General features: G+C 41.3%; 2 protein-coding genes across 2 annotated transcripts; both read right to left on the bottom strand.

The window, feature by feature from the left end:
* Positions 1-32,433: 32,433 nt before the first annotated feature.
* Positions 32,434-45,941, bottom strand: LOC310634757 (zinc finger protein RFP-like; the record flags this gene model as incomplete). Its single annotated transcript, XM_083353293.1, has 7 exons — positions 32,434-32,951; positions 34,045-34,077; positions 37,931-38,049; positions 39,608-39,630; positions 39,897-40,127; positions 41,556-41,651; positions 45,534-45,941. The coding sequence occupies 7 exons, from the start codon at positions 45,939-45,941 to the stop codon at positions 32,434-32,436; spliced, it is 1,428 nt and encodes a 475-aa protein (XP_083209419.1).
* Positions 45,942-51,838: 5,897 nt separating this feature from the next.
* LOC310634756 (zinc finger protein RFP-like) lies at positions 51,839-65,953 on the bottom strand. The gene is made up of 7 exons (XM_083353292.1): positions 65,436-65,953; positions 64,598-64,693; positions 63,517-63,747; positions 60,388-60,410; positions 59,316-59,434; positions 54,007-54,090; positions 51,839-52,270 (listed from the first exon to the last, which is right to left on the bottom strand). The coding sequence occupies exons 1-7, from the start codon at positions 65,850-65,852 to the stop codon at positions 52,197-52,199; spliced, it is 1,044 nt and encodes a 347-aa protein (XP_083209418.1). The 5' UTR covers positions 65,853-65,953; the 3' UTR covers positions 51,839-52,196.
* Between the last annotated feature and the right edge of the window lie 6,136 nt (positions 65,954-72,089).

Below are 72,089 nucleotides of genomic sequence, written 5' to 3'. Positions count from 1 at the left end.
AGCTACTTTCAGTTCCCTATTTCTCCCAAGGTTACAATACTCATGTTCCAAATCTACATAGACCTATCTACTTTGCGATTTCATATTGCACAAAGCTCAGCAGATTACAAATAGTACATTCGTATTGTGAAATAGTATAAAGTTCAAGTCAAAGGTTTGTTTTAAATCACTACTTGCTCCAGCCTCATCTTCTTATATGAGGAGGGGACCATATTTTCATCTCCTGCACCACAAATGGAACAGCTAGTTACGAATCCATCTGATAGTGATGCTGTCTAAACCACATTTTTCTATCTTATCAAGTAGTAAGCTATGGTCTACTTTATCAAATGCCTTGCTGAAGTCCAAGTAAAATATATCCACAACATTCTTCTGGTCCACTAATGTTGTCACCTGGTCAAAGAATGCAATATGTTTTTTCTGGCATGATCTGTTTTTGACAAACCTATGTTGGCTTTTGATAATGACTTTGTTTGCCTCTAGGTGTTCACTGATTTATTGCTTATCTTTTCCAGAATCTTCCCAGATATTGAGGTCAGGCTGATAGGTCTGTAGTTTCCATTTTTTCCTTTTTTTGGAGATGGGATGTACATCAGCTCTTTTCCAGTCCTCTGGTAGTTCCCCAGTGCTCCAGGAACTTTGAAACATATAGTTCATTGGTTACACCTGCCAGTTCCTTCAGAACCTTGGGTTGTAGTCCATCTGGTCCTCATGATTTGAACTCATCTAGGGTGGACAGGTGCCCACTTACCATTTTCTTGCCTATATTAACTTGTGTTTCTAATCTGTTTTTATGGTATTGTTTTTGATACGTTGGACTGGTTTTTTCCCTTTGTGTAAATATGGATGCAAAAAATGAGTTGAGTAGTTCTGCTTTCTCCCTGTTGCTACTTTCTCCATTAATGTGTTGTGATTCAGCATCAGCCTGTGAGACCGGCAGCTGAGTCAGATGATTCTGAAGAGGAGAAGGAGGAGGGGTTTGGAGAGCCTTTGATGTCAGAGGGAGGCTCTGATGCACTGCAGGACTCTCAGCCTGGCCCCTCCCATCATGTTCCTCATCAGACTCAGCCATGTGAGCACGAGGTATAGAACGTAGATGATTCACAGCTGGATCTATTCAGGGACGCTAGGAGAAGGAGGCAATCCAGCAGAGCAGAACAGAGAAAGGCAATGAGGCAACTCGGTGAGAGGAGAAGGCCTTGGGAATGCTGATAAAAGGGGAAGGTGTGGGAGGTGCTGGTTGCTGAAGGCAACTGTTTGAAAAACTTCTGCTAGAGTTCTGGTCTGTTATTCCTGTTTAACTCTTGTTTGAACTTTTGGTTTAACTCTTGTTTGAACTTTTGATTTCTTTGTAAATAAATTTGGTTGGGTTTTTCCAGCCTGTTGACTATAAAAATGGGTTGTCCCTGACACTCAAACAGGGCCGGTCGTAGGCTGGAACAGAACATAATGGACCAATCATTTCCTAACTTTTTTCTTTTTTTTTACATGTTGAAAGAAGCTTTTTTGTTATTTTTTACTTTTGTTGCAGGGAGGTTAGGGGGGGTTAGGGAGGGGGGGGAGAGAGAGATTATGGGGAAATAGTATCTGTCCTAGTGTAAGATACTGTAATGACAGAAATACAGTAACTCTATAGTGACTATACATTTTCCCCATTTGCAAATTAAATAAGCACCAGGATGTTCCAGCAGTCCTTCAACCCTCTCCTGTAATCACAAATGCTGGTCTTACCTAGTTTCTGAGCCAAAGAGATAGTCTTAATTTTGTGTTCTGGAGTAAAAGTAGTTGCTGCTTAAAAGTTCATCTCACAACCATTATAAATAAATTCATAGCATCTTCTGGAAGCATTGAAAGGCTCATCCATGCATTGTCTGGAGTACTGCAGATGCCTCAGTAGCTAGTCTTTGAAAGAGACAACTTCACCCTCTAACTTCATCTTAATCTTGTCTGATGTTAAAATGGTGTTCTCCATCTTCTCTCATTACAAGCTTTCCAATATCCCCAGAATGCCCTGCCTCAGATGGGAGTGTATTGCAGAAGCAACAGAGACTGGCATCTGCTGTTCTACTATTGATCCCTTTTGGGTGGTGTAGACAAACCTTCTGATTTCTGATGGATGGTGATTTTCTGGTTTGGGCAGCAAGAGACAACTGACTCAAAGCATCTTCCAATGTAATGCCTAATTAGACATTCACAAATCACTAGGCAGGCATCGTAGAGGTTTCTCTCTACAGTTTTAACAATCTTAGGAAGAATGTAAGATGGAAGTAAAAAGAAGATTGCCCTTACTTTACATTCAGCTTTATATTGGAGCAGCACTGGTTTAACTGGGCAGCCTGTTATAAGCACCTGTTAACAGCGCTCCTAGAAAGAGCCAGCAAGGCAGACAAAGAGTAGGAGAAAGATAAGTGAGAAAGCCAGAAATAGCCCAGGAGTCAACCTGAGAGGAAGGTCAGCAAGAGAGAAAGAAGGAGAAGAAAATGGAGAAAGTAAGTCTTCATCCATCACAGAGTTCAGGTTGTAACAGTTAGATAAAAATAGGTCTCATCTTCTGTGAAGGCTCACTCCCACTGTCTCTTTTCCTTCCTGCACACACCCAGATCTATGCATGTTTCATCCCCCAGAAGTTGTAGTCAAAGAAGGAAGGCAACAACCCCAGAATAAAAGGGAAAATGGGTGCAATTGCAGATTCTACAAAGAAAATAGCACATTTCATGACCATACTGCTGCAGAGGCTACAAAATCAAATGGAATCAAAGATCCACACAATCAATGGTTTTCCTGAAGCAAGGAGGGGATGACAAGAAATCCTATTTATATCACACCAATGTATATATTCTTAGGTTGTGGGGTCTGTTCTCCTTTCCAACTTAGACATTCAATCTGTCTTTTATTACTTTGAAGCTTTTCTGTTCTTCAGCTCCCACAAAGCCTCCACTTTTCTTACAGTGTTCTGAATGTGGATCTCCTGCACCCTTCTCTGTTCCCTGCTGGACTTTCCTCTTCCAGACCTTTTGTCTTGCTCCAGTTAAGAGAGAAGGTGGTGGAGGATATAAGAAACACTCCTTATACAAGGCAGCTTCAGCTGCTTCCACCCCTATTTCCTTTCTGCTCAGCAAAGGTTTGGCCTCCTTGAAGCACTTTGATCTTCAGCAAAGCTCCCATTGTTCACTCTGAAAGTTACTTGACAAGTGGTAGATCTTTGTGCCTCTTCTGAGTACCATGACCAGCCTGCCCATTTGTCCCAATATGTTCACAGCTTCCATGAAATTGTTCTCTCTTCACCTGCACATCTAGCTACTGGTACTGGCTATGTCATCTGAAGGCTGCTAGAGAGCTGAAGTAGGATGCTTGCAATCTACTAAGCCATTTACAGTTAGATTTGGTCCCCAGACAGGAACCTTATTAAAAAGTATGATTTCACAGGGAAACTCTTGGAGATTAAATAAATTCTTAAATTTTCAGCCTTATGTAATTTTAGATTTTGTTAAAATAAAGCTGCTGAGTTATGGCTTGGTTGGAGAACTTAGTGACTCCTTTAAGAAAGTGTTGGACATACAGTATCTGAATAAGATCTATTGTTCCCTGGAAGAAAAGGGAGAATAGCTTCCCATGAAATCCTCTATCAACCTCTTTCATCTGAAGTGCTGAGCTGAGGAGTTTAAATTATTCAGAATACTTGAATCCAGAATAATAGCCATAAAACATTGAATAAAGGCTGAAATAGGAATCTGTAAGCTGCATGTGTGATTTTCTTTGTCTTTGCAGCTTCATCAACTCATGAGAAACTTCCAGCTTCACAATATTTCCAGGGATGGGGTTTATTTGGATGAAAATGGAGTTCCTGCTGCTGACTTTGATATCATGCACTGGACAGTTTTTCCCAACAAGTCAACTGCTGGGGTGAAAGTTGGAAGTGCAGAAAGAGACGTCCTCTCTGAAGTCAAGGTCTTCATCAATCAGAGTGCTATCCAATGGCCGACATCATTTAACAAGGTAGCTGAAGTTTCTTCATTTTTGCTCTTCTATTTAACTCCACATAATGCCATCTTTTCTTTTCAGAAATAATTCTCATTCAGAATAATGGAGATAACCTCCAACTAAAGGAATCTAAAGCCCTATTAATTCATCAGAGATCATGTATCTTTGGGGATTTTTCAGTAGTTTATCAGAAACTGGAACCTGCTCCACCATCAATTGTGTTAAGGCCTCTATAGTCTACATCAGTGATGGCGAACCTTTTAGAGACCGAGTGCCCAAACCGCAACCCAAACCTCACTTATTTATTACAAAGTGCCAGGGCTGCATCAGCATTGTGGTGCCCTCGGGGACGGGCAGGGAGGCACCTCTAAGTGCCGCCTCTGGCACGCAAAAACCAAGGGTGCAAAAATGAGCCAATGTGGTGCAAGGCGCAAAAATGGCTGCTGCGGCGCCACAGGGTGCAGATACAAGGCTCTGCATCACGCAACAATGGGGCAGGGCTAGTATCATGCAGGCCCTAGCCCCACCCCATTTGCAGCATGTGAGTGCTCACAGCCCTGTGCGTGCATGCACGCATGTAAAATGCTTCGCCCTCCCTTATTTTCCAGTCCACCAATCGACAATGGTTGGTGACCTCTGCTCTACCACCTCTACTTGAGCTTGTTAGTCAGCCGCTTTGCTTCCCTTGTGCTGGGCAGGGCTCCTGCTCCGGGCAGTGGTGGTGGCCTGATGGACCTGCTGCTGGCGATAGTGGTGCACGTGCCAACAGAGAGGGCTCTGAGTGCCGCCTCTGGCACGTGTGCCATAGGTTGGCTACCACTGGTCTACATTATTAAATGGGAAAGATGATATCATAATTAATAAGCCATGAAACAATCCTATTTTGAATAAAAGAGAAGCCAATGTTTTTAAAGGAGTAGTCCACTGGATTGCATGAGAGAAAAATGTCAAATTAAGAATGTGTTGGGAAAAATGAGGGCTGTTGAAAGTCATTTATGTACAATAATACAATATTCAGTTTTAGGAGAAAAACACAGAGACTCTTGCAGTGACAAAGAAAGCCATATTTTGGAGGTTTCCTTCCAAAGAAAGGAAGGGGAGCCTCCCCTAAGAAAAAACATCTTTTGCAATGGAACCAGTTTCCTTCAGAATGGAGAATAAAGTAAAGTGTATGTTTCAGGAAGGGAGCACAATGGCTCAGTGGTTAAAGACACTTGAGTTTGTCAGTTGGAAACTGACAGTCCAGGTTCAAGACCTAAGCCCTGTGCAATGAGGTGAGCTCCTGTTACTTGGCCCAGCTTCTGCCAACCTAGCAATTTGAAAGCATGAAAATGCAAGTAGATAAATAGGTACCAGTTTACTGGGATGGTAACAGCATTCTGTGAGCCTTGGCATATAGTCATTCTGGCTACATGACCACAGAAACGTCTTTGGACAATGCTGGCTCCCACAGATAAGAAACAGAGATGAGCACCATGACCTATGAGTTGGACATGACTAGACAGGGAAATATTTACCTTTACCTTTATGTTTTATGACTGAAAATAGAGATTGATAAAGAGAAGGTCTTTCATCTTCTGCTCATGCGCAGAATTATTTTCCACAAAGATCCATATTGGATGGTACCTCCAACAGTTAGAATGAAAGGAAGATTGAGGTCTCCATCAGTAACTGCTATGCTACTAGTCTGTGGCTGAGTTTGCTCAATGTACTTCTCGGCTTTCAGAAACCAGTGCATTGAAATAAACTCTTTTAGCTCATATGTTGCCCTGGCTGACCTTTATTTTTATACTTAGACAGTGCCCTCTTCTAGATGTTCAGAAAGTTGTTACCCAGGACATGCCAAGCTCTTGAGAGAGGGAGCACTAGTTTGCTGCTACGACTGTTCTCTGTGTATGGAAGGAACATTCTCGGTGCATGAAGGTAGGTGGCTCTTGAAAACAGAGAGAAATTGAGGATGCAATCAAAAATCATTCTTGTTTTTCTGGTCAACATTTTCTAAAACTGTTTTCTTTCCTGCTAATTTTTGGACCCAATTTCTGGCAAAAATTTCACAAAACAAGAAAAATTGAATTTCTTAAAGAGCTCCCCAAACTTTTCAAGACTTGGGTACTGTCGCCCAATGTTGCATGACAGCAATAGCACTTAGACTTATATACTGCTTCATAGTGCTTTACAGCCCTCTCTAAGTGGTTTACAGTCAGCCGATTGCCCCCCAACAATCTGAGTCCTCATTTTACCAACCTCGAAAGGATGGAAGGCTAAGTCAACCTGATGATGTGGCCATTAAAATAAATGATGAAAGGTAGCTTAAATCTCTTGTTATCTTCTTATCTGGCTTCAGAAAAGAAATCGTATTGTAAGAGTTGATAATCTCATTGCTTTTCAGCTTTAAAACAAGTCATAATTATTTCTAATTAATATTGGGTCTCTGGGAAGAACTATTGAACTATGGGTCCACAACCCTAACCCTTGGACATGTGTGCATCATCATGATATAGCTAACCCTGGTGGAAAAACTGAGCTCCAACATAGAAAAATCAAGACATAAGAAATTTGTCCTTATAGCTGTCACTGACTTTTGATTAATCAGAACATTCTTATAGCAACTTCTGAATCTCAAGATGCAAATGTTTCTTCTAACTAAATCCACTGTTTTCTGTAGATAACATAAGGACAGGAAGTAACCCAAAATCTACTATATTATTCTTTATGAATATGTATTTATGCATCATTTTTCCTCTTTTATGAAATGAATCAATATGAGTATATCCCTTTTCTCCAGGGGTGTGTCTCCCACTATACTTTTGGAAGAGACCCCTTCATTCCAGTGCACACTGTTAAATAAATGAGCCTTGATTATTGTTTTATGTGTCCTCTGTTTGATTCCACACAGGCCAAGCTTGCTGTATTAAGAGCCATAATAATAATGAATATAAAGATAAGAATTATATTGGACTTAGACATGAATGATTGAAATTAATAAAATTTCAATCCACACATTCAACAATTTTCTTCACTTGCTGGAACAATCAAATGAGTGAGAGCCCAACAGCAATTAATTTAATTGAAACCAAAGCTCTAGATTTGTGCCCACCTGATGTCTCTGGTAGGATTCCAAAGACAATGGTGCACTACACTAATGTGTTTCAGGTAACTTTCACCTCTATGTTCCCAAGCACTTCTTCACTATTACTCTTTGTCCATTTATCCTTCATGAATATGTTTTCTCACATTCCAACTCAGGCCGTAACCAAGTACAGAGGGAAAGAATTTATTATTATTATTATTATTATTATTATTATTATTATTATTATTATTATTATTATTATTATTATTATTACTATTATTATTATTAAATTTCTATACCGCCCTTCTCCCGAAGGACTCAGGGCGGTGTACAGGGCAATAAATACAATAAAAATACAATGTACAAAAGTTAAGAAAGAATTAAATATTGTAGCCCAATTACAGTAAAAATTAATAAAATTAATATTAAAATACCCCAAACCCATCAGACCAGGCCAGCTTGTTCAAATAAGTAAGTTTTTAGGTCACGGCGGAAGGAGCAAAGGTCAGGAGCCATCCGGAGCTCAACCGGTAAACGGATCCAAAGGTCTGGCGCGCCCACAGAGAACGCCTTCCCCCTGGGGGTCGCCAGTCAACACTCTCTGACCAACGGCACCCTGAGGAGGCCCTCTCTGTGGGAGCGCACTGGACGAAGGGAAGTTGATGCCGGCAGCAGGTGCTCCCGTAAGTAATCCGGACCCATGCCATTTAGGGCTTTATAGGTCATCACCAGCACCTTGAATCTCACCCGGAGGGCAACTGGAAGCCAATGCAGCTTGCGAAGTAGAGGTGTTACATGGGAGTATCGGGAAACCCCCACCACCACTCGCGCAGCCGCATTCTGCACCAGCTGAAGCCTCCGAGTAGTCCTCAAGGGCAGCCCCATGTAGAGAGCATTGCAGTAGTCTAAACGAGATATAGTCTCCATCTCTCCTATCACACTTAAAACATGTTTTATGCATTGTTGTAGTAATTGACTTCAGTTGCATTTGTCAAAATCCTACAGCTGCAGAAAAAACCACGTTAGCAAATATTTTTCAGATGCAACCCAATGTGAGAAGTGTCCAGATGATCAGCATTCCAATAAGAAGTGAGATCAATGTATCCCCAAAGTTATAACTTTCCTGTCCTATAAAGAAATATTGGGTCTCATCCTGGGTCTCTTTGCCATTGCCTTATCTATAACTACTGCCTTTGTTCTGGGAATTTTCATTAAATACCGAGAAACTCCAATAGTCAAAGCCAACAACCGGGACCTAACTTATGTTCTCTTGTTCTCCCTCCTACTTTCATTCTTGACCTCCCTTCTATTCATTGGTGGCCCCAACACAGTGACCTGTCTTCTTCGACAAATTAGTTTTAGTGTTGTTTTCTCTGTTGCCGTGTCTTCCTTGCTGGCCAAGACTATCATGGTGGTGGTGGCATTTCTGGCCACAAAACCAGGCAGCACAATGAGGAAATCGCTGGGGAAAAGTCTGGCAAACTCCATCGTCTTGTCCTGCTCTGGTATTCAAGTGGGCATCTGTATCATATGGCTGGGAATCTCTGCTATACTTAATCAGGAGGTGAGGGGGGAGCCCTTGCAGGGGTGGGCCGAGGAATTTAGTCATCATCTTGCAGACAAGATCGCTCAGATTCGGGCCGGTTTGGACTCTGACTGGGCAGAGACTGACGGGGAGGAATTGAGCGGTCTTGAGAATGCCATTTGGACTGAATTCGATCCTGTGACCCCGGATGAAGTGGACAGGTTCATGAGGAGACTGAGTTCCACCATGTGTTTATTGGACCCGTGCCCCTCCTGGCTGGTGTATGAAGCTCGGGAGGAGACACGAGGCTGGTTCCAGGCAGTAATAACTACTTCTTTGAGGGAGGGTATCTTCCCCGCCACCTTGAAGGAGGTGGTGGTGAGGCCCCTCCTCAAGAAGCCTGCCCTGGACCCGGCTATTTTAAATAACTATCATCCGGTCTCCAACCTTCGCTTTTTAGCGAAGGTTGTTGAGAGCGTGGTGGCGCACCAGCTTCCCCTGTTCCTGGAGGAAACTGATTATCTAGACCTGTACCAATCGGGCTTTAGGCCCGGGTACAGCACGGAGACAGCATTGGTCATGCTGGTGAATGATCTCTGGCAGGCTCGGGACAGGGGTTGCTCCTCTGTCCTAGTCCTGTTAGATCTCTCGGCGGCTTTTGATACCATCGACCATGGTATCCTACTGCAGTGTCTCAGGGGGTTGGGAGTGGGGGGCACTGTTCTACAGTGGTTCTCCTCCTACCTCCTGGGCCGCTCGCAGTCAGTGTTGACAGGAGGGCAGAGGTCGGCCCCGAGGTCTCTTGTTTGTGGAGTTCCTTAGGGGTTGGTCCTCTCCCCCCTCCTGTTCAACATCTATATGAAGCCACTGAATGAGCTCATTCGTAGTTTCGGGGTGGGGTATCATCAGTATGCTGATGATACCCAACTTTTTCTTTCTACCCCGAGCCAACCCAGTGATGCCCTCGACGTGATGTCCCGTTGCCTAGAGGCGGTCTGGGTTTGGATGGGGAGAAACAGGCTTTGACTCAATCCCACCAAGACTGAGTGGCTGTGCATACCAGCATCTTGGATGAACCAGTTTTGTCCATCTTTAACTATGGGGGGTGAGGTGTTACCCCCCATTGATAGGGCTCGCAACTTGGGCGTCCTCCTGCATTCACGGCTCACTTTGGAGGATCATGTAGGAACCGTGACCAGGGGGGCTTTTGCCCAGGTTTGCCTGGTCCACCAGTTGCGGCCCTATCTGGCCCGAGATGCCCTACGCACAGTCACTCATGCGCTCGTGACCTCCCGTTTAGACTACTGCAATGCTCTCTACATGGGGCTACCCTTGAGGACCACTCAGAGGCTTCAGCTGGTGCAGAATGCGGCCGCGCGAGTTGTGATGGGAGTTTCCTGATACTCTCATGTAACACCTCTACTCTGCGTGCTGCATTGGCTTCCGGTTGCCCTCCGGGTGAGATTCAAGGTGCTGGTGATGACCTATAAAGCCCTAAATGGGATGGGTCCGGGTTATCTTAGGGAGCACCTCCTGCCAGCATCAATCTCCCATCGTCCTGTGTGCTCCCACAGGGAGGGCCTCCTTAGGGTGCCGCCGGTCACTGAGTGCCGGCGGGTGATCCCTAGGGGTAGGGCGTTCTCTGTGGGTGCACCTGCCCTGTGGAACGACCTGCCTGTGGAACTCCAGACCGTCCCCGACCTTCATTCATTTCGCCGGGACCTAAAAACCTGGTTGTTTGATTTATCTGGCCTGGACTGAGGGGTTTTAAATTTTTAAATTTTTAAATTTAAATTTTATATTTGGGCTATTGTTATTTAATCCTATTTTAATCTTAATTTTATCTTAATTTTTGTACTGTTTTAACTGTTTTTAACTTTGCCCTGTAAACCGCCCTGAGTCCTTCAGGAATAGGGCGGTATAGAAATCTAAATAATAATAATAATAATAATAATAATAATAATAATAATAATAATAATAATAATAATAATAATAATAATAATAATATGTTGATTTATACCAGACTGGAATAATAGGAATAATAGGGCAGTATTCAGAAAAGGTGGGTGGACTCAATTAGAATCTCAAATTGTCATTGAGATACTTAAATGACCATGTTGGAGAGGTTACATATTGGAGAAAGTCCAGTTATTATGTCACTAGTTGTTGATACCAACCTGGCAGCCTATAATCAATCAACTCCTGAGTACATATTCATACTATAAAACCCATATAGGGCAGTATTCAGAAAAGTCTTCATAAAAAAATGTGTTAATATGTATCATGAACTTGCAGGAACCATCCTGGAATATCTGATCTTCATTGAGGAAGATGACCTCATCAATAACAGACAGAGTGAATTATTATATCCCCACTGGCTAGTGAAAAAGTATTCCATTGTTTTAGCACATGAAATATTTAGCATCTCAAAAATAGGTTTTGAAGGTAAAGGAAGTCAAAGGTCCCTGAATTGTTCTCCACCTGACTCTTAAATTCAGACTATACCCCCTGAACCATGCCGAATTGTTTTCTCCAACTACACACTAATGTTGCATCAATCATTCCCAATTCCCCTTCAAATTATTAAAATCACTGTTATTTATTCTACTTTTAAAAAGGCTTATGGGATTTGCACCACCACATTTAGTTTTAATGCAATGCAACAAAAAGGGAATATACAAGAACTGATTAGCTGACCTGTAACTGCCTCAAACACTGCTGAGTGAAGAGGTGGAATTAGGCAAGGGCTGTGTTAGTTTGAAACTGCAGGTTCCTCCTTCAGATCTGGAACAAACTAGAAAAATCTTCACTTTAGAGAAATTATTTCGTAAGCTCTGAGATCCGTGGCAGAGAAATATTTCAAATGCTACTGCTAACAATGCAGCTTTTTCTGCTACTGCTTCTGTCCCAATTTCCTTCTGCCACGATGCAGATGAGATGTCCATTGAAGGTGGCAATAGAAGGATTGAAGGAATTTAATTTCTACAAGCCAGGAGACTACCTGATTACTGGGATTACTTCTAAAATAATTTCTCAATTTTACCCATATATTTTCTCCAAGCCTCCAATTTATAGATTAAGAAGGTAATTTCTTGCATTTCCTGCATTGGATGAGGACAGCACATTTTTCTCCTTCTGTCCTGGCCACTTTTTATAGAGGCACAATTGAGAGCGTCTTAACAAACTGCATCATTATTTGGTTTTGTGGTAGCAGCCTCAGATAGAAAGTCCATATAGAGAATGGTAAGGACAGCCGAGAAGATTATAGGAAGCCCACTTCCTGTTATTATTGACACTGCTTTTAAGAGCTGTGTGCTTAGAGCTTGAAGCATTGTTAGATACCCCACACACCCACTTCAATCTCTGTTTCTGTTGCTCTCCTCTGGAAGGAGGTTTCTAGTAGGAGGTTTATACCAGAATAGCTTTATTCCCTATGCTATCCATCTGGTAAACTTGCAAGATTCTTCCCATTTATATGTATACATCCAAACTAGACTATGTTGTTTCTCTGGGTCACATATGTGTATATCGGTATATGCATAATTTATTTTAATTTATTTTATTTTTGTCATGCTTATGCAGTGTATATTGGAGGTGGTTGAGAGCTGTATGCAACAAAATCTCATTTTAATGTATGCTGATTTTTGTTGTTGTTGTTGTTAGCTGCAAAGTCGTGTCTGCCCATTGCAACCCCATAGACAACGTTCCTCCAGGCCTTCCTGTCCTCTACCATCTTCTGGAGTCCATTTAGGCTCATGCCTACTGCTTCAGTGACTCCATTCAGCCACCTCATTCTCTGTCATCCCCTTCTTCTCTTGCCCTCAACCTTTCCCAGCATTAGGCTCTTCTCCAGTGAGTCCTTCCTTCTCATTAGGTGGCCAAAATATTTGAGTTTCAACTTCAGGATCTGGCCTTCTAAAGGGGAGTTAGGGTTGATCTCCTCTAGGATTGACCAGTTTGATCGCCTTGCAGTCCAAGGGACTCGCAGGAGGCTTCTCCAGCATCATAGTTCAAAGGCCTCAATTCTTTGGCGCTCAGCCTTTCTTATGGTCCAACTTTCACTGCCATACATTGCAACTGGGAAGACCATAGCCTTGACTATAAGCACTTTTGTTAACAGGGTGATGTCTCTGCTTTTTAGTGTGCTGTCTAGATTTGCCATTGCTTTCCTCCCCAGGAGCAAGCATCTTTTAATTTCTTGGCTACAGTCCCCATCTGCAGTGATCTTGGAGCCCAGGAAAATAAAATCTGTCACTACCTCCATTTCTTCCCCATCTATTTGCCAGGAATTGAGAGGGCAAGATGCCATGATCTTGGTTTTCTTAATGTTCAGTTTCAACCCAAGTTTTGCACTCTCCTTCTTCACTCGTAACAAGAGGCTCTTTAGTTCCTCATCACTTTCTGCCATTAGAGTGGTATCATCTGCATATTTTAGGTTGTTGATATTTCTCCTGGCAATTTTAATTCCAACTTTTGATTCATCTAGCCCTGCTTTTCTCATTGTGTGCTCTGCATATAAGTTAAATAGGCAAGGTGACAGTATACAGCCTTGCCGGACTCCTTTCCCAATTTTGAACCAATCAATGGTTCCGTGTCCAGTTCTCACTGTTGCTTCTTGACCCGCATATAGGTTTCTCAAGAGACAAATAAGATGGTCTGGTACTCCCATCTCTTTAAGAACTTGCCACAGTTTGTTGTGATCCACACAATCAAAGGCTTTAGCATAGTCAATGAAGCAGAAGTAGATGTTTTTCTGGAACTCCCTAGTTTTTTCCATGATCCAGTGTATGTTGGCAATTTGGTCTCTAGTTCCTCTGCCTATTTGAAATCCTGCCTGTACTTCTGGCAGTTCTCGATCCACATACTACTGGAGTCTAGCTTGTAGGATTTTAAGCATAACTTTACTAGCATGTGAAATGAGCGCAATGGTGCAATAGTTTGAACATTCTTTGGCACTGCCTTTCTTTGGTACTGGAATGTAAACTGATCTTTTCCAATCCTGTGGCCACTGTTGAATTTTCCAAATTTGCTTGCAAATTGAGTGTAGCATTTTTACTGCATCGTCTTTTAAGATTTTGAATAGCTCAGCTGGAATACTACCACCTCCACTAGCTTTGTTGTTGCTCAGCTTTTCTAAGGCCCACTTCACATTTTAGGATGTCTGGCTCGAGGTCAGTGACCACCTCATCGTGGTTATCAGGGACCTTAAGCTCATTCTTGTATAGTTCTTCTGTGTAATTTTGCCACCTCTTCTTAATCTCTTCTGCCTCTGTTAGGTCCCTGCCATTTTGGTCCTTTATCATGCCCATTTTTGCATGAAATGTTCCTTTTATCTCTCCAATTTTCTTGAAAAGATCTATGGTCCTCCCTATTCTATTGTTTTCTTCTATTTCTTTTCACTGTTCATTTAAGAAGGCATTCTTATCTCTTCTAGCTATTCTCTGGAATTCTGCATTCAATTGGGCATATCCTTCTTTTTCTCCCTTGCCTTTCGCTTCCCTGCTTTCCTCAGCTATTTGCAAAGCTTCCTCAGACAGCCATTTTGCTTTCTTGCATTTCTTTTTCTTTGGGATGGTTTTAGTTGCTACCTGTTGTACAATGTTGTGAACCTCTGTTCATAGTTCTTCAGGTACTCTGTCTATCAGATCTAATTTCTTAAATCTATTTGTCACCTCTACTGTATATTCAACAGGGATATGATTTAATTCATACCTGAGTGGCCTAGTGCTTTTCCCTACTTTCTTCAGTTTAAGCCTAAACTTTGCAATGAGAAGCTCATGATCGAGCCACAGTCAGCTCCTGGTCTTGTTTTTACTGACTGTATAGAGCTTCTCCATCTTTGGCTGCAGAGGACATAGTCAGTCTGATTTCTGTGTTGACTGTCTGGTGATGTCCATGTGTAGAGCCGTCTCTTGGGTTGTTGGAAAAGAGTGTTTGCTATGACCGTCGTATTCTCTTGACAAAGTTCTATCAGCCTGTGCTCTGCTTCATTTTGTACTCCAAGGCCAAACTTCCCTGTTATTCCAGTTATCTTTTGGCTTCCTACTTTAGCATTCCAATCTCCCATGATGATAAGGACATCATTTTTTGGTGTTAGTTCTTTTTTTTTATTAAAAAGTTTTAACATACAATTTTTCCCTTAAAAATCCCCCCTCCCCCTCCCTTCTCCCTCCCCCCTTCCTCTCCCCCCTCCCCCCCTCCCCCCCGACTTCCCAGAGCTAAATACAAGGTATATATAAAAAAAACAATCATAAACAACCATATACTAACAACCATAAACTCTAAAATCTATCACTCTCTAGCTTATATAGGATAAAACAAACCTTAGTAATATTAAATATATATATAAAAAAAACTAAGATAGAAAAAGAAAAAAAGAAAGAAGACTTATTCAAATACTACATGAAACTTCTTAACCCTATACTTATTCTGGATAAACTCAATCCACTTTCTCCCTTCCATAATATAGCGTTCTTGCAAGTAATCTTTCAAATAGGCCGAAATCTTCACCATTTCAACCAGGTCGGAAACCTTTAAAATCCACTCTTCTATAGTCGGCAGTTCCTCTTTCTTCCAGTACTGACCTATCAAAAGTCTTGCTGCCGTAATTAAATTCAACATCAACTTAGTGTCCACAACTGTAGCATCTGTAATTATTCCCAACAAAACAAAACAAAAAAAAGTTGCGGACAAAACTTTAACCTCCGTTTAAAAATCTCTTAACCTTTTTACAAGTCCACCATATATGAAAATATATTGCGTCTTCATCACCGCACCTCCAACATTTAGGCTAATAATTCAGATACATACTTAGCTTTTTAAGATCTAAATGCCATCCATAAAACATTTTGTAAAAATTCTCTCTTAGATTTCAAGCTTGTGTAAATTTTACATTCCTCACCCAAATCTTTTCCCACCTCCCACTGCTTGGCTGTAAGTACATTGTGAAAGTTCCATAGACTTCTGCTGATCTTGTTCTTTTATCTTTTTTGATCGTTTTGATCCAGCACCATTCTCCTCTATCTGTCCATCTTCAGCCTCTTGATGTTCTCCTTCTCCAGATCCCTTTGCAGCTTCCAGAAGTGTTAATGGGGTTGCTTTTAGAACATTATTGTAAAAATCACGCGCTTGCATCACAGTAACCAGACGGTACCTTTTACCTTCATGCATCACCATCAACCCAGCTGGGATCTCCCATCTGAACCTTATATCTCGTTGCTTGAGCTCTTGCACAAGAAATGTAAAATCCTTCCTTCTCCTTAAAATCTTTGGAGGAATTTCTTTTAGAACCAGAACTTCTTGATCAGCAATCACAACTTTAGTATCATAGGCAGCTTGTATAACTTCATCTCTAATTTCCCTTTTTGCAAAATAAACCACCACATCTCTAGGCAACTTTCTCTGTCTAGCAATCCATGAGTTCACACGAAACACTTTATCCATGCCTCCTTTTATTTCAGATGCTGGCTGATTCAATACCACTTCGAGAGCCTCAGAAACCAGCTGCTTTAGATCTTCCTTAATATTCTCCTTTAAACCTCTGATTCAAACTGCATCTGGAAATATTGAGCAAGACTCAATTCTCTATCCATTTTGTCTCTTAAATCTTCATTCTCCAATACTTTTGCTTCTAATATGGCATTCTTTTGAGTCAAATCTTCCACTTTTTCCTCCAAATCTTCCACACATTCAGCCACTTTATACACTGAAGACAAAATGTCTACCTTCATCACACTGAACTTCTGTTCCATCCTCTCCTCCATTCTCTCCTCCAACTTCTCCAATTTCTCCTCCATCTGTGCAAATTTATCACCCATTGATTCCAAAATTACCTGGGTATGTTTTTCAAGAGCATCTTGTAAATCCTTCGATGTCAATACATCAGGAGGATGCAATGCCTGCAATGATGATTGTTGCACCGGAGAAGTTCCAGCACTCCGAAGAGTTTTAGGGGGAGGTTTAGCCGCCATCTTTTACTTTCAATTGTGACGCACTTTCACTTTAAGTTTAAAAAGTCCATCAAGCTCGAGAGTAAAATAAAATAATCCTCTTCACCTTTTCCTCTTGTACCGCTCTGCCTGCTCTTTTTATTCCATAGTCCTTCCTTCAGGCAGGGGTGGTCGCAGACGCCTGGCTCTGCTCCAAGAAATCAGGAGCAGAGGCGCTGGCCAGCTGGGAGCGACCCAGGCTACAGGGGAGTTCGATACTTCAGCCGCCCAAGCTACAAGCTCAGGCGGCCCCGGAGAACTCGACCCCTACCTGGGGCCTCACCCCCTCCTCTTCTCCCGAGGAGGGGGCTTCAAATTCGCCCGAACAGCTGATCGGTGCTGTTTCGGGCGAAAATCACTCAGCTGAGCCGCGGGCAGCCCGGGAAGGCTGTCTCCGGCGCCGCGCAGCCACCGGAAGTCGGTGTTAGTTCTATAAGGTGCTGTAGGGCTTCATAGAACCAGTCAATTTCATACTCTTCAGCACCGGTGGTTGGGGCATAGACCTGGACTACTGTGATATTGAATGGTGTGCCTTGGATTCGAACTGAGATCATTCTGTCATTTTGAGGATTGTATCCCAGTATTGCTTTTCCTACTCTTTTATTGACTATGAAGGCTACTCCATTTCTTCTGAGGGATTCTTGCCTGCAATAGTATACCTGATGGTCATCTGAATTAAATTCACCCATTCCTGTCCATTTTAGTTCGCTGATTCCTAAGATGTCAATGTTCAGTCTTGTCATCTCTTCTTTGACCCCGTCCAGCTTTCCTTGATTCATGGATCTTACATCCCAGGTTCCTATGGAGAAAAATCTTTACAGCATCGGACTTTCCTTTCACCACCAGATACATCCACAGCTGAGTGTCCTTTTGGCTTTGGCCCAGTCGCTTCATTCTTTCTGGCGCTACTAGTACTAGCCCTCTGCTCTTCCCCAGTAGCATACTGGACGCCTTCCGACCTGAGGGGCTCATCTTCCAGCGTCATATTGTTTTGCCTTTTGGTACTGTCCATAGGGTTTTCATGGCAAAGATACTGGAGTGGGTTGCCATTTCCTTCTTCAGTGGATCACGTTTTGTCAGAACTCTCTGCTATGACCTGTCCGTCTTGGGTGGCCCTGCATGGCATAGCTCATAGCTTCATTGAATTACGCAAGCTCCTTTGCCACGACAAGGCAGTAATCCATGAAGGGAGTATGCTGATTAGTGTACATTTAAAGTGACAACAAAGTTATATTCTATTCTATTCATTGTTGGCATGTACATGATTCTTGTGATAGAGTTTACCCCTTCCAATGTTTTCCCTTATCCCAATTCCTCACCTTGAAAAGAACAGGTCAATAGTGTTTCTCGCAGCTTGCTTTAGGAAAAGGAGTCCTGGGGCACCTGATGATTCTTGAAAAGCTGAGCATGCAAAGTTCCTTTTCAGTTCTTCTCCATGGATCATCCTTAATTAAGTAATTTTGGCAGCACCCTTCTAACATGATGCTTACTTGAGTGGAGTTCTTCCTGTTCTCAAATAATTTCCTTGATATTGTGGATATTCAGAAAATATTTATTTTTGTTTATATTCTATAGTTTTATAGCTGTCCTCAATCACACAGTCAAGTGACTCAATACCTTTGAACTGAAGGCCACATCTTGAGCTGGCTTCCTACAATCTTCTCTCCTTTCCTACCTTGTTCTCTGTCCTTCCTTTCTTCCTTTCCAAAATTTCTTTCTAATTGATGCCTTTTACCTGTTTTACAAGTGTTTGTGTCTTCTGTTTTACTTTTGCTTTAAATAAGAATAGGTTTTAAAAACAAAATTCAAAGAGGATAGAGACATCACACAATAAGCTATTATTTTAGCTACAGGGGATCACATTAAAGATTTTGGAATAAAGGGCAGGAACTCCAAACAGATAAATATTCTGCAGCAAAACAATCTCTGGCTCTAAAGAGGCTTTGTTGAATACTGGATAGTGAGTTATACAATCTTTTAGGTGATATAATTGGAAGAAATAATGTAATACTTTGCACCGGCACGCCACAGGGCTGTGTGCTTAGCCCCTACCTGTACTCTTGATACACTTATGATTGTGTATCATCTGACCCATCTACTGCGCTAATCAAGTTCACAGATGATACAACTGTGGTGGGTCTTATTACAGGTGGGGATGAGACAGCATATAGGGCGGAGGTACAAAAACTATCCATATGGTGTAGTAACAACAACTTGCACCTAAACATCAGCAAGACAAAAGAGATGGTGTTAGACTTCCGGAGAAAAAAGGAGGAACCTGCCCCACTTTACATCGGGGAGGACTGTGTAGAGAGAGTTTCCTCCTTTAAATTTCTGGGAGTCTACCTCTGTGAAGATCTGACCTGGAAAGTTAACACAACCCAGGTGGCTAGAAAGGCCCAACAGAGGCTTCACTTTCTTAGGGTCTTGTGGAAGAACAGGGTAGAACAACAGCAAATGACCCTCTTTTACCGGTCTACTATAGAGAGTGTCCTCTCATATGGTATTGTGGTTTGGTATGCTGGTCTGACAGCCGCGGATAGGAAAGTATTACAGAGGGTAGTGAGCACAGCACAAGATATTGTGGGCTGTTCCCTGACACCACTGGATGACATCGCTAGGGCTCGTTGCCTTGGAAGAGTGAGGAAGATTCTCAGGGACGACTCACACCCTGGACGGTATCTCTTTACTCTCCTACCATTCGGTAGGAGATATAGGAATATAGCCAGCCGTACCAACAGGCTGAAAAATAGCTTTTATCCGTGGGCTGTTAGGCTTTTAAATGGGACGTAATCTTATGCAGAATTGACTTGGGAGGCCGGTGTGTGGTGTAGTTGGTTCACATGGTGTGGTAGGATGGAGGGTTTGTTGTCACTGTGTGTTGGGGGGAGAGAGCACGGGGGGAGGCTCAGCTAATCTCAATGTACACATGTTGTACTTTGACAATAAAGGTTTATTATTTATTTAATATTATGAGAACATCATAAGCACATATGGTAAAACTCTCCTTTGAGAATTCTGGAGGGGTACAAAGACTTCATTCTTTCCTCAAGGTTTGGACTAGGATGGGTGGAACTGTGAGAATGTCTGGCTTGGCTCCCAGAGTAAGGAGTATGTTTTAACCATGTTTTAGCAATGTTTCTGAGCCACCCAGAGTAATTCTATAGATGTTATTTTGCAGTGAGTCGACAATATTCCGTGACCTCTTGGTCTTCTTCTTGGCTGTTCATAAGATCAACCAGAATTCCAGACTCCTACCAAACATCACCCTGGGCTACAATATCTATGATAACTTCCTCAATGCAAGGATAACATCTGAGGTCATCATGAACTTGCTGTCAACAGGGCAGGAGAATGTCCCAAATTACAGATGTGGAAGACAGAAAAATCTCCTGGCACTTTTTGAAGAGACAGATTCTGAACTCTTTGATCATATTTCTACTGTCTTGGGCATCTACAAAATACCACAGGTATGAAGCTAAAATAAGCTTAATCCCATGTTCTGAATTCTTCAAAATAGCCAAGGAGGCAGACCCAAATAAACCTGGAGGCAGAGATTAGATATTAAAAGGTCTAAAATATTTCTCTTTCCATAAAGTACATACATATTTTTATTATCTTCCTATCACAACATGGCTTGGAAACAATGCTTAGGCTTTGTGGCTTCTCTTTTTCTCTCACTGAAAGTCTTTTTTCAAAGAAACAAAACAGACTGTCTTGGGTCCCATGGTAGACCATCTAAGACTAAGTAAAGTTGGAGAAAGAAAGGAGAGGTGTTAATGTACACAAATCCATACAGTAAGGGAATAGTATAACATGGCCTGTTGCATAACTGTGTGTTTGTTGAAAAATCCACGATAGCAGGATGTAACAATGTGAGTTGACTTTGTTTTAACTACTATTAAAATGAGTTAAAAAGAGAGTCAGGAATATATGAGGGCTGAATAGTTAGTTTTAAATTGAAAAGTTAGTGACCAGTACTAAAGAGGTAAGCTTCTTCACAGAAACATAGAATGAAAACCTTTAAAAGTACTGTAGAAATCTTCTAATCTAATTCCCTGCCCAGAGCAAAAATCCCAAATAACTTTCTGAATTTTCCTTCAAAACCTTCAGTGATGGAGATCCAGGAGACAGCCGCTAGATCTAGCAATAATCATGAACTTCCTCATTTTTGAAAAATGGGTCTGAAACTCAAATTGCAAGAGAAAGATATGAAGGAAAAGTGGGTCATAGAAGACTGTAGAAAAGCTTTGAGACCATAAAGGTCCATCCAGTCAGTAGCTTCAACGTGCGTCCAAACTTCCATAAAACAGTGCGAAGTATCTCATCATAAATTTATTCTCTCCTTTACAAACAGGAGCTTGCTGCAATTACAGTTATCTTGAATGTTTCAGAGTGAAGTTATTAAAATTAAGGAACTACCAAGAACAGAACAAACCCCACTCCCTTCTAGGACTGCTAATGTTACCTTGTTGGATTATAAAATGTCTACAAGAAAGCAATAGCAAAAGCACTTAAACTTACATACCACTTCACAGTGCTTTACAGCATTCTCTAAGCAGTTTACAGAGTCAGCATATTGTCCCCAACAATTTGGGTCCTCATTTTACCAACCTCGGAAGGATGAAGGCTGAATCAACTTTGAGCCAGTGAGGATAGAACTCCTGGCAGTAAGCTGAATTAGGCTGCAATACTGCATTCTAAGCACTGTGCCACCATGGCTCCAACTCAGCAGACCACCAAGGATCCCACAGTCCTTTGTATAATTAGAATATACTAAAGCAGTGGACTGCATAATATCTACCTTCAGTTATTCAAATGCCTACTGGTATGCAAACAACCAAATATTGTAGATTAATGATTGGTTAGAGAGTCACATTAGAATGTTGGATTTAACCATCGCTCACAATTGGATAGTTCTTTTTGTGAGAATGACCCTGATAAATCAGGAGAGTTTGCTATTCCAATGTGCCTATCTGACCTGGATTACTTGTGCAGTCTGATCTACTAGTTGAGTGACCTACAAACTATGTACGGCTCATGTGAGCTTCAGTTGTTGGCAGCAAAAGTGCCTAAATGCATTCACTTCATCATCCAGGCTTACCTGCATGGTAGAATTTAACCAGAAGGGTGTGCTGCATGAAGACCACCCATGAGGATCAACTACAGATTACTTCAGAGCTCCCTAGGGTCAAAGGGAGCAAATAGATCAATAGAGAACACCAAGGGAACCATCACATTTCATGAGGTGAGGAAAGGTGCTTACATGTGAACATTTGACATTTAACACTAAAAGTGCCACAAACTACCAATCTCTTCTTTCCTCATAGGTTAACTATGGTGCTATCAGCCACATTCTTCAGCAAAGTCATCATTTTCCATTTTTCTACCAAATGACTCCAAAACAAGAACCTCCCTACTCAGCGATTGTCAAGCTGCTCCTGAATTTCCGATGGACATGGATCAGCCTCCTATATCAGGACAATGACAAAGGAGAAAACTTTAAAAGAAGCTTGGAAAGTCTAGCTGTAAAAAATCGGATTTGCATTGTCCTCTCAGAAAGCATCCCAGCGGCGAATCTGAATATACAAACTGGAGATTTTTTTGTACAAGAACAAAGAAAAATTTTCCTTCTCCTCGTCAATATTCACATAAAAATTATAGTTTGTCAACTAGATTTTCATGCCACAGCAATGTTACTAACAATCATAATTTTGAATGAAAAGAAGAATACATTCATTGAGGGGAAGGTGTGGATTGCAACAACTTTGTCATATTTAAGCATAAGATTGTTTTCCAACAAACTTGATCTCCAGCGTAAACATGTTTTATTTTCCTTCCTTACCCAGAAAAGCAGGGGACAAAGTTGTAACTTTAATTCATATTCCTCTGCTGAGAAAAAGATTGTAAAGGAAGCATTCCAGTGTTCCTACTCAAAGCCTGTGTTGTCTAAGAAGGTTTGGGAAAGATGCACAGAAAAAGAGAGCAGGCTATTACCACCCCATGATGTGCTTGCGGGAATGATAATTGAGGATGTCTCTGGTATTTCAGGAGCAATCCATGATGTGGCCTCAGTCCTCCATGCCACCTCTTCATCTCAGATGAGTAAGAGGAGGATGCTGGCTAGAGACCATCAGTCACCCCAGATTGTACAGCCATGGCAGGTAAGACTTCTCCTTTGAGGTTCCACTAATACTCCCCTTTCTCTTCCTACATATTAAATTGGACACAGGGACGCATGTGATATTCCAAACAGCAGTTTCTCAATTTGTAGTATTTGCAAGGGAGTGAGAGAAATTATAAGGATAACTCTTCCAAACTGAAACTACTTATACTGGTTTGGGATGCTGTAATAACAGATATCTCCACGGTGACAAAGGACTTCTCCCCATTTGCAGATTAAATAAGCTTCAGGATGCTCCAGCCATCCTCAGATCAGGTTCTGAATGATAGCTACCATATAGATCTATCCCTCTGCAGGATTTAGTTTATTTACAGTTGGTTAAGAACAGTTTGTTACACAAATATATCTATGAAAATAATAAGAATCTCCAACCTAAGCATTTCAAGTATTTTTATTCTGCATCAGAATAAGTTCAATAACAATTAAAACACTCTGCATTATTTCATTTTAAGTTTTCTTAAAATTATTGTGCTGAGCTATGGTTTAGCAAATCACTTTAGTGATTCCTTCAGTAAAATGAAAGGCATATCTGAAAAAAATAGCTGATGTTCCGCAGAGAAGGAGCAAGAGAAGCTTACCAGAAGATACTGAATCATCCTCTTAAGACCAAAATGCTCAGCTGAAAAGGGTGAATTATTCATTGTATTTCCAATCCAGAATAATAGCCAGAAAAACATTGAATAAAGGTTCAAATGGGAACTTATATGTGCATGGCTACTTTCCTATCTATGCAGCTTCATCAGTTCATGAGAAGATTCCAGCTTCAAAACATTTCCAATAGTGGCATTTATTTGGATGAAAATGGAATTCTGGCTGCTGACTTTGATATCATGCACTGGAGAATGTTGCCCCAAAAGTCTTTTCCTACAGTGAAAGTTGGGAGTGTAGAAAGAGAAGCCTCCTCTGAAGTCAAGGTCTCCATCAATCAGAGTGCCATCCAATGGCCAACATCATTTAACAAGGTGGCTGATCCTTACTTGCTTTAGCCATTCTATTTACCTCCGTATATACAATTTTTTTCTGCTCAGTAATAATACTCATTCAGGACAATTAAGATAACTTCCAAATAAGGGAAACAAAAAACCCCACATTAATTCATTAGATATCATGTAACTTTAATGTTTTTCAGCATTGTATCACAAACTGGAACCTGTTATACCATCAGTTGCATTGAGACCTTTACCATCTACATTATTATACTGAAATATGATATTATAATTAATAATTTGTCAAACAATCTTCTTTTCAATAACAGTAAAGGCAAAGGTTCATAGGAGTAGCCCTTTAAATTACATGACAGAAAGGTGTCAAGTAGGGAATCTGTTGGGAGAAATGCTGGCAGCTGAGAAGAGTCAATCATATATACAATGCAAAATACAATGTATAGCATTCCCACATATACCATAACTTCTTTTTCAGTTTTTCCCAGTTAGAAAGGAAAGGAAATGGGGGAAGCGATCAGTAACTGCTATATCAATACAGTACTCCTTGTTTTCTTCAACTTTTCCTGAGCTCAGCTTCTTAGAAATAAATCCCTCTACTGTAACTCACGTGGTGCCTTTATTTCAATGTTTATTTTTATCTTTAGACAGTGCCTTCTTCTAGATGTACAGAAAATTGTTACCCAGGATATGCCAAGCTCGTGAGAGAAGGAGCACCTGTTTGCTGCCATGACTGTTCTCTGTGTATGGAAGGAACATTCTCAGTGGAAGAAGGTAAGTGACTCTGGAGAGAAAAAGGAAACCAAGAACCTTTAATAGGATTCAAAGGATAATGGTGCATTATACTTTCATCTTTCAGGTCATATTCAGCTCCCTGTTCCATAGAACATCCTCCCTGTTACATATTGTTCATTCATCATCCATGAATTTCTTTTCTCACGATTCAACTTGGACTTTCACGAAGTATAGTTGGAAAGTATTTTCTAAGTTCTCCAGCTCACCCAATATCCTCTCCTACCACATCACTTTCAAAAACATGTTTTATGCATTGTAGAAAGTATTGGTTCCAAGCACATTTTTATTATTTTTACAATTGCAGAAATACTTATATATAGCAAATGTTTTTCAGATGCATCCCATTGCAGCAAGTGTCCAGATGACCAGTTTTCCAATGAGAAGCGAGATGAATGTATCCCCAAAAGTATAAGCTTCTTGTCCTATGAAGAAACATTGGGAATCATCCTGTCTTCCTTTACTCTTGCTTTGTCCCTAATCACTGCCTTTGTTCTGGGAATCTTCATTAAATACAGAGAAACTCCAATAGTTAAAGCTAATAACCGGGACCTCACCTACATTCTTATCATTTCCCTTCTCTTTTCCTTCTTGATCTCCCTTCTATTCATTGGGCCCCCCAAGAAAGTGACCTGCCTTCTTCGACAAAGCATCTTCAGTGTTGTTTTCTCAGTTGCTGTGTCTTCACTGCTGGCAAAGACTATCATGGTGGTGGTAGCATTTCTGGCCACAAAGCCTGGCAGCAGGATGAGGAAATGGTTGGGAAAGACTCTGGCCAATTCTATTGTTATATCCTGTTCTGGGATTCAGGTAGGCATATGCATAGTATGGCTAGGAATCTCTCCCCCATTCCCAGACTCGGACATGCATTCTCAACCAGGATACATCCTGCTGCAATGTAATGAAGGGTCAGTCATCATGTTCTACACTGCACTAGGTTACATGGGCCTTCTGGCTGCCATCTGCTTCTTGGTGGCTTTCCTAGCACGCAAGCTGCCAGGGACCTTCAACGAAGCCAAGTTGATCACCTTCAGCATGTTGGTTTTCTGCAGTGTTTGGGTTTCCTTTGTCCCCACCTACCTGAGCACCAAAGGAAAACACATGATAGCTGTGCAGATCTTCTCTATCCTGGCCTCCAGCCTGGGCTTAATGGGCTGTATCTTTATCCCCAAATGCTACATAATCATCATGAGACCTGATGTGAACACCAAGGAGCACCTGTTAGTGAATTCTAAAAGGGAACCCAATTTTTTACATAGATGAAAGGCTGGAGGCTTGGATAAATAAGGTGAGGTAGGAAGATAGGCCGATAAAAAATCAATATACATGATGTATGATGGCCTGGCACATTATGGCAACCATAATGCATATTATAAAAAATCTGACAGTGGTATTCAGGCTATTTTGAATTTTGTCACCTCTACACTTCCTTAAATGCCAGTAAACAATAGCCTTAACAGCTCACAGTACTCATAAACACACTATTAGCCTGAAACTGCTTTTTTAATCCTCCAATATATTATCATCTTTCCCTGATCATAATTTATTCCTTTGACTTTTCAGTTTCTCTGAATTTCAGTATGGTATTTGGAAGTAGTGATCACATGATCTGATTAGCATAAAATAAACTGGAAGTATTATTTCTTGTCATTTGGAAATTATATTTGATGATGCAGTCTAAATTTCCTTTATCAGTTTTAAATCATTTTGAATGTGTTGGTTTCTTGCTGCGTTTGCTATTCTAGTCATTTTTGAGTCATCTGCAAATTTGATAAAAGAACATCCAAGTCATAAATAAAATACAAGAGATCAGTCTCAGTAGTGAACCAGAAAGAGCTTTGTGACACTATCTGTTCTTCACCACAAGAACTTTATTATGAACTAGAATTCTGTAACACAGAAAATCTTTGTTCAAGGAAGCCAGAAAGTGGTGGGATTCAGCTGCTTCACACCAGTTGAGCCGAACCAGTAGCTATTTTTTTGTTGACTTCAGCAAACCAGCTGAAGTCCTAAGCCCTTTTTCTCATGGCCCAAAACAGACCACCGGAAGTGTGTGGATGCCACTTCCAGAAGCCCGTTCTGAGCTGGGGAGGCCTCCCAGACACAGAATGGCCCACCGGAAGTGCGTGGATGCCAATTCCAGAAGTCTGTTCTGAGCCTTGAGAGCCCAGAATGGACTTCCAGAAGCAGCATCCGTGCAGAGAACTGGTTGTTGAGGTATTTGAACCCCAACTCCCAGTCCGTGAAAACCAGAAACCAGTCCACACGAACAAGCAAAGCCCCATCTATGGGATGCAGGCAGCATGCAAAATCACACCCTCTCCAGTCTGCGGAAGAACTTCTATCCATGGAACCAGTCCCCGGTGCCCAAAAGGCTGGTGGGCACCAGCCTAACAAATTCAGTGTCCTGCTTTTCCATGTTGGGCAAAGTCTTCATTTAGTTAATTTTTACTTATGACCCAATAGAGGTTTTTACCCAGTGTCATATGAGACAAAAGGAACTTCAATTATTTCTGTGAAGAGAAATATATTTTAGTAAATCAAGGGCTAACTTGAACTGTTTGAAGAATGCCATTTTTTCTTCTTAAGAGAAGCTGGTTTTATCTTTTTCTTATAACCAACTTTTCCACCTTGAGGGAGGCAGATTACAACTACTGAGTGTGGGAGAATTAATACAAGGAATAAAAATTACAATTTGTGAGAGATTGTGGGGAGGCTGATAAAGGAGTGAAGGAAGAATACACATGAGCAGTCAGGAACGTCCACAAGAGATGGTCAAAAAAGTCAAGATGATAGCCACACAATCAAAGGAGATGTTCAAACAGAGATTTGGCAACTATTTTTTTTTCTACACACATCCTTCCTTTCCCTGCAACCAGTCAGTTGACAGCTTATTTCATAAATGACAACTAGAAAACAGGAACGAAGTACTTCAACTCAAAGGAAATTCACCATTTCCAAGGTTCTGTACTTAACACAGACTAATATTAAATACAGTAGACCTTACTGAAATTTGCATAGTCCTTCCGTCCTTGAATTTGTCCAGCTGTCTGCAACAACACAAAATTAATACAAGACCAAGCAATATGTCAAATTACTAATCAAGCCCAAAGTAAAATTTGTAATAATAATAATACAATTAATAATCAAGAAACCTGTAAGAATAAATTAAGATTTTGGTTTTACTAATATTGCTCAGATTTTAAATGTACAGCTCAGGAGCTGGAGTTGGATCTAAACATGAATGGGAAATCAATATTGTCAATGTCAGATATGTGTAATGTGGTCCACAAAGAACAAACTAGAATGCTTTTTGTTCCTAAGTTCTTAACAAATGGCCACATGTAGAGAATGTTACCACAATCCAAATGAAAAGGGCTATACCCATGTCGAATATTTAATCTGAATGAAAGGCTGTCTGGTCTTTAGATAAGGATATTCAAGATCAAGTATACCTCTGAAGTTATTTTCTGCTTGGCCCCCTTCCTGCCTTTTTACAAATAACTCAAAGTGGCTAATCCAGGGGTGTCAAACTGCTGGCCCATGGGCCAGATGTGTCATGCCAAAACTGCACCCACCCCATTGCTAGCAATGGAAAAAAAGTCACGATACATTGTGACACATCATGTGACGTTGCGAGTTTTACACCCCCGGGCTACTCTATCCAACACACCTTCAGGATCAGGAAGGCTCTGAAGGAGGTAGCTGTGGGTTAGCCAGTGTGACGTGTTCCATTCTGACACAGTTGTCTCAAGTCAGCTATGTCCAGTGAGTGGAATCGAGCAGGCCATGCCCACCTTGTAGGTGACTGGTGGTACTCGAATATTGCCATATCTTAAAAGTGGTACAATCTCTGAAAAGGTTGAAAAGCAGTGAATTATAAGACCTCCAAAGTTCCTTTCAACTCTTATATTGTTATGAGTTCAAGTCTTATCAAAGTCACTTAGACTTATATACTGCTCCATATTGGTATACAGCAAAGGTCCCCAACATTTTGGGCATCAGGGACTGATTATGTGGAGAGAGGTTTTTCCACGGACCGGAGGGGGCATGGTTTTGTGTGCTGCCTGCATCCCTGGGATGGGGCTTTGCTTGTGCAGACTAGTTGCTGGCATGCAGCAGCCTGGTACCGGTCCACGGACTAGGGGCTGGGGACCCCTGCTATACAGCACTCTCTGAATGGTTTATAGAATCAGCATATTCTGAACAATCTGGATCCTCATTTTGATGACCTTGGAAGGATGGAAAGTTGAGTCAACCTTGAGCCTCATCAGGATCAAAGACTATGGGCAGAATTATCCTGCAACACTGCATTGTAACCACTGTGCCAGAATATTGATTTCTGCTTGCCTTTTAGTCAAGACACAGAAGATGGAGACTAACATTTTTTAAAAAAAAAAAGTTTGGTCTTTTTAATCTATGCTTTTATTCATGTGTTTATATTATTTTGTTACATTGTTATAAACTGCCCAACAGGGGGAAGCGGTGGCTCAGTGGGTTAGGACGCTGAGCTTGTCGATCAGAAGGTCGGCAGTTTGGCGCGTCGAATCCTGAGTGCCATGTAACAGAGTGAGTGCCTGTTACTCGTCCCAGCTTCTGCCAACCTAGCAGTTCGAAAGCACGTAAAAATGCAAGTAGAAAAATAGGGACCACTACCGTGGGAAGGTAACAGTGTTCCGTGTGCCTTTGGCATCTAGTCATGCCGGCCACATGACCACGGAGTCGTCCTCGGACAAGCACTGGCTCTTCGGCTTTGAAACGGAGATGAGCATCAGCCCCTAGAGTTGGAAACGACTAGCCAGCATTTACCTTTATAAACTGCCCAGAGTAATTTAGGTGAGATGGGCAGTGTAGATATTAAATAAAAACCAGGCCTAGTTTATACCTCCACCAATGGCGGACTACTTGGCAACTAGTGTACTCCTAGCACAACCAAATCCCAGTTTCATCTCAAACATGTTCACATCATTCTATAAAGCTAAGATCCTGAGAATCTACCTTGTGAGTCAATGTCCTGTTGCAAAACTCAGATACCATTTATAAAATGCACCAAGCCCAATTTTTGAAGGTCCAGCAGCCAAGCCTGTTTGCTGCCCTCATCCAGAGAATCTCCTCTCTTTCAGTTATTCTATCAATGATTGATAGATTTGGAGCGCCACGTAAGCCCTTATGGAATAACAGAGGTGATGAAAGACTGCAGCTCAGGTCTTTATTTTTAACATTTGCTTAACTCTACAGGAAAACACTACATGGAATGGAACACCAGTGAAGGGGTTGGGTAAAAGATGTGACATATAATGCATGAAAGACTATGCTGTAGTGATATGAACAGCAATAGCACTTAGATTTATATATCACTTCATAGTGCTTTACAGCTATCAGATGTTTACAGAGTAAGCATATTACCCCCAACAATCTGGGTGCTCATTTTACTGACCTTAGAAGGATGGAAGGCTGAGTCAACCTTGAGCTGGTCAGGATTGAACTGCTTGCAGTTGGCAGTTAGCCTGCAATACTGCTTCTAACTACTGTGCCGCCATGGCTCTTTCTGGTATGAAGCTGGTATGCTTAGTCCTACCACATGTGTATCTGCCCCTTTCAGTGGAATATCTGTTTCAGCTTAGGCTATTTTGCAGGCAATAGAAGGATATAGATTATCCAATATGCTTTTATGGAGCAATCATCAAGAACAAGTGTGTTTCTAGATGCAGAGAGCTCTGTATTTTGGAAAGCACAGGAAGCCTACAAGAAAGGGAAACTTTGATTTCCGGTTTGTTATCACAGAGCCTGTGGATGCATGAAGACAAGCTCTGTCTTTTGCGTCTGATTCTATCCCACTGGGGGACCCTGGAAAGGGTTGAAAGTCACCCTGTAGGGGCAACGGGCAAGGAGGGGACCCCCACTTGATCACAGGAGGGCAGCAGCCCTTCCGCTTGATCTGGGGCAGCCCTCCAAATTACTATCTAGCACCTTTAAAGCAACACGGATGAAACTGGGTGAGATCTGATCTTCTCTTTAAGACTTTAAATATCTTTTCCTGCAAAAGCTGCCTAAAGTATTTTTCCCCCTGTGAGGAGAGAGGGAGGGGAATTTCCACCCCACCCTCTAAGAACAGCAGCAACTGACTACCCAGGGGAAACAAAGCAATTATAAAAACAACTTTAATCTAATTGGATGCATATATCTTTGAAATTGGGAGACTAAGTTTTTCCTATTCTTCCTGGAGACATTGGTTTTTATATAAAAAGGAAAGAAATAAACCTCAAAAAACTATTATAAAAACTTGGAACTTAATACCGATTAGAGCAGATATGTCAAACACAAGGCCCGGGGGCCGGATGCGGCCCGCGAAGTGGTTTCATGTGGCCCGTGAAGCCATCCTGGAAACAGTGAGGGAACGGCCCCCACTGCCTTGGCCCTGGTCCAGAGACCCTCCTTTTGCCAGAGACCCTCAGATCTGTCCCACTCCTGCCCAGGGCCCCATAGGCACCCTTGATGCAAACAATGTAGAGCTGGCCACGCCCACCCAGTAGGCCATACGCACTCTAGCCACGCCCACCCAGTAGGCCACGCCCACCCAGGCCATACCCACCCGGCCCCCTGAGGGCAACCGCAATGCTGATGCGGCCCTCAATGAAATTGAGTTTGACACCCCTGGATTAGAGGGTTGAATATGGATAATTTTTAGAAAATAAAGTAACATTATAATTGAATAGGTAAGATGTGTAATAAGAGTAATAGACTTTTGGCTTAATATGGTGGAAAATAGATAACTTTCAGAAAATAGAATATTATATGCAAATAGATAAGATGTGTATTTAGAATATTAAATTTTGTTATAAAAAGGGAAAATGAAGAAGTTGAGATAAAGGAAACTCTGGTCACCTAAAGCTTGGAAATTATAATATACCAAATGTTAATTTGAATATTGATGGGAAATTAAAGCTTGGGAAAAAGCAATATCAGGACATTGATTATATATAAAAGGATAAAATGCAAACACAATAATGTATAAGCTAAAAATTATTGATAAATGTAACAAAAATGGCTTTACTTAGTTGATAATAATAAGAACTATATTAGCCCAATAGGAGATTGTAGATATTAAGGGGGAAAGAGAGGAAATATCTGATGTTGTAACTTGAGTTTTGTGCTAAAGATTTATATATGTTATTGAATTATTGATTACCCAGTCACCACATTTTTTTAAATGTTTAATTGTAAAATTAGAAAACTAATAAAATATTATAAAAAAGAAAAAGAAAGGGAATCTTTTATTTATTGTAGAACATTCAATGTCCATAAATGTAAAAAAAAACCAGTAGAAAAAATACAAGCGAGCAAAGCACCATCTGCACATGCGTTGGATCCAGCCAGCATGTGAAATCACCACTCCAGGTTCATAAAAATAATCACGCTCCACAGAACTGGTCCCTATTCCCCAAAAGATTAGGGTGCTGCTGCTTTAGGTAACCATATCCCTCTGGTTTACACGAAAGAGAGTGAGAAAAATTGAGAAAGCAGCTTACAACTCTCACACAGTCCTCAGCATGCTGAAATCAGCCCTCCTGCAGCCTTTTAGAAGTTTGGGCGACATGAATTGTGGCTCCCAGCTTTTCAAATATTACTAATCCCTGATAAAACCCAAGTTAAGGATCACCCTCTCTTAGAGATTTTGAAAAGGTTCTTACATCATCCATCCACAACTAGGTATCTTCTGGGTGGATTGGATTTCAACGTTGAGAATTCCAGATGTTCTTCTCCAACAAACCAGACCAAGGATGGCTGCTTTATTAATCAAGCCCTCTTAAACATTAGGCCTTTCCAATCCTCAACAGCTGGAACATTGGGATGATATGGAAATGAGGTAGAAGGAAACCAAAATTTGGATTGAAAATTATGAAGGTGATGGTGCTGGGAAGTGTATGGCCTACAAGCAAGGTCGAACCATTTTAATAACAGAGAATGAGTTGAGCTTTTCCCTGAAGCCAAAAGAAAGGGTGAAGTGGTTCTCCAGAAAATGAAGCCCCTGTAAAGGCAAACAACAGAATCCCACTATCTGCATCAAAAAAGGACAGCCGACCTCCAATATAATTCAGAGATACTCGGATCCTCTGGAGATCGCACTTCATAGGCAGAGCGGGGAAAAGAGGAGAGAGGAGAACTCTACAGTGGTCTCCCCACTTCGCCAACGCCCAGATTCCTTCTGCAGGATCTAGGGAGACAATGCCTTTGCGCTTCACAGAGGCCCTGGCAACTCCCAGGCCCCAGCCATCCTCATTGCCTACAGTGACTTCCCAATAACACCTGCCTGTCTTGAATTTCTGCTTTCCCAGCACAAAAAGACACTGATCAAATCTTTTAGAGCAATGGGAATGAAGTCTAGGCCAGTTTCCCAGGATCATGCTTTTCCGATTCTCAGATAGAATGAGTTTAGGATGAGCCGTGTCTGGATCCAAAGTCACTTGGGCTACAAGGGGGGAAAAAGAGAAAAGCAAGCATGAGCAGAATACCAGAGGTGATCAAAACTCATCTCCTGAACCTAGACATATTAATAAACAGAATATGACTCTGGATACAGGTAATCCTTGATCTATGAACATTACTGAGCCCATAATTTAGGTTGCTATGCGAGATATCTGTTAAATGAGTTTTGCCCTATTTTATTACCTTTCTTGCCAGTTGTTAAATGAATCATTGTAGTTAAGCTAGTAACACGGTTGATAAGTGAATCCGTGTTCCCCATTGACTTAGCTTGTCAGAAGGTTGCAGAAGATGATCACATGACCTCAGGACACTGCAATCGTCATAAATAAGAGCCAGGTGCCAAGCATCCAAATTTTGATCATGTGACTATGGGGATGCTGCAAAGGTCGTTAATGTGAAAAATGACCATAAGTCACTTTTTACAGTGCCATTGTAACTTTGAACAGTCACAAAAGGAATGGTTGTAAGTTGAGGACTATCTGTTATCCTTTCTGGGGACGGTGCTCTTCCAATATCATTCAGAAATATTCCTTCTAAGATTCAAATGGCCCATGACGTAAAGACCCGCAGATACCCTTAAAAAGTACAAGAAGTTGTTGAAAAGACAATGATGGTTCTCAGTTATTTTTATACATCTTTTACATCCCCCTAACAGCTTTGCCTTCAGAAATCGTGGGCACTCCATCACTGGAGGTCTTTAAGAAGAGACTGGACAGTCACTTGTCTGAAATGATATAGGTTCTCCTGCTTGGGCAGGGGGCTGGACTAGAAGACCTCCAAGGTGCCTTCCTGATCTAGTCTATCCTATAAACAGATGTGGCACTTTTTACAGCCCTTTCCAAATTCTCATGGAGAACCCATGTTTGCATTGTAAGGTTATAGAGTTAGGAGGGACCACAAAGATGCCTAGTTATACAAACAAACCTAGATGTCAACAGTTCACATAAAAAGGTGGAGTTTTCATCCCACCATTGTGGCTAACATCTTGACTTGACTAACAGCCTACCTATGGAGCCTCACTGCCAAAACCTAATCAGGCTTAGGAATGTGACCCTTTCTTGGCCCCGGAAACATACCTTTGCACAGTGGATATCCAGAGTCCATTGCATCTGGTGGAGAAAAAAGTAAGAATGAACAGTGTTAGAGATGAGGACAAGTTTTGCGAGCTAATGGCTGGACTTGGCTTTTTAAAGGAGTGTTGTAGGCTATATTTCAATTAACTGCTACTGCTAAGCTTGTAAGCCGCCCTGAGTCTTCGGAGAAGGGCGGGATATAAATGGAATTAAAATAAATAAATAAATAAATAAATAAACTGTTGGGAGCCAACACAGAAATGGCTGAGATCAGGGCAAAACCAAATGTGATTCAATTTAAATTTAACTTACATTACCTACCATTAATATGACTAACATTTTTTCATTGTAACATTAATATAATTTGGCAGCAAATTTCAAAAGTTTAGAACCCTTCTAATTAGTTGCATACAGGTAGTCCTCATTTAGTGGGCATTTGATTTTACGACGGCACTGAAAAAAAGTGACTTATGATCGTTTTTCACACTTACGACCATTGCAGCATCTCCATGGTCACGTGATCAAAATTTGGATGCTTGGCAACTGGAATGTATTTATAACTTCTGCAGCATCCCAAGGTCACGCCATCGTTTTTTGTGACTTTCTGACAAGCAAAGTCAATGGGGAAGATTCACTTGACAAATGTGTTTACTAACTTAACATCTGCAATGATTCACTTAACAACTATGACCAAAAAGATTGTAAAATGGGCAAAACTCACTTAGCAACTCTTGCTTAGCAGTGAAAGTTCAATTGTAGTTGTTAGTCGAGGACCACTTGTAAGGAAGCCCCACCCACTTCCCCTTTTGTCACAGAAAGGTAACAGGTTAGGCTGGTTGTGGGACTTAGAAATATCCAACTTTGGGCAAACACAGACATTGAAATATTTGAAGTAGGAAAGATGGGAACTTAACTTTTTAAACTTTTTAAACAACTTTTTAAACTTTAAAATTTAATCTGGTTGAGAACTAACAGCAGTGTTTTGCTTAATTAAATTATGATACTTGGAGAGGACTTCCGGTTTGCTGAAGCGGCTGTTATGGATGCTTGGAGGACGGCTCTCGTCTTCCAGGTCCAGGTTCGCATCACTAGGGGGTCCTAAAAGGGCTGAAGAGTCGCCCTGGAGGGGCGACCAGTAAGAAGGGACTTTTGAAGAAATGTGGGGGAGCCGCAACTCTCCCGTTAGTGCCTGCATTCCCTTCGAACCGGCGGACGAAAGACCGGCCATAGCAACATGGCTGGTCACTAGGGTGCAGACAGCCAAAGTCACACTTACCACCAGGCAACATTAAAGCAGTGTGGAAGAAACCAGGTAAGATCAACCTCTCTTATACTCCAATCTTCTTCTTTTCACCTAAATAAGCTGCTAAGTACCTTCCCCCCTGCGGAGAGGGAGGGGGGATTTCAACTCTCCCTTCAGAAACAGCAGTGATTGAGCCTCCAGGCGTGATTTAAAAAGAAACGTTGAAAAAATGAATTAGACCTCAACTAGAACTTTATTCCTTTAAAAAAAAACTTGTGGACTAAAAGCTTTTGACTATTTACTCCTTACTTCCTATCCTTATTTGAAAATTTGGCTCTGTTCTTCTAAAACAGAAGAACAATTGAAAAGATATTAACAGGCAGTTCCCTAAAAGAAAAGAATTTTCTAAGCACTTGGGGGACATCTTTTGGCTAAACCTGAAATTGCAATCTGACACCCTAAAAAAAGAGAGAGAGACTTGGCTGACACTTTAGAAAACAAGATAAGGCTAACCTTGAACACCAGATGTGAGAGTCCACCATGGAAGAAATACAAAAACAAATCTATGCTATGATGAAAATAACCTGCCACACTTATCAGTTCCTTTCTACAGCCAGTGATGAAATAAGAGTTTTTTGGGAAAAACTAGAAAGCATCTTGGATAAGCAAACCCAAACTGTGACTATAACTAATAATTTATTGGTACAGAACATAACAGAAGACATTGAACAATCAAATACTCTGACAGAAGATTTAACTACTCAACAAGCACAGACAAGAGAAAACTTGGAGAAAAACCTGACAAAATGGATGGAGGAAAAAATACGTTATATAAAGCAGAAGGAATTTGAAGATCAAAATGAGAAACAGATGGAAGAAAAAATAGACAGTCCAGGACAATTACGCCAAGAGGAGAAAAGAATGAGAAGATTTGGTACTTCTATCAGACCCCTCAACCCTTCAAAAATGGAGATTGGAGGGTCACTTCAATACATTACCACAATACAAGAACTCTTTGATGAAGCAAAGAAACGGAAAATGACATGGCAAAGGAAAAAAGGCAGAATAAGATTGAAGAAGAATGGACATATTTAAGAGGCCCGAAATGGAAAATATCAAAATAGACAGGATTGTACTTGGATTATGAGACACTGTTTTGATGTGCAGATAAAAATACTGGCTAATTAAAAAACTTAGATGTGTGAATATCAATAAATTGAAATATTGACTGTTTAAAAGAAATTGACTAAGACGTATTTATGTTAAATGTGATATAATGTAACTAATATACTTGGATGTAGTGATAAAAATAAATTTACAATTCTAAGCACAAGAGGGCAGATATAAAGGAGAAGAGAAAGGATGTATTAAATGGGAGAAATTTTGGTTATTGAATTTATAGTATGTGGAAATTATAATGAAAACAAGAATATTATATTCTTATTAACCTGTTGATATGGAAATGAGATAGATAGGATGTGTATATAGATTATTAGGCATTGGAGAGAACTGTGATAAAGGGAAATGGGGTCACGTAGAAATATGAAAATGAGAAACTTCAAACATTTAACTTTAATATTAATGCAGAATTAAAGCTGGGAAAATTTATAAGGTGATTGATGCTTTAAAGATGGAATTAAAATAAATAAAATATATAAAAGTATTGAGAAATGCAAGGAAACCACTAAATAACTGATAGATAAAATAAGAAGTATGTTAATTTAGTTAAGAGACAATATGTATTAAAGGAAAAGAGAGGAAATATTGGCTACAACAAATTGGAGATTTGTAATAACATGTTCCTGTATGAAATGGAACTATTGTAACCCAGACACCACATTGATTTTCAAAGATACAATATTGGAAAATTAATTTAAAAAATTATAAAAAAAATAAATTATGATACTTGGTTTCTAAAGAGAATCCTCATCTGTAAATTATATTTTATTATTTTTATGTATCAGTATGTGTTTTGATGTGTAACATTTCCATAAATAATAATAAATAAATAAATGGGCTTGATTTCTAGAATGCAAGAGAGTTTCTGTCAAGTATATATTTGATTTTACTATAATGGGTATCAGCTGCCTTGTGACTCACTATATTATTCCTTATTGGAAAAATTGTTTGGTACTCATTATTTTTGGTACTCATCACGTCTCCTGGAACCAATTAATTATAAGTACCAAGGTACCACTGTACTCAGTACTGTCAATTTCACTGTTAATTTCTGATTTATTTTAATTCAATCACTTTTTAAAATATCCAGACCATTCAAACAAACTATCTACTTGAGTTTTCAGCAGATAGAAAATCTAAGGTCCCTTTTTAGTTGCCAAATCCATTGTATAGTTGTAGCCCCCAATTACAAAAATGAACTTTGAAGTGAGTGTCAGGATGCTTATGCTAATTATCAGAACATACTGTGGTTGCTGCTTGTTTTATATTTTAATAACCAGTGTCTTGAGTATTTTGGTCTATGACTATAGCAAAGATGGAATTGATTTTTTGACGGCAACTGTAATTCACGACTCCTCAGTGTTTATTGAGGCTGATTTTAGATACTCTGTTGTGTGATCTTTTTAGGGCAATTAATATTAAACAAAGAAAGAATTGGAGTACTGTCCTCTGATTCATATTTCCAACCTTTAAATTGCTTCACGGCATTCTTCAAAATAGCACTTAAATCACACAGGTCCCAGAGTTCCCATTTTAGCTCCAGTGGAAACATCACAGGGCTACCAAAAATGTCTTTTGTCAAGAACCTGGAGAAACATAAAAGTCACTTACCAAACCATGAAATTCAGAATGCACATGGACAATCACATAAGGAAAAATGAGGAACAAAAGCATTTTAGAGAGTGTGACTAATTCACTTGGCACATGTTGCCAGGATTTGCTTACGTAAAACTCACCAACTTAGCAAATAATTGCCTAGGATTGCATCATTTATGAAGCCAAAAATAAACCATCACATTATAGCTAGGATGGTGTGAACTAAACCAGTGAGTGCTGTGGGACAAATCTGAGTCATATAATTACCTGATAAATAAGAGAGAAACATAGGGAACTGTCTCATAACTAAATAAATCCATTAGTCCAGGGGTCCCCAACCCCTGGTCCGTGGACCACTACCGGGCCCCAGCATGCCAGCAACAGGTCTGCACAAACAAGCAAAGCCCCATCCATGGGATGCTGGCAGCACACAAAACCATGTCCCCTCCGGCCCGTGGAAAAATCTCTCTCTACGGAACTGGTCCCTGATGCCCAAAAGGTTGGGGACCTCTGCATTAGTCCATCTCAATATAACTACTGTATCCAGTTTGGATTCACATAGGATAAGCCATGATTTCATCAGTTTATTAAGTCATAATTGGTTAGTTGGTTCATACATGTAATATGTAAAGATGATTTTGAAAAACAGGTGGAAGAGCCACAGAATGGACAGTGCTCAGACAGGCAACAGAAGGAATGGGGATGTGGCAAACATCTTACAAGAGACCCTCCCTAGTTTCTTGTGCTGTAAAGATGAGGAGGAGGAGGAGATGTACTTTCAGACTTGCAAAATTCTAGTAATGTAACTGTAAATAGAGCTAGTATATAAATTACATTTATCCAAACCACAATGGCTGGATTCACTTAATATACATAGTCAAAGCAACAATTTAGTGTAAGATGTCACTTCAGTAACTGCAATGATTGCATTACTTGGGTGAAAGGGACCATCTCCACCCAAGTAGGTGAGTAATCCCAGAAGAAAATACTGTTCTTGAAAGATGGCAAGATATACACGCAACTTCAATGGTACATAAACTAGATTGTTTTAAGATTTAAGATTGCAGGCAGTCATTCTCCAGGTTTCAAGGCAGAGACTTCCCCAGACCTACCCAGAAACAAAATCTGTGACCTTCTGCACCCAAGTCAGATATTCTGCCACTTTGTTAACAACCTAAACTTTAGGGACTCACCATGGATGTCGTCTAAGCATCCATTCAGTCTGAGATATGTAATCAGTAACAAAATCAAACTACTGGATCCTTTCACAAAAAAAGATGATTTTTTTAAGGTGTCGCCACTGTGGGACCACTAAGAGGTAAGGATATGATTTACTATGATCCAATGGTAGATCCTAATCTACTTTCTAGGATATGCAATTTAGGATCAAGTGGAAGAGTTATCTCAACAGACTTTCAACATAAACCCTCAATGGATAGGCAATTTTACAATCCTTCTGGTTCACCTTTGCACTGACCCACCTGGCCCCAAGCAAGACCAAGTCATTCTTTTCCTACAGAAGTTCAATTTCTAGTGTAGGTCACTTACTTCTTCAAGGTGCTTCCAGTATCCTAGAATGGAGGGAAGGAAAAAGAAGAGGAATCTCAGTGCCATTCAATGGATACTTTTGACATCCTGGATATTCACACTGTGCCTCTGAACTTCAGAAACGTTAAATAAGAATTGGACAAAATGGAGGCAGAGAGTGTGAACTAGAGAAACCAATGCAAATCTCTCACACTCCATAAATTTTGTGTTTATGCCCATTCTTTCTCCAAGGAACACTGCCTAAGGATAGATGCAAGAATTCTTGTCCATTTCTAGCCTATCATCTTACCTGTAGGAGTTCATTTATTGGTTGCTGGCATTTCTTCTGCATTTCCCAGATAACAGCCTCCAGGGAGCAGAGCTCCTTTGAGGTCTGGTCAATACGTTGCTCTCTCTTCTGTGTAATGTTATCTTCCACCTCTTCCATCCTAGTTATCAGAAAGTCCTCTTGTTCTTCAAGAAACTGGTGCAGCTCTTCAAAATCAGTTTTCACGGTTTCTTTGTTTCTTTCTAGCTGCTCCTATAACAAACCAAAGAAAAGGCAGACAATCTGTCCCAATCCCATCACCTTTAACTTACTTTTAAAGAAGCAACATTTGAATAGTCAAAACACTTCATGTTAAATTTCTTAATAAACTTTGCTGAAATTGTTACATACAGAGCAGATAACTTGACTAAAATATTGTCAAGCCAAGGTTTGACAGTGGCAACTGAACGCCTTTCCTGCATTCTTAAAACCAATGCCCACTCTCTACTGCTGAAAATTGCAGCTGGATTCTACATCATGCTAATCCATATTAAAAATTTATTTTAAGGGCTATGCAAAGCCAGCTATCTGTGGTTTAATGGACACAATTAAGCAAAACCAAGTTTATTGCAAGGTATGACTCCAGACATATTATCTGGTTCATGTTGTTGTTGTTGTTAGTTGCGAAGTCGTGTCCGACCCATCGCGACCCTATGGACAATGTTCCTCCAGACCTTCCTGTCCTCTACCATCTTCTGGAGTCCTTTTAAGCTCACGCCTACTGCTTCAGTGACTCCATCCAGCCACCTCATTCTCTGTCGTCCCCTTCTTCTATTGCCCTCAATCTTTCCCAGCATTAGGCTCTTCTCCAGTGAGTCCTTCCTTCTCATCTGGTTCATATATAAACCAGGGGTGTCAAACTGCGACCACGGGCCAGATGCGTCACGTGGAAGCCGCGCCCACCCCCATTGCCAGCAATAGCAAAACTGTCCCGATACGTTGCGTGACATCATGTGACATCACGAGTGTGACATGTCTGCTCTAAACCAACGTTTTTCAAACTTGACAACCTCCACCTTTCCTAGCATTAGAGCCTTTCCCAGAGAGCTAGGTCTTTGCATAAGATGTCCAGAAAAGAATAATTTGACTCTGGTCCTTTGTGCCTTGAGTGAGAACTCTGGTTGATTTGTTCAATGATCTGTTGGTTTGTTTTCTTGGCTATCCTTCAGGAATAGGGCGGTATATAAATTCAATAAATAAATAAATAAATAAATAAATAAATAAATAAATAAATAAATAAATAAATATCCACAGTATTGTCAGGAGTCTTCTCCAACAGAAAAGTTCAAAGTGTTAATATTTTTTTCTGATCTGCTTCTTCAAAGTCCGACTTTCACTTCCACAGTGTCATAGGGAATACTATGGCTTAATTACAGCTGCTCATTTCCCAGTTTAGAACCAATTTGATGTAGTGATTAAAAGTACCAGACTAGAAACCAGGAGACAGTGTTCTAAGTCTTCTCTTAGGCACCAAGCCAGCTGGGGGACTTTGCGCCGGTCCCTCTCTCTCAGCCTTAGGAAAAGATGACAAGAAAACTTGCCAAAAAAACTGCATATACCATGGACCTGAGCTTGTATTTACCAGAGATAAAGATTGACTCAAAGGCACTATTATTATTCCCAGTTAAAACGGTCACCTACAAGCAGAGTTTGGCATTCATACTCCATGTTTGATTGAAGTTTCAAAATCTCATCTCTTTCCTTCTTCAGAACATTCAGGCAACTGAGAAATAAATTCTGAAAGGGGGGAAAAATCAGGAAGTTATTAAATGTCTATGGATATTCTCAGCATCCTGTGGTCACTGGATAGCCATTTGCAACATTTTTTGCTGGTGTTCTGACACAAATGCCCAATTCACAACCACATAATTCAGACTTAAGACTGCATGATTTGCTTCGGTCCAATCACTTGGATGCCTCAACTTACAACCAACACAACTTACATCTGAAATTCCAATCCCATTTGTGGCTGTAAGTCAAGAACCTGTAACAATATCTGCTATCTCTTTCCTCAAGCAATCATCACTCTATCCAGATGGGTGTTTTTTTAATCAATGGACATGCAACAAACACACATTGCAACTGTTAACTGATAAATAATCATAACCTATCTTATATGTAACCTGCACCTGCCTAGCTACCCTGACTTTCCCAAATCTAATCCCCCACCTCACCCCAATTTAAATCTTACATCAGCTTAGACATTCCATCTGATGAAGCTGCAGTTTCCAAAGGCTTGTTGTTTTTTAATAAAATGTGTTACTCAAAAAAGATACTTAATCTATTTTGATTTTTCTTATTCTCCAGCCGTCACGCAAAACTCCTGCCATTACTGCACCAGCTTGAAGCTTTTACCCCAAACTGACAATTTCTTCATTTTTCCCATGTCATGGTTCCAATAAATAAGACAGTACAATCAAAATGGAAGCATTCTAAAAAGTCTTAATAATGAAACGAAACATCGGCACTCAAGGAGGGTTGCTAGAATCTGACCTCTCCTCCCTTTGATACATCATATCCTGTATAATTTCCCTCCCTTAATTACACGTCATGAATCACATTCACCAATTAGTTTTACATAGGAAGTTTCACTTCCCCTTCTGTGCACGGCTAATCTTATCTTCTCAGATAGCCATTTGAAAATTTTCCTCCCTTCAAAATTCAAACCGAAGCAGTTTAAACAAAAGGCTGTCTCTTATATTGTCAGTGCAAAAACATGTCAATGTTTGCAGCATTGACATAAGCAGAACTGCAACCAAGCCACCAAAAACATTGAACACTCCAGTCTATCATACTGAATTAGAGTTGCACAATTCAATCCCAATATGTTGCCTCATTGCAATAGAATACGGGTAGTCCTCGACTTACAACAGTTCATTTAAGTTACAACAGCAGTGAAAAAAGTGACTTATGACTATTTTTCACACTTACAACCTTTGCGGCATTCTGTGCTTGGCAACTGACATATATATGACGGCTGCAGTGTCCTGGGATCGTGTGATCATATTTTGTGAACTTCTGACAAAGTGAATGAGGAAGTCAGATACGCTTAACAACTGTGTCACTAGCTTAATTGCTGTGATTCACTTAACAACTGTGGCAAGGGCATAAAATGGGACAAAATTCACTTAATACCAGAAATTTTGGGCTCAATTGTAGTTGTAAGTCAGGACTACCTGTATAGGTAATCCTGGCTTACTAACGGTAATTGGGATCAGGAGCTCAATGTCACATGACTACAGCAACTTATGACAGCAATAGCACTTAGACTTATATACCAGTTCACGGTGCTTTACAGCCTTCTTTAAGTGGTTTACAGGGTCAGCATATTACCCCCAACAATCTGGGTCCTCATTTTACCAACCTCGGAAGGATGAAAGGCTGAGTCAACCTTGATCTGGTCAGGATCGAACTGCTGAATTGCAGGCAGCCGGCAATCAGCAGAAGTAGCCTGCAGTTCTGCATTCTAACCACTGCACCACGACGGCAGTTTGGCAGTCCCGGTTGCTCTCATTTGGTGAACCCTGCAGTCAGAGCATCCTGAAGTCACATGTCCACCATTTGAAACCACCTGCCAGTTTCCCAATTAACTTTGCTTGTCAGGTCACAAATGGCAATCACATGATCACAGAACATTGAGACCATTGTAACTGTGAGCCAGTCACCAAGCAGCCATGTAACTTTGGGGATACTGCAACGGTCACAACTATGAGAACTGGTCATAAATCTCCTTTGTTCAGCATCGTAATTTCAAATGTCGTTGAATGAGTGGCCTTTAAACAAGGATTAACTGTAAACTATTAGATCTATATGTAGCTACAAAAGGGAACATTACACCACAGAATAGAAAATATCCATTCATCCCCCAAATCAAATGTTATTGCTAGAAATCGGACTGAGTGACCTTGATCCAGTTGTCCACTCTCAGCCCCAGGAAAGAGGAGACAAATTACTTTACAAAATCTTGCCAGGAAACCTGGGATTTGTTGATGTAGTTGCCCAAAATCTTGACTAGAGAGTTTTTTTCTTTCTCTTACTATACCTGGCAATATGTCTATTATACCTTGCAAAACTATGTTATACAGCAACTATCCAAAATAATGCATTGGAATACAAGAACTAACATCAAAACTGAACTGAGACATACTCATTTAGTGAAGTATTTCCATTTTTACCTGTAAAAGAATACCTTAGCTTTCATCTGTAGTAATGGTTAAACCAAATCCATTTTGTGAGACATTCATTAACCATAGGAGTTACAATGAGCCTCTTTGGGAGTAACTTGGTGGAGCAGTGAGCTAATGCCTCCTTAAGTAACACCAGCTGCCTGCAATTAGTGCAGGTTCGCATCCCACCAGGCTCAAGGTTGACTCAGCCTTCCATCCTTCCCAGGTAGGTAAAATGAGGACCCAGATTGTTGGGGGCAATTAAGCTGACTTTGTAATAATGCTGCTGGGGGGAAAGCCCTAATAAGCAGGCATATACATAGAATGAAGGCTATTGCTAAGCACATTGATTTGTGCTTAGATTGTAAGCCGCCCTGAGTCTTCGAAGAAGGGCGGGATATAAATGGGATAAATTTTTAAAAAAACCAACTATGATCCAGTTCTGACATTGCAATGGCCAACTGACACACACACCTGCATTTACCGCTGTTTGTAGCATACTGCAGTCAAGTGACATTTTATGACCCTTTTGCTGAAAGCCACCATATATTTCTGATTTTTGGAAAAACCTGCTTATGGCGAACAATCAGTTTGCTTAATGATCCCAGCAGTCACTTAACAACCATCACAAAAAAAGGTTGTAAAAGTGGGTCAGTTATCTGGATAACCCGCTTTATGACCGTCATGAATGATAACCATAATGGACTGACTGCATTATGGTCATTATTCAATATGGTCATAAAGCAGGTCATCCAGATGACTGACCCACTTTTACAACCTTTTTTGTGTTGATTGTTATGGTCATAAGTTAAGAACTACCTGTGATTCCATTATGGTCATAGTCAAGGACTACCTATAATTATTTTCTGAAAGGGGCATGTAAGTTTCCCTGTGTGGGATATCAAGATCCAGTTGGGTAACAGTAGAAATGCACTGTTCTGTACCAGCCTACCAGCCCTGCAGAAAAGGCAGGGACAACCCCTTTACAAAAAGGCAAGAGGCTGGAACTAAGCCTGCCAAATTTATTGACACAAAACAGAGCAAACAGAGCAAAACCATGAAACAGGAGCTATTCAAACAGTTGCCTTCAGCAAACCAGCCCTCCCACACATTCCCCTTTTAAACAGTTCAAGGCGTGGCTTCTCTCTGCCTCCTTCCGAGGTGCCCCATTGCCTTCCTCTGTTTACTCCTGATTGACTGCCTCCTGCGTCGGGCGTCCTTAAACAGGGCCAGCTGTGGGTCATCTTCATCCACGCTGTCAGGCTCACACAGCTGGGTCTGCGTTGTAACCAGATGGGAGGGGCCTGGCTGAGGGCTCTGCGAAGCCTCAGGGCTGTCCTCTGCAACACCCCCCTCCTCCTCCTCTGAATCGTCCGACCCAACTGCCGAACCCACAGGCTGACCCTGAATCACAACATGCACATACATCTTAATATAAATGGAAAATCCCCACCTTGAACTCCAGAGCAGCTGTTTCCACAGAAATGACCGCATGAGCCTGGTGATCCTCAGATTCAAGACAAAGTGAACAGACAAGGTCCTGCTCATTCTTACAGAACAGCTCCAAATGTTCATAATGTTGCTGACAAGATTTGGTCTCTCGTTCTGCCCAATCTCTTAGCTGCTTGAGTAATCTGACCACATGGTCCAGTTGATGGTTTTGGCTGATGTCTTCCTGAGCAATTATATGCTTGCACTGAGGACAGGCCAGTTCTGTTAGAGATTCTTTCCAGCACTTCATAATGCAATCTTGGCAGAATATGTGTCCACAGTCAAGAATTACAGGGTTATTACAATATCGGCCACAAATGGAAGAGTTTGCTTCCAAGACACATTTTTTCATGGGGTTGTCATCCTCCATTGGACCAGATTTGTTTAAATTTCCTTTTGATTTCTACAGACCCCTGAAGTAACTTTTCTTTCACTGCTTTAAGGCTACAATCTGAGAGGAATAAAAAAAATATTTCTCTTTTAATAACTACTATAATTTAATACCAGCCCTTTTTTTGGCTACAGTTTTCTATCTGAATCATATGAGGTGTTTGTACGGGGGAAAAATCCTTGTTCAATACATTAAATGTTAAATATGGTTTGTTTGGCTTAATATACTGGGTGATCCCAGCTAGTAACACATCCAGCTAGCCTAGCAGATTAAAATGTTTGAATCCAGAAAATGTGTACATAGGTTTATATAGAAAATTACTGAAAGCAGATTGCATTGATGCACAACCAGCACACCCTGAGATTTAAAAAAACATTGTGCAAATGTAGGAAACTTCTTATAAGATATTCAAAAATGTTTTAATTGAAAATACATATTAAAAATATTGGTCAGCTTCATACATCATGCTAAGCCACAACTTAATTTGGCTTAATTTAATATATTATAGTGATGTATTCACACAAAATTTAAATCAGAAAAAAGCAACTCACATTTTGCTTAAATAAGATGAGTAAACTCATCCATACATCGTATATGTTTAAGGCTAGTGTCCCAAGGTGTTTTTTCTAAAAGACAACTGGACTTTCTTGGGTTATTTTTTTTTTTTTTTGAAAATGGTTCACTTCTCAACCAAGAAGCTTTCTGAATGAGAAGCTGGTATTAAAATCCAAGAAGCTTCTTGGATGAAAAGCAAAAAGTTTTCAAAGAAAAAAACCCAAGAAAGTCCTTTTGGAAAAAGCACCTTTGGGACAACCATGACCTGGATGACTGAGAATCTCCACAGGCATTTAGGGTTAGCCTGTTTCCCAGGCTGAGGTTCATATGGTTTGTTTGGAATGGGCTTAAACAATTTGAGTAACCCAGACACTATGATGTTTTAAATCATGGTTACATCTTGACACAAATTCCACCAATAACAATACAGAAAAATATCTGCAGCTCAGGACTGAAATGAGAGGCCCTTGGTCTCTGTGAGCTTGGTTGTTTTCTTGCAGATGTTTCATTTGGGCAATGAAGTAGCTAAGTAATATCAAGAGTGCTTTTATTTAATAGATTAGACCACGGCTAGGCAACCTCGGCTCTTTTATGACTCATGGACTTCAACTCCCAGAATTCCTGAGCCAGCCAAGCTGGCTCAGGAATTCTGGGAGTTGAAGTCCATGAGTCATAAAAGAGCCGAGGTTGCCTACCCCTGGATTAGACACACCACAATCTAGCATCGTGTGGGACCTCAAGCTTACTTTTGGAAAAGATATACAAAAGAGAGCCTGATACTATATTATCCAGGAGGAGGAAGGGCAAGCATATCAAGATAGAAATAAATAGCTTCAAAGCCTTTGCATTTTAGCAGTCCAGATGCACTGAAACTGCTTGGTTTATTTTGTTATATCCAGGGCTTTTTTTTTCTCATAGAACGCTCAGAACGGAGTTCCGGCACCTTTTTTGGATGGAACCTTGTAGGGTAGGCAAGGCAGGTTGTATGACATGTGAGAGTTCCGGCACCTTTTCCTTTTACAAAAAAAGCACTGGTTATATCTGGCTAGCACAATGTCATTAATAGCAAAATTAGGGTTGACGGTTCTATACTTACTTCTAAGACTTTGAATTTCCGTCATTTGTTGAAATATTTTCCCTGCTTTGGGGGGGGAGGGAAGAGATAAAATTCACAGCATATTGGGAGCACCTGGCTTGTCAGGTGGTTTTCAGTGACTCTATCCTGCACACCGCTAAATCAGGGCAAGCATCTTTGGGGGCAGGCGTGTATCTACAGTTCAACTATCAGCTTATTGAGAGAGCTATCATGCCCCCAAAGCAGAACAAGGGAGGACTTACCCCGCAAAGCCCAGAACAAGTCCAGTGAAAGGAGAGTCTCGCCTCGAGGTCTCAAGAGGCAAGCGTAACAAACTGGGTCGCAAGCAATAAGAACCTCCCAACCCAGTAAAACCGAAAGTCCCGCGAAACGCCGTTCAGCCCGGCTTTTACAAGCGAGGCGCCCAATCCCGCCCCTATTCAATTAGAACTCCCGAGAGCCTCTGCGCCGCGGCTCTGTTTTTAATTTGTCGCCGGCCCTTGAGAGCGTTACTCAATCCTGATTGGCCCAGGTGAGCGATAGCACTGTCCTATAGTGTCTCGTCTTTCTTTTCGTAGGAGAGAGAGAGAGAGAGAGAGTGTGTTGCCCAATCCTGATTGGGCAAGACGGGCGACAGCAATGTCCAATGGCGTTTCGCCTTTCTTTTCGCAAAGGCTACCCTTCGTTTTTAAGAACTTCGACCCAGGAAAGTGGGCGGGGCTTCTTGCGCAGGAGGAGGCATCAACGACCAATTTGGAGGCGTGCAAATGCCGGAGGTGGAAATTTTCTTAATGCGATAACGGAGCGAAAAATGTCGTTTTCAATTATCAAGACGGTTTCCATTAGCACCTCTGCTTGTCCTCTCGGCATATAGCTTCAGTGAATATCACAAAAAGGCTTCTTTTCCTGGCATTGGTAGATCGCGGTGTAACATCCTGGCTGAGCCATTAAATCAGGGGTGTCAAACTCAATTTCATTGAGGGTCGCATCAGCATTGCGGTTGCCCTCAGGGGGCCGGGTGGGTATGGCCAGGGTGGGCATGGCCTACTGAATGGGCGTGGCTAGAGTGCTTATGGCCTACTGGGTAGGCGTGGCCAGCTCTACATCGTTTGCATCAAGGGTGCCTATGGGGTCCTGGGCAGGAGTGGGACAGATCTGAGGGTCTCTGGCAGGAGGAGGGTCTCTGGGCCAGGGCCAAGGCAGTGGGGGCTGTTCCCTCACTGTTTCCAGGATGGCTTCACGGGCCACATGAAACCACTTCGCGGGCCAGATCCGGCCCCCGGGCCTTGTGTTTGACATGTCTGCATTAAATGATCAGAGGCAGGGGAATTCTCTGTAAGATTTTCTTTTTGTTCTTTGTCTACCAGGCGTCCTTTCATCCAGCAAACAAACACATCAGGGTCCCTGCCAATCGATGGTTAGGGTATATCAGCCCAGGCTTTATTCTCCCTTAAGTTTTTAACAAAAAACAAACTGTCAAATAGAACAACCTCTGCCATCATCTTTGGACCGAGACATCCTCTGAGAAAATGAAAATGGATGTATAGTAGATTTTAAAATGTGCTCATCAGCCCTGGGGAAAAAAAGTATACAAAGATAAGCTGAGAATCAGCTTTAGGGATCACTACAGATTCTCAAAGCAAAATGAACAGCATTTTTTCCAGGATAGTATGAGAAGGTCTACCATCAGGAGATGGTTGGACTAGAACAAGCTTTTCAACCTTTTCACTCATTGTACCACTTTTAGGATATGGCAACATCCAAGTTCCACCAGTCACCTAGCAAGGTGTCAAAAACTTGACCAAAAAAAGGAAAAAAGTGATAAAGTAGAGGTAGTCCTCGACTTACAAGAGTTTGCTTAGTGACTATTCGAAGTTACAATGGCACTGAAAAAAGTGCCCCCCAAGCCACAGCCGAGCAAGACGCCTGCCTGCCTGCCCGGTGGCGCTCTTCCTCCTGTCTGAGGTTTTCATTGTTGTGAGCATTTCTGTTGAGGATTGGCAGCGAGGGTGGGGGGTATTTGGTTTTTATTCCTCCCCCCTGTCTGCTGGGTGGTTGCAGCAGGTTTTGGTCACTTCACATGATCCTGGGACACTGTGACCATCATAAATAGCCTTGGTGGAGCAGTGGGCTAATGCCTCCTTAAGTAACACCAGCTGCCTGCAATTAGTGCAGGTTCGCATCCCACCAGGCTCAAGGTTGACTCAGCCTTCCATCCTTCCGAGGTAGGTAAAATGAGGACCCAGATTGTTGGGGGCAATTAAGCTGACTTTGTAATAATGCCGCTTGGGGTGGGTGTGAAAGCCCTAATAAGCAGGCATATACATAGAATGAAGGCTACTGCTAAGTTTGTAAGCCGCCTTGAGTCTTCGGAGAAGGGCGGGATAAATGGAATTAAAAAATAAATATAAATCAGTTGCCAAGCATCTGAATGTAAATCACAAGACCCTGGAGATGCTGCAACATTCCAGCTGATCGGTGCTTCTTCTGGACTCAGCAGAAGCGCCATGATCAGTGCTGATTTCCAGCTGATTGCTGCTTCAGAGCTCAGCAGAAGCACCAGGATCAGTGCCGAGCTCCAGCTGGAGCCTGGCGCTGATCCTGGCGCTTCTGCTGAGCCTTGACAGCCCCGAAGAAGCGCCAATCAGCTGGAAAGTAGCACTGATCCTGACACTTCTGCTGAGCTCTGACAGCCCTGCAGCTCCAGCCATCTCTCATTCAGGCTTGTGCAGTGCTGCCACCGATTCAGCTCATTCACCTCCCCCAGTACTACTTTTCTAGGATGGTTGCGTACCACTTGCCAGGTGTCAATATACCACAGGTGGTACCCGTACCACTGGTTGAAAAGCCCTAAGTTACTTTTCTTTATGCCTCCAAATAATTAATGCTTCATATCACAGTGATATTGAAATGTCTGGTTGTTAAAACAGTGATTCCCAGAGAATGGATTTAGAACAGAGATCCCCAAACTTTTGGGCACCAGGGACTGGTTATGTAGAGAGAGATTTTTCCATGAACCAGAGGGTGTGTGGTTTAGTGTGCTGCCTGCATCCCACAGATGGGGCTTTGCTTGTTTTTGCTGGCATGCCGTGGCCCGGTACCAGTCCACGGCCTGGAGGTTGGGGACCCCTGATTTAGAAGACATCAATGATTATACCTTATCTGCAATTCATTACAAGGATGTACTTGATTACATATAATGATTACTTTATTTTTAGTTTAAAAATACATTAAAACCATACTAAACACTGCAAAACAAGAATCAAGAAGCTTTTGGGAAAGGAATATTCAGGACAAATTAACACAACTTAAAAGAAAAAGTGTGTCCCATAACACTGCAAAACAAGAATCAAGAAGCTTTTGGGAAAGGAATATTCAGGACAAATTAACACAACTTAAAAGAAAAAGTGTGTCCCATAACACTGCAAAACAAGAAACAAGAAGCTTTTGAGGAAGGAATATTCAGGACAAATTAACACAACTTAAAAGAAAAAGTGTGTCCCATAACACTGCAAAACAAGAATCAAGCGGCTTTTGGGGAAGGAATATTCAGGACAAATTAACACAACTTAAAAGAAAAAGTGTGTCCCATAATACCGCAAAACAAGAATCAAGAAGCTTTTGGGGAAGGAATATTCAGGAGAAATTAACACAACTTAAAAGAAAAAGTGTGTCCCATAACACTGTATAACAAGAATCAAGAAGCTTTTGGGGAAGGAATATTCAGGACAAATTAACACAACTTAAAAGAAAAAGTGTGTTCCATAATACTGCAAAACAAGAATCAAGAAGCTTTTGGGGAAGGAATATTCAGGACAAATTAACACAACTTAAAAGAAAAAGTGCAAAACAAATTAACACATTTTAAAAGAACAAGTGTGTCCCATAATACTGCAAAACAAGAACAGGACAAATTAAAACAATTTAAAAGAACAAGTACCGGTATGTCCCATTTTTCACCAGAGTTGACTGAAAGTAAATTTATCTCCTTTCTCCATGTCAGGATGATCTCCTTTAAGAAGGAATCATTTAAGAAACTTCATTTATGAGGGATCCCATTAAGGAACAAGTAACAGATGCCCAGATCCAACCTATATTCAGGCCACACTTAGCTACAACATCTCCATGGCTAATCCTACTTAGGAAGGGAAGCTGAAATGAAAACAGGAGCATCTGCAAGGGGTGTCAAAAAGTCAAGATGGTGGCCAAAACCATGGGGTCAAAGTCCTACTCTTTTTTACATGGGTCAGAAACAGCACACACATAAAAAGAGGTGGGCCTTGTACAGTCATGGCAGCCATCATGACCTTCATTGCCTCCTCCACACAGAGATGCTCTGAAGGATGATCAGAGGCTGTGTAGCCTTGAAGAAAAGTGAAAGAGAAGCGGAAATCAGGAGGAGAGATAAAAGGCCTCTCTAGAAAATGGAGATCTGAAGTAGGTGAATAGATTTAAAAGATTTTCCTAAGAGTTGAAGCAATTGGATTTCCTTGATTTTCCCAGCTGAAAATTTCAAGGCCTTCTCCCTTCACTGAAGTTCTTGAAAATCTACATTGCAGACATCCCACTGTGACTAGTCAGGAGTCATCTGCCTTCAAAATATTTCATGGATCTTGACAGGTCTTCCCTAGTCTCAGCCGTTTCACCTGAGTTGGGTCTGGCTTCAGAGTTGTATCTTCTGCAAAAGTAAGAGGGAGGGGGGGAAGATAGTTGAGCCCAACAGCAGGCATGAGAGGGCCTAGATTTGGAAATTCAGGTGTTGTTTCTCAAAACAGCAACTTGTGGCAAAATTAAATGAGGTCAGAGTACTAGATCACAAGAAAATCTCCGGGTTGTAGACTAAACTGTGAAGTCAACCATACATCCTTGAGGAAAGCAATGGCAAAGTATCTTTACAGTGTTGGCATGAGGACGCTGAGCTTGTTGATCAGAAGGTCGGCAGTTTGGCAGGTCGAATCCTGAGTGCCGTGTAGCAGAGTGAGCGTGTTAACGCGTCCCAGCTTCTGCCAACCTAGCAGTTCGAAAGCATGTAAAAATGCAAGTAGAAAAATAGGGACCACTACGGTGGGAAGGTAACAGCGTTCCGTGCGCCTTTGGCATCTAGTCATGCCGGCCAAATGACCACGGAGACGTCCTCGGACAAGCGCTGGCTCTTCGGCTTTGAAACGGAGATGAGCACCGGCCCCTAGAGTCGGAAATGACTAGCACGCATGTGCAGGGGAACCTTTACCTTTACCTTACCATAACTAGGAGCTGATCTCAACTTAAGGCACGTGTATTTCATCTCGTTCTTTACTCCCTAGTCTAGCTCATACTCCCTGTCTCCGCTCTTAGCTTTCTGGCACTCCTGCTCTTTTCCCAACAAATGTTCAAGGGCTGACACAAGATAGTTTTTCAGAAGATTGGTTGGTTTTATTTTAATGTAATAAGGTTTCCTTCTCCCAGAACAAACTTCAGTATTTTCTGAATTTGTAATCTTTGGTGGCAAATCCTTCAGGGCCTTCTCTATAAGTAACCCTTAAATGAGCAGTATAGTGAAATCAAATAAGATTTTAATAGCAGAATAACACATAATCCATAACTCAGCAGTTATGCATTGACTCCTGTTGTATTCCTTTCCCTCCTGGGAATCCTTTCTTAAAAACTTTAACCACCCCAAAATTGGATTCAGGTTTTTCCCTCACCCTCCACTGACAGCTAATGGTCTTTTTTTGGGCAACTCCCTTTTCAATAAATCCTTCTCCTTCTCCTCTTCTTGAGGGGAAAAAAAAAGATTTTAAACTTTCAGCTGCAGTCAGCACCTTCATTCAATGCTTCGTCGCTGGAGGCTTTCAAGAAGATGCTGAATAGCCACTTGTGTCAGAAATGGTACAGGGTCTCCAGCTTGAGCAGGGGGTTGGAGTAGAACAAACATGTCAAACACAAGGCCTGGGGGCCAGATCCGGCCCGCGAAGTGGTTTCATGCGGCCCGCGAAGCCATCCTGGAAACAGTGAGGGAACGGCCCCCACTGCCTTGGCCCTGGCCCAGAGACCCTTCTGCCAGAGACCCTCAGATCTGTCCCACTCCTGCCCAGGCCCCAATAGGCACCCTTGATGCGAACGATGTAGAGCTGGTCATGCCCACCCTGTAGGCCATACGCACTCTAGCCACGCCCACCCAGTAGGCCACGCCCACCCTGGCCACACCCACCCAGCCCCCTGAGGGGAACCGCAATGCTGATGCGGCCCTCAATGAAATTGAGTTTGACACCCCTGGATTAGAAGATCTCCAAGGTCCCTTCCAACTCTGTTATTCATTTATTAAAAAAACATAATGTCACTTTCTAAATGCATGTTAAAATAGCCTCAACTTCCTACAAGAAATATGGGCACTGCCACCTTATTGTCCATTGTCTATAGATGCCAGATATTTACCATTTTGTTTCTTCAGCAGATATCCAGATGCAAGAGTTTCTTGGAAAGAAAGAAGAAAAAAAATGTATTTTTTAGTTTTGTACCCTAAGGCGACACAGTATATACTTCCTCTGTTGTTGTTGTTGGGGGTTTTTTGCCATAAAATTACCCCTCACAATACATTGGTGAAAAAGCGACATTGACCCAAAACACTCAGGGACCTTCTGTTTTGAGTCCAGGATCTTCACTATCTTACACTGGCCACACCAATGTGGTACTAAAAGGAGCTCCCCCACTCCATATATGTGAGCTACATTCACTACCAACCCTACGTGAAGTACTAATACCACTTTACAATGCCTTGGTAAGGCCACACCTGGAATACTGCATCCAGTTTTGGTCACCACGATGTAGAAAAGATGTCGAGACTCTAGAAAGAATACAGAGAAGAGCAACAAAGATGATTAGGGGGCTGGAGGCTAAAACATATAGGGAACGGTTGCTGGAATTGGGTATGTGTAGTTTAATGAAGAGAAGGGTGAGGGGTGACATGATAGCAGTGTTCCAATATCTCAGGGGCTGCCACAAAGAAGAGGGAGCCAAGCTATTCTCCAAAGCACCTGAAAGCAGGACAAGAAGCAATGGATGGAAACTAGTCAAGGAGAAAAGCAACCTAGAACTAAGGAGAAACTTCCTGACAGTTAGAACAACTAACCAGTGGTGAATGCTCCAACACTGGAAGTTTTTAAGAAGAGACTGGACAGCCATTTTTCTAAAATGGTATAGGGTTTCCTGCCTTAGCAGGGGGTTGGACCAGATGACCTCCAAGGTCCCTTCCAACTTCTTCTTCTTCTTCTTCTTCTTCTTCTTCTTCTTCTTATTATTATTATTATTATTATTATTATTATTATTAATAATAATAATAATAATAATAATAATAATAATAATATTATATATTATATATTATTATATTATTATTATTATTATTATTATTATTATTATTATTATTATTATTATTATTATTATATTGTCCCCCACCAATAGCTTAAAGCATCCTTGTAACAAAACATTCAAAAAAAGCTGAATTGAATGGCAACACAGTGAAGAATCCCCTTCATGGATTACTGCCTTGTCGTGGCGAAGGGGCTTGCGTAATTCAATGAAGCTATGAGCTATGCCGCGCAGGGCCACCCAAGACGGAAAGGTCATAGCAGAGAGTTCTGACAAAACGTGATCCACTGGAGAAGGAAATGGCAAACCACTCCAGTATCTTTGCCATGAAAACCCTATGGACAGTACCAAAAGGCAAAACGATATGACGCTGGAAGATGAGCCCCTCAGGTCGGAAGGCGTCCAATATGCTACTGGGGAAGAGCAGAGGGCTAGTACTAGTAGCGCCAGAAAGAATGAAGCGACTGGGCCAAAGCCGAAAGGACGCTCAGCTGTGGATATGTCTGGTGGTGAAAGGAAAGTCAGATGCTGTAAAGATTCTTTCTCCATAGGAACCTGGAATGTAAGATCCATGAAACAAGGAAAGCTGGACGTGGTCAAACAAGAGATGACAAGACTAGACATCGACATCTTAGGTATCAGCGAACTAAAATGGACAGGAATGGGTGAATTTAATTCAGATAACCATCAGGTATAATACTGCGGGCAAGAATCCCTCAGAAGAAATGGAGTAGCCTTCATAGTCAATAAAAAGGTAGGAAAAGCAATACTGGGATACAACCCTCAAAATGACAGAATGATCTCAGTTCGAATCCAAGGCAAACCATTCAATATCACAGTAGTCCAAGTCTATGCCCCAACCACCAGTGCTGAAGAGGATGAAATTGACCGGTTCTATGAAGCCCTACAGCACCTTATAGAACTAACACCCAAAAATGATGTCCTTATCATCATGGGAGATTGGAATGCTAAAGTAGGAAGCCAAAAGATAACTGGAATAACAGGCAAGTTTGGCCTTGGAGTACAAAATGAAGCAGGGCACAGGCTGATAGAATTTTGTCAAGAGAATACGATGGTCATAGCAAACACTCTTTTCCAACAACCCAAGAGACGGCTTTACACATGGACATCACCAGACGGTCAACACAGAAATCAGATTGACTATATGCTCTGCAGCCAAAGATGGAGAAGCTCTATACAGTCAGTAAAAACAAGACCAGGAGCTGACTGTGGCTCAGACCATGAGCTTCTTGTTGCAAAGTTTAGGCTTAAATTAAAGAAAGTAGGGAAAAGCGCTAGGCCAGTCAGGTATGAATTAAATCATATCCCTGTTGAATATACAGTAGAGGTGACAAATAGATTTAAGGAATTAGATCTGATAGACAGAGTGCCTGAAGAACTATGGACAGAGGTTCGCAACATTGTATAACAGGTAGCAACCAAAACCATCCCAAAGAAAAAGAAATGCAAGAAAGCAAAATGGCTGTCTGAGGAAGCTTTGCAAATAGCTGAGGAAACAAGGGAAGCAAAAGGCAAGGGAGAAAAAGAAAGATATGCCCAATTAAATGCAGAATTCCAAAGAATAGCTAGAAGAGATAAGAATGCCTTCTTAAATGAACAATGCAAAGAAATAGAAGAAAACAATAGAATAGGGAGGACCAGAGATCTTTTCAAGAAAATTGGAGAGATGAAGGGAACGTTTCATGCAAAAATGGGCATGATAAAGGACCAAACTGGCAGGGACCTAACAGAGGCAGAAGAGATTAAGAAGAGGTGGCAAAATTACACAGAAGAACTATACAAGAATGAGCTTAACGTCCCTGATAATCACAATGAGGTGGTCACTGACCTCGAGCCAGACATCCTAGAATGTGAAGTGAAGTGGGCCTTAGAAAAGCTGAGCAATAACAAAGCTAGTGGAGGTGACAGTATTCCAGCTGAGCTATTCAAAATCTTAAAAGACGATGCAGTAAAAGTGCTACACTCAATTTGCCAGCAAATTTGGAAAACTCAACAGTGGCCACAGGATTGGAAAAGATCAGTTTACATTCCAATTCCAAAGAAAGGCAGTGCCAAAGAATGTTCAAACTATCGCACCATTGCACTCATTTCACATGCTAGTAAAGTTATGCTTAAAATCCTACAAGCTAGACTCCAGCAGTATGTGGATCGAGAACTACCAGAAGTACAGGCAGGATTTCGAAGAGGCAGAGGAACTAGAGATCAAATTGCCAACATACGCTGGATCATGGAGAAAGCTAGAGAGTTCCAGAAAAACATCTACTTCTGCTTCATTGACTATGCTAAAGCCTTTGATTGTGTGGATCATAACAAACTGTGGCAAGTCCTTAAAGAGATGGGCATACCAGACCATCTTATTTGTCTCTTGAGAAACCTATATGTGGGCCAAGAAGCAACAGTGAGAACTGGACACGGAACCACTGATTGGTTCAAAATTGGGAAAGGAGTCCGGCAAGGCTGTATACTGTCGCCCTGCCTATTTAACTTATATGCAGAGCACATCATGAGAAAGGCAGGGCTAGATGAATCAAAAGTTGGAATTAAGATTGCCGGAAGAAACATCAACAACCTAAGATATGCAGATGATACCACTCTAATGGCAGAAAGTGAAGAGGAACTAAAGAGCCTCTTGTTGCGAGTGAAGAAGGAGAGTGCAAAACTTGGGTTGAAACTAAACATTAAGAAAACCAAGATCATGGCATCCGGCCCTCTCAATTCTTGGCAAATAGATGGGGAAGAAATGGAGGTAGTGACAGATTTTATTTTCCTGGGCTCCAAGATCACTGCAGATGGGGACTGTAGCCAAGAAATTAAAAGACGCTTGCTCCTGGGGAGGAAAGCCATGGCAAATCTAGACAGCACACTAAAAAGCAGAGATATCACCCTGTCAACAAAAGTGCGTATAGTCAAGGCTATGGTCTTCCCAGTTGCAATGTATGGCAGTGAAAGCTGGACCATACGAAAGGCTGAGCGCCAAAGAATTGATGCCTTTGAACTATGGTGCTGGAGAAGACTCCTGCGAGTCCCTTGGACTGCAAGGCGATCAAACCGGTCAGTCCTAGAGGAGATCAACCCTGACTGCTCTTTAGAAGGCCAGATTCTGAAGCTAAAACTCAAATACTTTGGCCACCTAATGAGAAGGAAGGACTCACTGGAGAAGAGCCTAATGCTGGGAAAGATTGAGGGCAATAGAAGAAGGGGACGACAGAGAATGAGGTGGCTGGATGGAGTCACTGAAGCAGTAGGCGTGAGCTTAAATGGACTCCAGAATATGGTAGAGGACAGGAAGGCCTGGAGGAACATTGTCCATAGGGTCGCGATGGGTCGGACACGACTTCGCAACTAACAACAACAACAGTGAAGAATCAGACAGGGACAGTGGCCCACTAAACCACATTCTTATATTTGCTGATATCTCAGATATAATATAGCTGCCATGCTGACCTAATAGGATGGGATAAGAAATTAGGTCACCCAGAAAAACTATCAAACCTATTGAATGAAAAACATTTGCTGCCATGTTGTAATTTACAAACATAAAGAGGTAGGCATTGTGTAATGTTATGAGCCAAAGGTGTGTAAGGTACATTCTGCTTTTGATCAGGGCTGCTCAGCAAGTGGCTAATATACTGAAAGCTCAGTATATAGCAGGGGTAGGCAACCTTGGCTCTTTTATGACTCGTGTACTTCAACTCCCAGAATTCCTGAGCCAGCATGGCTCAGCATGGAAACCTCTCCCTTCCCCTCAGCATGGCTGGCTCAGGAATTCTGGGAATTGAAGTCCACGAGTCATAAAAGAGCCAAGGTTGCCTACCCCTGCTATATACTATAGTTGTTTGCATGCTTAATGAATTTATGTCACATCTTCATAGTGATTTGATTACTTTAAGTGAGGTGTGTTTTAGTCAATAAGCAGGCTTTTTTCAATAAAGGAGAATATTTGAAGCTCAGGGTTGAAATGAGAGGTCCTTGGTACTCTCTGGGCTTGGTTGTTTTCTTGCAGACATTTCACTACCCAAACTAGATAACATTATTTGTGCTATCAGAATGGCTTACTTTCTCCTTCCCCAACAAGCACAATTTTCCCTCCATCAAAGGGCCAAAAAAGTAAATGAATTATCCAGAATGGGACCAGTGGGAGAGGCTTTATGTTCTTCCCTCTCTGCTTCAATCAACATAGGGTCCTCCCCTTCCCACAGAAGGTCTCATCCCCAAACAAGAGGAAATGGACTGTTTTGAGACTATTCTTAATGAGGAAAGATATGAACTGTAGAATAGCCTAGGGAGTATGTGAAGTCCATTTTGTAAACTATGGTTGACTTTCCAGTTGTGGCATCGAGACAAACCCTTTCCATTACCCTCAAATTGCTTCACAGCACCAGGCAGAAAAGCACTGAAGTCCTGCAGTCCCCAGATTTCATGTTTAGTCTCTGGTGGAAAGATCGTTGGATTCTCAAATTTCTTCTTCTTCTGATACCTGCAGAGAAATAGACAGTAGTCAATTGTCCTTCCAGCCAGTAATTCTCAGAAGCTTTCTTAAAAAGCGAGGGACAAAATAGAGCTAGACTTAGAAGACAGACTTCATTTTACTATGTCTGATCCAGAAATTTCTCCAGGAGACAAAAGAAATGTGTTTCTCCCTATAAATTTCCTTGATGTATAGAAGAAATGAAGCAGGAAAAGAAGCCACAACTAGGAAAACCATACTGTGGTCAAATACAATTATTCCCAAATCCAGATCTTGTAATCCTAAATTCTGGTGGATTTTCACAGGTACATATGGGCCTTCATGAAAATTGGCATCTTACAAGACCTGATAAATCAGGATGAGTCAACCTGACTTTTTCCCACCCTGCCAACAAAGTATGTATAGTCAAGGCTATGGTCTTCCCAGTTGCAATGTATGGCTGTGAAAGTTGGACCATAAGAAAGGCTGAGCACCAAAGAATTGAGGTGCTGGAGAAGACTCTTGCGAGTCCCTTCAACTGCAAGGCAATCAAACCGGTCAGTCCTAGAGGAGATCAACCCTGACTGCTCTTTAGAAGGCCAGATCCTGAAGTTGAAACTCAAATACTTTGGCCACCTAATGAGAAAGAAGGACTCACTGGAGAACAGCCTAATGCTGGGAAAGATTGAGGGCAAGAGAAGAAGGGGACGACAGAGAATGAAGTGGCTGAAGCAGTAGGTATGAGCTTAAATAGACTCCAGAAGATGGTAGAGGACAGGAAGGCCTGGAGGAACGTTGTCCATGGGGTCGCGATGGGTCGGACATGACTTCACAACTAACAACAACAAAATGTCATTTTTTGTATATCAGAAGACCAGGCAGTTTTCAATACATAGCTATCTGTTTGTCTATCTACCTTTCTACCTACCTATCCACATACAAATAAATATTGACCTGGCCATTTCAAGAAGATATCAACTTACCGGTCCAAGATGCTTTGGGCATCCTAAAATTAAAAAAAAGATTAAACACTCAGTACTTGCCTGTCCAAAGTCCTTCTAAAGCAGGGCTAGCAACTTAAATGCCTTCTAAATATTACAGTGGCTAGAGCAACCAGTATCTCTCACCATTAAGCATACAACTAGGACTGCTGTCCAGCAATATATTGTATTCAGCAATGCCCAGATTCCCCATCTAGATTCTAAAGGCATCCTTTAAAGTTTGGGCAGTAATACACTGAAACACATCACACATAAAGACCAAGAAAACTCAGTGGACATCTTGGAGAAACCAGATTTTGAAAGGCCATATTCAAACTTTAAAAAGTAAGCTAAAAAGTTCTTGGGAAAAAATAGGCTAAACACATTCTGCAAATTGGGTTATACTGACTGGGAACTAGAGAAATAACTCACTAATTCTGTCCTGTACCTGCAGACTAACATTGTAAATCACACTGAAACCTGAATATTCAAGTGATTAAGAAAGTAATGCAGGTAGTCCTTGACTTACAACAATTCATTTAGTGACTATTAAAAGTTACAACACTGAAAAAGTGACTTATGACCATTTTTCACCCTTATGACCATTGCAGCATCCTTGTGGTCATGTGATCAAAATCCAATGACTTGGCAACTGGCATTTATGACAATTGCAGTGTCCCGGGGTCATGTGATCACCTTTTGCAACCTTCTGACAAGCGAATTCAATGGGGAAGCCAGAATAATTTAATAACCATATTATTATTATTTTTTTATTGAAAAGTTTTAAAGTACATTTTAACTTTAACAATCCCCCCTCCCCCCACCCCTACCTAACCCTCCCTATCCCTCCCCCCCATTCCCCCTCCCCCCCCCAACTTCCCAGAGCTAAATACAGGGTATAAAAACAAAGAACAAACATAAGCATCCATATGCTAACAATAATAAACTATTAATTCTATCACCCTCTAGCTCATATAAATGATTACAAGCAATATTAATATTACATATAAAAAGAAAAGGAAACAGAAAAGGAAACTTACTCAAATGCTAAATGAAATTTCTTAGTCCCATATTTGTTCTGAATATAATCAATCCACTTTTTCCACTCCATAATATAACGTTCTTGCGAATGATCTTTCAGGTAAGCCGAAATCTTTGCCATTTCCGCCAGGTCAGAAACTTTTAGAGTCCATTCTTCTATGGTCGGCAGTTCCTCCTTTTTCCAATATTGACCTATTAAAAGTCTTGCTGCTGTGATTAAGTTCAGCATCAACTTAACGTCCACTACAGTAGTTTCTGTAATTATGCCCAGCAAAAACAATTGCGGGCAAAATTTTATCCTTTGCCTAAAGATCTTCTGCATATTCCACCAAATTTTTATCCAGAAAGCCTTAACCTTTTTGCAGGTCCACCATATATGAAAATACGTTGCATCTTCGCTTCCACACCTCCAACATTTAGGCTGATAATTCGGATACATACTTGCAAGCTTTTTAGGGTCTAGATGCCATCTATAAAACATTTTATAAAAGTTCTCTCAAGTTTTGGGCTTGCGTGAATTTTACGTTCCTCACCCAAATCCTTTCCCACGTGTCCATTGTAATAACTTCTTGAATATTCTGAGCCCATTTTATCATACAGTCTTTAACGAGTTCTGTTTCTGAATCAATTTCTATCAATGCAAGATATATCCGTTTGATATGTGCTGGACCCTGGTTTCTAATTTGTTTTATCAAGTTTTCATCAGTCATTGCAAAACCAATTTTCTGGTCTTCTTTCCACCTGGCCCGTAGCTGAGTATATTGAAACCAAGTTTGAACGATCTTCTCATCTCTCAAACGATTGTACGGCTTCAGACACCAGACATTTCTTTCCAAGCTTAAAATCTCCTTGTACGTTGTCACATCATGTTTGAAGCCAACATTTATATTTTCTATTGCATGTTTCGGGATTGCCCACAACGGCATCTTGCAGTCTAACTTATGTCTATACTTCTTCCAAACTCTCAACAATGCCTGTCTTAAAATATGCACTTTAAATACATTATCTACCTTCTTATCATACAACAAATATGCATGCCAGCCAAATAACAAGTCGTGGCCCTCAAGATTTAATAATCTCCCTTGTGTCAAAATAATATTATTAACAACTGCAGTGATTCATGTAACAACTTAACAAGAAAGGTCATAAAATTCATTTAGCTGTCTTGCTTAGCAACAGAAATTTTGGGCTCAGTTGTGGTCATAAGTGTATGGAGATGAATCCATTTTTAAAAAATAAACCCAAACAATTTAATATTAGGAATGTTTTTATTCAGTGGACTAAATATAGAACTAAAATGATTCCTAGGTGTAGAATAAACATCTGGTTACAATATGCTTTCTTGCTTTTTAGCACCCTCCCTGGACATGCAATTGATTGTATAGGTCTGCATAGAGTCTTCTCTTTCAGACATATTTCTTATCAATGCTTCTTGGAAGAACGAGTCAAGCCGTTGGCCCATCTAGTTTATTACTAATTTAACCTTGGAAGCAACTGTCCAGATGTTTAATCTTATCCACAGATGCAAAAGACTGGACTTAGGTCCCTCATTTAGAGAGTAAGACTCTACCTAAAGTGAAGACTCTAGCTACAAAACAAGTGAAGTGTGCTAAACATGTTGCCTGAAGAGTCTGTATATACCAGGGGTAGGCAACCTCGGCTCTTTTATGACTCATGGACTTCAACTCCCTGGCTAAGGATTTTTGGGAGTTGAAGTCCATGAGTCATAAAAGAGCTGAGGTTGCCTACCCCTGGTATATACCTTCGTTGGTATCTACCAAGCTTCCTGCTTCATATCCTGCCTTTCTTATGCAATCATCTCACTTGGGCTGCCATTTTGTAAAAGTACACAAAACAAATTCTTAAAATTCTGGGTGTCCTTACCAAGATGTCTCAATGAGCCCCCCATACCCAAAATTTCTTTTTTTAAGCAGGGTTCTTCATTGTTGACATATTCTAGCATGAAAGCCACTTCTCCCAGCCCAATAACAACAGCAACGACATTTAACTAGCATCTCCTTCACTTTTGTTCCTTCAAGGAAACAAATGCAGGATGAAAAATGAGTCTCAGAGTTGACCTAAATTTCTTACCTCCAGGAATTCCAACACTGGCTGATCACGTTTCTCAACTAAATCCCGCATGATGTCATCAAGAACAAACAGTTCCTTGGAAATTACAGCCATCTGTTCATTTGTTTTCAACATGATTTTCATCTTTACCTCTTCAGTTTTAGTAAGCCACAAGCAGCTTTGTTCTACTACAAGTTGACGCAGATGATTAAACCCCTCTGTCACTTTCTGTCTCTCTGCTTCTACTAGTTGCTGCAGTAAAAAGGAGAATTTGGAAGGGGAGGAGAGCATATCTATTAATTCTTAAGAATCACGGATGACACTTCCAGCAGAAGAACCATCATTGGGCTGGGCTCATACAATGTTCTAACCAGACAGTCCAGTTTGGTAACATTCAGCTCCTGCGTCCATCTAACATGCTAACTTGATCACACAGGATACAGAGGAATCAAAACCCACTTACTTTTATTTTAGCTTAGTTTACCTGTATGAAAGGTAAGTTTACCTGTATGAAAGGTAACAGTACCAAGAACTACTAGATTGGGAATAGTTTGCCTTTACCATTAAAGATGAGACTGCAACAGCAAATTCTTAATTCTTATATTTAATCATTAGACCTGGGTTTAGTGATTTGCAGTTCTCTTAGTTTCAGTCAATATAGTGAGAGAGCTATTGCTGTTATAAAAAGAGTTATAAAAAGCATATCATGGAGGCCTTGATGTTCTGTGAACTTAGTTGTTGGTTTGCAGAAGTTTTATTACCCAACTAACATCAGTAACATAGTTTTCTGGCACTGTTGATGTTACCTAGTAAGGTATAAAATGTCTGCAAGCAAACAACCAACCTCGGAGAACACAGAGGACTCCACGGTTCAATCCTGGGCTACATATATATCTTTCTACAGTATTGGCAGGGCTTTTTTTCTCATAGAACGCTCAGAACGGAGTTCCGGCACCTTTTTTGGATAGAACCTTGCAGGGTAGGCAAGGCGGGTTGTATGGCATGTGTGAGTTCCGGCACCTTTTTCTTTTACAAAAAAAGCACTGAGTATTAGAAATAGGATATCATGATTATTCACTTCCTCAGTAGTAGCAATACCTACAATAAGATCTTGACTTTGTTTTTCTGTATCTGAGAGATGCTCCATAATCACTTTTTTCTCCTTCCTTAGACTCTCAATACTGCTTAAAAATTGATCCTGAAAGAGAAACAAATAGAAGCAAATACAAATAGCTGCATGCAAGCAGACAGCTGGCTGATGAGTTTTAAAGCAGCGTGGACATTTTTTTCTAAATGCTTTCTTTGTTTCTTATTCCATATTCCATATTATTCCGTATTGTGGTTTGGTATGCTGGTCTGACAGCCGCGGACAGGAAAGTATTACAGAGGGTAGTGAGGACAGCACAAGACATTGTGGGCAGTTCCCTGACACCACTGGATGACATCGCCAGGGCTCGTTGCCTTGGAAGAGTGAGGAAGATTCTCAGGGATGACTCACACCCTGGACAGTATCTCTTTACTCTCCTACCATCTGGTAGGAGATATAGGAATATAGCCAGCTGTACCAACAGGCTGAAAAATAGCTTTTATCCGTGGGCTGTTAGGCTTTTAAATGGGACATAATCTCTGTGAACGTATGCAGAATTGACTTGGGAGGCCGGTGTGTGGTGTAGTTGGTTCACATGGTGTGGTAGGATGGAGGGTTTGTTGTCACTGTGTGTTGGGGGAAGAGAGCGGGGGGGGGGGGGAGGCTCAGCTAATCTCAATGTACACATGTTGTACTTTGACAATAAAGGTTTATTATTATCATATCCAAATTTTATACTCAAGCTCCTGAAGATTCTCAGGAGATTCTGCCCTCTTTGGCCACCCCATCATCTGTGTTAATGGTATTATTATGAAACCAACATAAATTTTTCAATCCCACATGAGTGCCCCACCTTGTACTGTTCAGCAGCTTGTGCCACAGAGATAACATCATGAGTCTGGTGCTCCTGGGATCCATCACAAAGCAAGCAGACAGGGACAAGATCATCTTTGCAGAAAAACAACGTTCCCGTTTCATGTCCCTTACAGGCTTTGCTTGTTCTTACCATCTGCTTTGCCTGATCACTCAGCTGCCTGATTAACTGGACGATGTTAGCCAGCTGCCCATTTGGCTTAAAATTCAACCGAGGAACTGCTACTTTGCACTGAGGGCAAGCGGTCTCGTCAGAAATCTGCCCCCAGGACTTCACAATGCAGGCATGGCAGAAGTTGTGCCCGCAGTCAAGAGTCACAGGTTCTATAAGATACTCCGAACACACAAAGCAAGTTATTTCTGACTGTAGCTTCATCCTAATGTTTCCAGTAGCCATGCTGTCCGAAATCACAACAAGCCAAGTTGAGCGTGAGGTCTCTGTTCCCAGAAAAGCTTGAGCAGTTTTAGCAAGCACAGCTGCAGCAGTTCCACCAGAAAGTAAGCTGGATGAGGAAAAAGAAGAGAGAAAATAGCAATGGTGTGGGAGAGAGTTCAATCTTCAGAGCCCTCCTTCCAAAATGTCCTAAATATCAATTGATCACAATAGAGCTGGAAGGGACCTTGGAGGTCTTCTAGTCCAACCCCCTGCTCAAGCAGGAGAAACTATACCATTTCAGATAAGTGACTGTCTAATGACTAGTCTCTTAAAAACTTCCAGTGATGAAGCACCCACAACTTCTGAAGGCAAGCAGTTCCACTGCTTAATTTTCCTCGCTGTTAGGAAGTTTCTCCTTAATTCCAGGTAAAAAAGGGTGAGGGGAGGAAAGAATATGCCTTAGCTTCCTACATTTGCTAGTGTCAGAACCAAGCCAAAAAAATTATGCTATCTAGAGTGTAAATATATGCTTCAAAATGCAATATAGTGGTTAAGGTATCACACTGGCACTAAAGAGACCCCTGTTCACAGACACAAACAGGCAAAACCCCAGAATATAAACCAACAGCAAACAGCACTCCTTACTAGCACGGCTGAGGTTACCTAAGTAGGGTAATGAAACGTCTGCAAGAAAACAAGCAAGCTCAAAGAGCACCAAGGACCCCTCATTTCAACCCTGAGCCACAAATATTCTCCTTCATTGACATCAATGTTTACCTAACTGAGGGATTTGGGGCCAATTGGTCTCTCAACCCAACCTACCTAACAAGGTTGTTGTTGTGAAGAATAAAGATAAGGGAAAGTATTCTGTAAGCTGCACTGAACTATGAAAATAGGAAAGAGAGTCGGACAGAAAAATGTCCCCCACCTATGCTGGCCGGGGATAATGGGGACTCTAATAAAACAAAATTGGAGAATACCCAGTTATGGAAGATGGTTGGAGCATAATCTAGTTTTGCATAAAAGGTCATTCAAATACTTACTAGTACCTAGTCTAGATGCTATCCTACTAAAAACTTACCCCAAAGAAACTACACCGAGGGTGCACACCACCAACCGCTAGGCAACTCTGTTTAAAAAAAACAACAACTAGAGTGCCGCCGCGTTTAGCATCTCCAAGGGGGTGTAAGAGAGGATCCTCCACGCCTTGATAAAATCACGGAACTACAATTCCCGAAAGGCCATGCTCACCAGCTTCCACCCTCTTCTGTCTCGGAGATTCCGTAAGGACGATAAGAAGAACCAGCTGCCTACTATTTTGTCCTCTTTTCTTCCAATAGGAAAACAGCTCCGCCCCCTTCACCAGTTCTTTTTTTTTTCCCCTCTGTTAAGTGGTCAAGATAGGTGGCGCTGCATCCAATGGAATCTTTCGTTTCCTTTCATTCGATAATTGTGATTGGCCAGGGAGCCTTTAGACCGGCGTTCCGTGGGATCCTGGCCTTCTCCTGGTTTCGTTTTGTGAAAACCCGTCTGTTCGTCTAGCGCGGCCCGGATTCTGCATTAAAGGAAGGTTGTCAGCTGGCATCTTGGCGGGTAGAGCCCCGTTTCTGAGCTACAGAAGAAATTAAGAGAGAGACATGATCGCTACGGGTTGAAAGATGCTGAGTAATTTTTGCGAACGCTTGCAAGCCGCTACTGATCCGAAGACACTTCACAAACGTTCTCTTTTCCTAAAAACGTCCTTCCACAGCAGGGGTCTTCAAACTTGGCCCTTTTATGACTTGTGGACTTCAACTCCCAGAATTCCTCAGCCAGGCATGCTGGCTAAGGAATTCTGGGAGTTGAAGTCCACAAGTCATAAAAGGGCCAAGTTTGAAGACCCCTGTTCCACAGAGACGGAAACACGCTTCAGGTCACTATCGCTGTCCAAGCTTCGCAAAATTCTCTGTAAATTAGACAAGTCTAGTACAGACGTTACCTTTGTCTTCCCCACCCCCATGCCCTGAACAGGATTGTTTCCGTGGAAGTCTTTTGTATAACCCTCCAGCCTCGTTTACAGAATGTAGGTAGCGGAACATTGACTGTAGTTAGGGTTTGTACGAGTTCCCTCAGACGCAGTGTAAAAAATTAAGAAGTGAAACAGAAATCAAGGTAGTATTTCCATCAGATCAAATTCAACTGTTTGAAATTCGTCAAAGATACAAAACTCCTTCACAATTGTATTCTTTCAGATTGTTTTTAAATTTGCCAGGCTACCCTTTATAATTCCCCCCCATCCATATGTTAACTAGGTCTGACCCTGATTAGCTATTGAGGATCAGCCCAGGTTGATCAGATGCAATACAAGCACAATTCAGCCCAAAATTTATGTTGTTAAGTGAGACAGTGAGTTTTGCCACATTTTATGACCTTTCTTGCCACAGTTAAGTGAATCACTGCAGTTGGTAAGTTAGTAACACAGTTGCTAAGTGAATCCTATTGACTTTACTTGTCAAAAGATGGTTAAAAGGGGATCACATGACCTTGGAACACAGCAAGTCATAAGTATGAACCAGTTGCCAAGCATGACTATGGGGATGCTATAAAGGTCATAAGCATGAAAAATAGCCATAAGTTACTTTTTCAGTGCTGTTGTAACTTGAACAGTCATTAAATGAACTGTTGTAAGTCAAGGACTATCTGTATTGCTATGTTGCTCAAAAGATTCTATAGAGCAGACATGTCAAACACAAGGCCCGGGGGCCGGATACGGCCCGTGAAGTGGTTTCATGCGGCCCGCGAAGCCATCCTGGAAACGGAGGGAACGGCCCCCAATGCCTTTGCCCTGACCCAGAGACCCTCCTCCTGCCAGAGACCCTCAGATCTGTCCCACTCCTGCCCAGGCCCCCATAGGCACCCTTGATGCGAATGATGTAGAGCTGGCCACGCCCACCCAGTAGGCCATACGCACTCTAGCCACACCCACCCAGTAGGCCACGCCCACCCTGGCCATACCCACCTGGCCCTCTGAGGGCAACCGCAATGCTGATCCGGCCCTCAATGAAATTGAGTTTGACACCCCTGCTATAGAGCATGAGAAATACTACCGTATGAATAGATAACCCTGCCCACTCCAAACTCTGCCTTCCAACAGTCCCTCTGAAGAAGATTGGGGTCAAGCATGGGAGAAGTGAACAATCAGTAGCCAGGAAAGAAGTAGCAAATTACTTTCGCCCTCACATATAGGAAGGTAGCAAAAAAGAAAAGGCAAAGAGGTGATACTTAAACAGGAACTTCTTTAAAAATGAAGAGAGGCTTATGTGCATTTAGTGGCTAAAATGTTTGAAAACTAAAAGAACTGCAAAAACAATGGGGAAAATACCCTTTATTAAAAACCACATATTAAATTGTAAAAAACAACAACTGGTTTTCACTTTTATTACACAAAAGAATGGTGTTTTTAAACATGAGTGTCCCAATCCATTTATGCTTAACTACAATTCAACTCGCCGTGATTAACAAAAGTGTTTCTGTGTTCAAAACAACATCCCCCAAAATGATTGTGCTTACTAAAACACTAATTGGAATTATCCATTAAACATTAAAATTAATAAAATAGCTGAGAAGGTCTTCCTCAACATAGCACCCTCCAGCACTGCCTGGGAATTTTGATCCCTCCAAATCTGGTGGACTTCACATCAGATATGGTTCCATTAAAAACTACGTAGCAATTTTGTAAGGATCATCCTATTACATCAATTTTCCTGAAATTCACTCATCCCAAAAGTTTGGTACTGAGAATGGGATGGAGAAAAAGAACAAAAACAAAGGGAAACTAATACTAAGAAAGAGGCCCCAGTGATCTAGAAACAGAAGGATTTGGTGGTGGACTTTCTGCCTTAGGGACAAATTGAGAGACGGATTTTCCTCTGAAGCCAAAAGAAAGGGCAAATGGGTTCTCCAGAAAAAGAAGTTCCTGCAAAGGCATAGAGCAAGTTTCCACTCTCAGCATCACAAAAAGTCACCCGGCGTCCAGGGTAGTTCAGAGAGACTCGAATCCTCTTGATCTCCCAGTTTATTTCCTCAGGAGAAAAAACGGGGGGGTTCATGTACACGCACATGCGCCCCCACTTTGTCATTGCCCAGAACCCTTTCATATTAATAAAGTTCTCGACACCCTTTCTCTTCATTGAAATTCTGGCAACTCCAACACCCCAGTCGCCCTCATTTTCCACAACAACATCCCAATAATGCCTGCCACCGAGAAACATCTCGCGTCCCAACACACACGTCATGTGGTCGAATCTCTTGTCGTCCTTGATGAGGTTCTGACTACTTCTTCCCATCCAAACGCTTTTAAGATCTTCCGAGAGAATGAGCTTGGGATGAGCTGTGTCAGGATCCAGAGTCACATTCGCTGAGAAGAAAAGATGGAAGCTGTTCATCAGAAGCTCAAACATTAATGAAGAATGCTATCTGATATGCCTTTTACTATACCATGGGATTTATTCTTAACACTGAAGATGGAGAATTGAAAAAGAGTGAGACCACACACAGCTTTTAAAAAGGTATGTCATTTTAGACCACCAGCAAAAGTACTTTGTTCCATATTGTCAAAGTTGATTGGTGATAGGAACTGTAAGTAAGAATTAAGAAGATCCAGATTGGAAAAGACTTTGCTAAATTGGGGTGTAAAGGAGGAGTTGCAACCATGAGGCTATTGGATTAGCCACTCTCCAAAGAATTTTTGGCTTTCAGCAACATCCTCCAGTTCACCATCCAACAACGCTGTTGTCTGACATGCTTGACGATCAAAAGGAGGACATTAAAACAGTAAATCCTCCTATATCAAATATCAATATAGGCAGAAATCACAGAACTATGTAGCATTGCTATAAATATTTTCTTCCAATGTAAAGGCATTGAAAAGATCTCTAATAGAAAAAGTTCATTCTTGTTTTGGGCAAGGGACCCAGGATGGGATAGATGGTGAAGCCCCATATACAATATTTATTTATTTATTATTTAAATAATAATAAAATATAAGCAAAGAAGTTTGTGATGTTTTAGTCAGCCCTTGGTCCCAGAGATATACCTTTCTGAATCTGATATCCAGATACCAGGGTATCTAAGGAAGTAGAGAAACAGATTAAGTAACCCAACACAACATTTCTTCAAACAAAATATAATTTGCTGACAAAGTACCATGGACACTTCCTTTCAAGATCATCTAACTCCGTGGTGGCGAACCTATGGCACGGGTGCCACAGGTGGCACACCAAGCCCTCTCTATGGGCACACGTGCCATCGCCCCAGTCCTAGGCCTTCAGCTGGGCTTTATAAAACCTTTTTGCTTTAGGCCTCTGCTGCCATGTACACAAAAAAAGGTTCAATCAATCAATTTCAACTTCTCATGGGAAAAAAAAGTTCTCGCAATGTTGGAATTGATTGATTAAACTTTTTAGTCCCACCAAGTCTGCCGTTACCACTGCAGCCACGCCCACCCAATTGACCACACTCACGCAAAGGGCCACGCCTACCCGGCACCCAATGATACATAAGTGGGTTTTGGGTTGCAGTTTGGGCACTCAGTCTCTAAAAGGTTCACCATCACTAATCTAACTTAATAGAAATTGAGCAGATTCTGAATGTTAAATAATGCTTCCAAGCCTCCCAAATGATTTATAAAAATTAGAAGAGTCATGTATCCTACGTTGCTGACCTTTGACACGCATAGAGGCAAAGCAGTATTAGATTTTTAGATCACAGACTAAATCATAATGCTGGCTCTGGCTCAGTGTGTTGTGTGAACTCAATTATAGTTTAATCAGCACCCACAGTTAAACAACATGGTATAACATGATACTTGAATCCAGGCTTTGCCTTCTCTAAATACGAAATGTTTTCACATTTCATATTCCTAGTTATGGGTATGCAAAGTTCTGATGTCCAGTTATGTACATATCACTTTGAAATTCTTCAGCAGAATTTGAAATTGCCTGCAAACTTAAGTTTCAAATGCAAAACATTTTCACATTGTGTAATTCAAATATTAAGCAACTCCCTAAGATACCTTCCTCTTGAAATTTTCAGGAAAAGAAGTCCTTCCCAATAATTCCTGGAGATGCTAAGAATTGAATCCAGATTTTTTTTTCATACAAAGCAAACACTCTATTTTAATTGTTTTTCTTTTAATGTCAGTGGGTCTCTTAAGGGCATTAGGTGGATCTCAGTCTGAAAGAAATCCTTGCTACCTCTCCAGCCTTCCCCCAAGACCAC

The sequence above is a fragment of the Vipera ursinii genome, assembly GCF_947247035.1.
Source record: "Vipera ursinii genome assembly, chromosome: 2".
Classification (NCBI taxonomy): domain Eukaryota; kingdom Metazoa; phylum Chordata; class Lepidosauria; order Squamata; family Viperidae; genus Vipera; species Vipera ursinii.
This window is presented reverse-complemented; position numbering and strand designations above follow the sequence as displayed.

Bases quoted from the DNA above. Each gene is read 5' to 3' on its own strand.
- LOC310634756 (XM_083353292.1), bottom strand. From the start codon at position 65,852: ATGGCTACTGGAAACATTAGGATGAAGCTACAGTCAGAAATAACTTGC. The intron at 63,748-64,597 runs GTAGGTATTGCT...TTTTTACTGCAG, and splicing joins AACAAAGTCAAGATCTTATT to CAACTAGTAGAAGCAGAGAG. The intron at 52,271-54,006 runs GTAAATATCTGG...TTACTTTTGCAG, and splicing joins TCTGCTGAAGAAACAAAATG to AAGATACAACTCTGAAGCCA.